At 36.3% G+C, this 72,089-nt stretch overlaps 1 long non-coding RNA gene across 1 annotated transcript; it reads right to left on the reverse strand.

Annotated features, from left to right (window-relative positions):
- Positions 1-17,152: 17,152 nt before the first annotated feature.
- On the reverse strand, positions 17,153-37,793 carry LOC116557583. Its single transcript, XR_004271586.1, has 3 exons — positions 37,784-37,793; positions 27,649-27,654; positions 17,153-17,261 (listed from the first exon to the last, which is right to left on the reverse strand). It is a non-coding gene; the product is annotated as an uncharacterized LOC116557583 (long non-coding RNA).
- Between the last annotated feature and the right edge of the window lie 34,296 nt (positions 37,794-72,089).

Below are 72,089 nucleotides of genomic sequence, written 5' to 3' on the forward strand. Positions count from 1 at the left end.
TTTCACAAAAAACAAACAAACAAAAAAACAACAAAGCAAACAAACAAAACTAAACTAAATAATATTACTTTTCCTCCATTTTATATTATTTAATTTTAGTCTTTTAATGTATTTTATTATTTTTGATTAATATATTACTTCTTTTAGTTTATGTGCCATTAGTTTTTATTAGAATGAGGATATACAGGAGGCACATTTAATAAAGTTACATATTTATTGATATCTTATTAAAGTAAATATTTTAAATATTTGAAATGGGTTAAAATTGTAGACAACTCACAGACTAGAAGAAAATCTTTGCAATTTATACATCTGACAAAGGACAAACATTCAGAATCTACATTCAGAACTCAAGCAGATCAGCAAGAAGAAAAGAAACCCATGAAAAAGTGGGCTAAGGGCATGAGTAGACAAGTCTCAAAAGAAGTTATACAAATGGCCAACAAACATATGAAAAAGTGCTCAATATCACTAACAATCAGGGAAATGCAAATCTAAACCGCAATGCGATACCACCTTACTCCTGCAAGAATGTCCCTAATCAAAAAATAAAAAAATAATAGATGTTGACATGGATATGGTAAACAAGGAACACTTCTACACTGTTGGTGGGAATGTAAACTGTACAACCGCTATGGAAAACAACGTGGAGATTCCTTAAAGAACTTAAAGGTAGATCAACTGTTTGATCCAGCAATCCCTGTCCTGGGTGTCTATCCAGAGGAAAAGAAGTCAAATATGGAAAGATACTTGCTCATGCATGCTTATAGCAGCACAACTTGCAATTGCAAAAATGTAGAACCAGCCCAAATGCCCATCAGTCAATGAGTGGATAAAGAAACTGTGGTATATATACAAGATGGAATACTACTCAGCCTTGAAAAGGAAGGAAATAATGGCATTTACAGCAACCTGGATGGAATTGGAGACCATTATTCTAAGTGAAGTAACTAGAGAATGAAAAAGCAAACAATATGTTCTCGCTCATAAGTGGGAGCTCAGCTATTAGGACACAAAGGCCTAAGAATGATACAATGGACTTTGGGGACTAGGGGGAAAGGGTGGGAGGTGGTGAGGGATAAAAGACTATACTTTGTGTACAATGTACACTGCTTGGGTGATGGGTACACCAAAATCTCAGAAATCACCATTAAAGAACTTATTCATGTAGCCAAACACTATTGTTCCTCAAAAAAACCTATTGAAATATAAAAAGTTTAATATATTGTGAGCATATTCAGTAAAATTCCATATTCAGTATTATTAAAAGAAATAGAGAAATATGATGTTGTCATTGTTTCATTCCAACCAGGAGAATAATTTCCTTTTCTTCATGCTATGACAAGTTCCCCAAAGCTTCATTTAGGTAGTGCCAACCATGTGCTGGAGAAAAGTTTTACTGGCTTACAATAATCAGTTGTTAAAATTTCAAGGAATATTGTAAGTCAGTCTTTAAAAACAGCCATTATAAAACTAAATTATAGCCGGGTGTGGTGGCTCACGCCTGCAATCCTAGCACTTTGAGAGGCTGAGATGGGAGGATCACCTGAGGTCAGGAGTTCGAGACCAGCCTGACCAATATGGTGAAACCCCATCTTAAAAAACAAACAAACAAACAAAAACTAAATTATATAAAGTTATAATTAAATACATTATATTAAAAACAAAGGTAATACATATTAAAAATATCACTTGCTAATTACTATTATCTATGCTGTTAGCGTTATTTATGTCTATTGTATTTTAGGGTGGAAATTCCTATATAGTGGTGTGATACTGTGTATCTCTCCCAACTGTCTGTTCAGTTACATTTTGGTAGTTTGCAATTGGTTATGGTGGAAGTGTTTTCCCACAGAAATTGGCCAATGCTATAAATCAGGGCTTGATTTATTGTTTATTTGTTCATCTAGACTTAAGATAGTGATGGAGGGCATATTAATAATGCAGATTAAATCTAAAAGCGTGCTGAGTTAAGCCATTTGTGAATAGCACAAAAAATGAGGAAATAGTCTTCCAGTATTAAGAAACTATTTTCAAAGGAGTCCTTCATATCACTGATGAATCCGTCAAGTTTTGACATACATCTTCATTATTTTTGTCTCATTTATTAATGTAAAGGGGGATTATTAGTTAACATGCATGTTGTGAGTATAGTAGTTTGTCGATTCCAACTATAGGTTGGCTATGCATACAAGACATTAGCAAAAATCAACAAAAGTCCAGCCTTGGCAATGTGGTGAAAATTCATCTCTACAAAAAATACAAAAGCATTAGCAGGGTGCGGTGGTACACACCTGTGGTCCCAGCTATTTGGGTGGCCGAGGTGGGAGAATCACTTGAATCCAGGAGGCAGAGGTTGTAGTGAACCAAGATAACGCCACTGTACTGCAGCCTGGGTGACAGAGACTTTGTCTTAAAAAAACAACCAACCAACCAAACAAAAAACAGCATTCTGTGAGAATCACTTGGCTATATGGCATTTACAACCAAGGTTATTGTATATATTATTCTTTGTAAATTGCTGTACAGCCTTTATATTAATAAAATTTATGGCTGGACGCGGTGGCTCAAGCCTGTAATCCCAGCACTGTGGGAGGCCGAGGCGGGTGGATCACGAGGTCAAGAGATCGAGACCATCCTGGTCAACATGGTGAAACCCTGTCTCTACTAAAAATACAAAAAATTAGCTGTGCATGGTGGCGCGTGCCTGTAATCCCAGCGACTCAGGAGGCTGGGGCAGGAGAATTGCCTGAACCCGGGAGGCGGAGGTTGCGGTGAGCCGAGATTGCGCCATTGCACTCCAGCCTGGGTAACAAGAGCGAAACTCCGTCTCAAAAAAATAAAAAAAAATAAAATAAAATAAAATAAAATTTATAATAAACTTATGAGTTTATATATGCATATACTCCCCTACCCCCAGAAAACTATTAAGAAATAGATTTAGAGGGTAAAAATGCTGTCTTATTATGTGGATATATTGTGTAGTGGTGAAATCTGGGCTTCTAGTGTACTCATCACCTGAAAAGTAAACATTGTATCCAGTAGGTAATTTCTCATTCATCACCCCTGATCCACCCTCCTACCTTTTGGATTCTCCAATATCTATTCTTCCACTCTGTATTTTCATGTGTACCCATTGTTTTTAAACCTTTAGCAGCACTTCACTGCAGTAGGTGTGGGCAATCACTCGATTTTGCAGTTTCCTTTTCTGAATAAGGAGCACTTCCTCAACGTCTGTCTCTGCAGAGTGAGGTTGGCTGTGCCTGGGTAACCTTTAGTCTCTGTTAACCCCCAGGAGTAGAACTCTCAGGGGCTGTTTTTTGAGGGACTTTGAATGCACCAGGTTCATGGCTCTAGTACTACTGTTTTTCTGTTCTATTTCTGGACCATAATGATGCTTATCTTAATTTTGTGGGTGGTTATATCTTAAGAAATTTAAAAACATATTTTATTGATCATTGTTATGGGTTTAAGGCAAATTGGGCTGTACAGGACATGAAGGCATTGTGGATTTTGTCACTGATTATCGTTATGACTATTGGGGTCTATAGCAGCAAGGGTGAATGAAAGATGGTACAATGACTTATCTGAGCAAGTCCGCTTCATCCTTTAACTTTAGTATCACCCTTTCTGCAAATCCTCATCCTCATTTGTCTTTCTGTCTATACAGAATTAATTAATCTGTTTCTTACTTTTATATAATTAATTCTTTCATTCAACAAATATGTACTGTTTCCAGTATGTTTTCGTGAAAACATACTGGAAACCAGACATGGTCTTGGCCCTTGCCGAACTTTTGGTTTAGTGGAGAGACAAATGTTAATTAAGTAATCACATAAATTACAAACTGATAAAAGCTATAATTAAAAATACAGGGAGCTTTGATTACTTATAGCAGAAGGACCAGATATAGTCTAGCATTCTAGCAAAGACTTCGCTGAGGCTGTGATATTTAAATTATAATTTGAATGGTGAGTAGAAATTAATGGTACAAAACAAGGGAAAGCATTGGGTAATGAAGATAGGGAAGAAGGCTGACGTGTTGGGATGCAAACTCTAGGGGTGAAAAGTGGCCAGAAATGAGTGGGAAGATGTGCAGAGGCCACAGCATGTAGAGCTTTGGGAAACTGCTGAAATGTCTGAGTAGTTGAATGGTATGATCTGATACATATTTGAAAAAAATCACTTTTTCAACAGTGGCTTAAAAGGAAGCCATATTGTGGGTCATTCTTTAGAAGGCTGTTAATGCAGCAATCAAGTGAGAAATCACGGAAGTGTAGACTTAGGAGTGGTAGTGATGTTGGAGAGATGAATGATTATAGAGAGGTTTAGGAGGCAAGACTGACAAGACTTGCTGATGTATTGGCTTTTGGGAGAGAGAAGGAGGGCAGTGTGAAGAATATTTTACTGGCTTCTGTCATGAACAAGCGGAAGAGTGGTGCCAATCACTAACTTAGGGAAACTGACAGAAGACCCAGTTTGAAGCCTAGTTTTGGAGATTCTAAGTTTGAAGTACCTTTGAGTCCTCACAGTGGAGATGTTGATTGGTAATTAGACATGCCACATTTATGCCTTTATATGGTGTCATCGTTAGTATCTCTTGAGATGTTAACTCTTTGAGACTAGGAAACATGTTGCATCACTCAAACTTCTTGTTTTGAGGCAGCAGGTACGGATTCCAGTTAAGCAGAAAGGAGATTTTTTGAGAAGATATTGGGTAGTTATAATAGAAGGCTGGAGCATATGGCATGAGAAAATGTTTCTAGAATCAAAGCTCCAAATTCCACATTGGAATTGGTCTGATGAGTAAAACTTGGCAGAGCACCAGGTGCTGCACTTGCTCTCCTGCCTCTTTGGTGCCAACACCTCAACCTTGCTACAACTGCGACTTCATGTCATTTCTGTGCCTTGACCTTTCAGCCTCTACTGCTAATACTAAGTCTTTAGTTAGCATGCATGAGTCAGATATGGTTGTGCTGATGGCCAGAGCCTAAAGTTATTCTTCATATACAGGAATGACTGGGGAGCTGAGTGTCTACACTTTCATCTCTGATGAGGAAAGATGCTTTTACCCCTCCACCAAGATAATAAAGTGAAGACCCCCCACACAAAGGTAAGGGCGTTCAGATTTTGAATGACTTAACACAAATGGTAGATTTCCACTTGCATATATCTTATTCATGTTGGTGTACTTAGCAACTCATATAGTAATAGTAGCACAAGAAAAGTAATAAATAACTAATTCTGAGTTGAATTTTAAAATCGTTTTAACAGTGAGTTCGAATAATTCAGATAAAAATCTCCCCCTTCATTTTGGTCATTTAGACAGCGAATTACTGGCTCATACCTCATTTTAATTTGTTTTTGTAAACTGATCTCATTGTGAAATTCTGTAATTACTATTATAATTTATTCTTTAGATAATCATGTATTTTTTCCAAAACAACAACAATGGCCTTATGTTTCTCATTCGTGAGATATAGGACACATTTAAATGCCAAAAATATTTTAGACATTTTATTTAAGAAAGACATTTTTTCCATTCTTTTTTTCTACCTGTCCCTTATGATGCTAAGCAAATAAATAATATTTGACATTTCCTATTGTTCCATGACACATTTTTGTCCTAGAGCTTATTTCACATTCCATCGGTCCCATTCAGATTGATGGAGTGCCATCATTTAGCGTTTCTCTTGCCTTCTTCCTTTTTAATGTTTCAGGCCCTTAAGTTTTGTTTTTCCCTTCACAAATCTGAAAATTTTTTTGAAAAATTCTGCATTGTTTTCATAAGCTATGATACGTGACCAACATAGATTCTATTTGAATCCTGTTTAATGGTGGCGATGATTAATGAGGAAACAATTTCTTATTCAATTGAAAAGAGTAATCTTATGATATCATTTCTTCTCCAGGCATGCAAATTAGGCAATTGTACTTGATTATTTCCGTTTCACCTCTCATATTTTGGTGTCAGAGGAAGCGTTTGCCCTTTTTTTCCACACTAATGTTGCAGTTTTCCCTGATGCTGGCATCTTGACATTTTTTATTTTTATGAAAGCAAGAACTGTTGTTAGAAGAGGTATGCTGTGTTACAGTGCTAATTACCTGTCCATTTAATCCAAACTCTTGTGGTGGGTTGTACTGTGTCAGTTATGCAAGGAACCATGTGTGTTAGAACATGCTTCCCTGCATAATTTTAGGCTAGCATTGGCCAAAAGAGACTTCGATAAGATTTGGAAGGCAGAAGTAAGGCAATAACCATTACTCTGGAAACTGGCTTGGTTAGGGTGACAGAGAGATGCAGAGGTGCCAGCAGGTTCCAGCTGGCACTTACTCAGTACCCGGCTCTTCCTGACTGCTGACCCTGTTGAGCCACTATAGCTCTAGTCCTACCCCGAGACTCTCTGGGGTGGGCTCCCTGAAATGGTAGCTGCACTTCCCATAGACTTCCCCGTGAGCTTTCCTTTTACAGCCCCGGTTTAGTGGCCTGATATGCTTGGCTTCTCAGATTGGTTGGTGGGTCACCGTCAGTCTGATTCTCCAACTTCCCTTCTGGACCTCCACTTGCCCAGTCCTTTTTCTACTGTGTAAGGTCTAATTTCTATAATCAGTCCCTTACTTCGTAACTTGTGGCGGGGGGCCAGGTTCCTGGTTAAATGCTGATTAAATTGTTTGTGCTGAAACCTATTCTGATACCTTTTACTGTGCCACTTTTTTGTTATGAATTACTATGATTAGTTTTTTCAAATTTAATACTTCTCTCTTGACATATGTGTTTGACTTCCATTTTTAAGAAGAAGTCTAAATTTATTGTTCTAGAGTCATTCAGTGTTCTAATTTTAGTATATTTTCTATATAACCAAAACTATAATTATACCTTAACTACTATTTCTAAAGCTGATTATGCTGAAGACTTTGTATAAAGTCACATTGGGCTGTGGTACCAGTTAATAATCAGATGATCAGATTTGAACAGTATAAAATATTTGTTTTGTACTACACACTTCCTATTGGACGTATGGCTAGATCAGTTCATTTCAGTCCTTAGCAAATGTAAGTAATCTGAGTATGGGTTGGTTAAGTAATCTGCTTTATTTTTCATTTTATTTTTTTATTTTAAAAATTTATTTATTTTACTTTAGGTGCATACTATATCTGGCATTTCTCCCCATGTTATCCCTCCCCACCCTCCCCTCCCTCCCTACCTCCCACTGTCTCTCCCATATCCACCCCCAACTGCCACCATTGTGTGATGCTCCTCTCCCTGAGTCCACGTGTTCTCATTGTTCAACACTCGCCTATGAGTGAGAACCTGCGGTGTTTGGCTTTCTGTTCTTGTGTCAGTTTGCTGAGAACGATGGTTTCCAGAGTCATCCAAGCCCCTACAGAGGACACGAACGCATCGTTTTTTATGGCTGTGTAGTATTCCATAGTATGTATGTACCACATTTTCCTTGTCCAGTTTATCATTGATGGGCATTTGGGTTGGTTCCAGGTCTTCATTATTGTACATAGGGCTGCAGTGAACACACATATGTGTGCATGGGTCTTTACAGTAAAACGAGTTGTAGTTCTTTGAGTATATACCCAGTAATGGGATTGCTGGGTCAAATGGAATTTATATTTCTAGATCCTTGAGAAATTGCCACACTGTCTTTCACAATGGTTGAACTAATTTACACTCCACCAACTGTGTAAGAGTGTTCCTATTTCTCCACATCCTCTCCAGCATCTGTTGTCTCCAGATTTTTTATTGATCACCATTCTAACTGGCATGAGATGGTATCTCATTGTGGTTTTGATTTGCATTTCTCTAATGACCAGTGATGATGAGCATTTTTTCATGTTTGTTGGCCTCATATATGTCTTCTTTTGAAAAATGTCTGTTCATATCCTTTACCCACTTTTGAATGAGCTTGTTTTTTTTTTTTTTCTTGTAAATCTGTTTTAGTTCTTTGTAGATTCTGGATATTAGTCCTTTGTCAGATAGGTAGATTGTTGTGGGTAATGTTTTTGAGATGTGGCATTGTTTTGTATTCACTCATAATGGAGAATGAAATGTATATTGACTTGAGAGTGAGGAAATATAGAAAACTGTTAAATTAAAAATTATGTTAATTAAATATATGAAAACAAGCTTACCGGTGAAAAAGGAGTGCAGACATTAATGGTGTTCTTAATAAACTGAACTTTCTCACTTAATTCTCAGCACAAACCTATACTAGGTTTAATATTCAATATCTTTACCAGAGTTTCAAAGATTAGAAAATTGAGGTGCAGAGAGGATAAGAAATTTACACAAGTTCACAGAGAGAATAATCAGAAGCGGGTTCTGGGCCAAGGCTGTAGAATTCAAGTGGTCATGGTCATAAGGACTGCAGAGTCCCGCCCTCCAGCTTCCTGCCCAGTACAATGTGTGAGAAGAGGTCTTTGAAGTCAGAAAGGTAAGAAGTGAAACGTCAGCCCATAGTTTTCTAACTGCTAAACTTGAGTAGGACACTTATATTCTTTTACCTACAATTTATGAACTTGAAAATTGAGACAATAATTACACATATTCCCAGGGCAGTTGTGATAATGTTGGTAAATTGCAAAACATGTTATGTAATTGGTAGTCATTAGTTTGTTCTTTAGATATATGTGAATTTTCTATATATGGTCCTTAGTAATAGATGAGGTGCTTAAAAAAAGCATTCTGGGGGGAGTATTATCTCACCATTCCCAGATGGAAGAAATATTGCTTAATTTAGAAAAAGTTCAAGTTATGAAAAATAAGATATACATATATAAACAGTGATGTGAATTAATGATGTTTGTAAGAATAAAATGTTGTGTAACATCTAAATATCTGATGATGGACAAATGTCATATCAACTTTGTTATATATTATATGATTCATGGAATGTTTATGAAGAGTTTATAACACAAGAAATGTTTAAATATTTGGAAAAAGGTACAGATTATTATATGTAAAAATACATTAGCTGGAAGAAAATACTTTAAAATATAAATAGTAGTGGGTCAATAAGTGAATTTTTTCTTTATTTTATTTTCTTGTGTTTTCTAAATTTTCTCTGTTACCTTTAAAAAAAAAGTATAAGCGGCTGGGCACAGTGGTTCATACCTTTAATCCTGGCACTTTAGGAGGCCGAGATGGGTGGATCATGAGGTAAGAAGATCGAGACCATCCTAGCCAACATGGTGAAACCCTGTCTCTACTAAAAATACAAAAATTAACTGTGTGGTGGCACGTGCCTGTGATCACAGCTACTTGAAGGCAGAGGCAGGAGAATCGCTTGAACCAGGGAGTCAGAAGTTACAGTAAGCCAAGATCAGGCCACTTTACTTCACCCTGGCAACTGAGTGAGACTCCTTCTCAAAAAAAAAAAAAAAAGTATTAGCTTTATTTGAGAAGTTGTGAACTGCTATTGAGAATAGTACTCTGCTATTTATTTATGGGTGTGAATCTTACAATAAAATGATAGAGAAGCTAATAAATTGCATTTTATTTCATTGGCAAAGCTAAAGAGGTACACGAGGAGCAAACATTTTCTTAAATGGTTGGCGTAGATTTTCTTCCTCCTTTTTCTTTTTTTCATAGTTGTTGCTAGGTGTAAAGGTGCTGGCACAAGTACAGCATTTAATTTTCTGCAGAGGAGTGCATGCAATATTTATATACTATATATCATTACTTTGAAATCAGTTTATGATAAAGGGAGCCAGAACTCTTCTATGGGGCCGCTTTTTTTCTGTTTAAAGAGGCATCCTTTCATTGGATTATAGTAATAGCCATAGTACTTTAGCAAATAGCTATAAAACATGAAAACGTCCTCCTTTCTTATATTAATCCATCAGGAAGCTTTCAGGGATTCTTCTTCTCATCTAAAATATTCATAGGCAGCAAAATGTCCTGAATGCCCTACAGAATTTGTGCAGAGCCAGGCAGATGATTGATAGTGAAGTTCTGTTCTGAGTCACTCACAGTATGTAATTCTATTTGTCTTGCCAAATACAGGAGAGCAGGCAACTCATAAAAGGTAAAGGTAACAGACACTGTATTTTCTTACATTTAAAAAAGAACTTGGTATCTCCACTTCACTGTGTTGTACTGAATAAAACAAATTTTTTTACATAAAATAAAAGGCAGGCGAGCTATTCTTTGTAAAGTAAGATATAGTTTTATTAAACAGATGTCATTTATTATATTGCATATTTCTCTTTGGCATATATTTGCTTGTATGGGCATATCTTAAGTAAATGATGTGTAAATGTTATCTAATTAAAGAAAAACTAGTCAGAGTGCAAGCAAGGTGTAAAGTAGCTGCTCTATAGATTTCTTAATGAATAAAATTTCATTTCCACCTTCCACTGTTTTTGACATCAATATTTCATTTTTCCATGAAATTTATGTTAAAATTGAAGTTTAATCAGGTTAATCTTATGAAGTCAGGTAAAGCAATAGATGGGCATTTGACGATATTGCAGTTGCTAGTCAGATTTAGCACTTCGAACTACTCTTATTTCGTGAGGGCATGATTCTATCATTTATACTTGTATACAAGTACCTGAGTTTTGCCTGAGTCAGGACTTTGGAATCAGGTCTAGAGGATTTCCTTTTTGCTTACATGATTCAATATCTATCATTGTTCATGATAGATATTATGTTGCTGTATATCCAAAATGAATTGCAATGTACAGGTAAGATAGAACAAATTAATTACAGTAGTTACTTTTTTTTTTTGAGACAGAGTCTTTTCTGTTGGCCAGGCTAGAGTGCAGTGGTGTGATTTTGGCTCACTGCAACCTCTACCCTCCCAGGTTCAAGTGATTCTTGTGCCTCAGCCTCTCAAGTAGCTAGGATTACAGGTACAGGTACATATCACCACACATGGCTAATTTTTGTATTTTTAGTAGAGAAGGGGTTTCGTCATATTGGCCAGGCTGGTCTTGAACTTCTGGCCTCAAGGGGTGATCCACTGTGCCTGGCTAAATTACAGTAGTTACTTTTTTTTTTTCCCCCTATAGTGAAAGGATCTTAGAAATAAAGAAATACAGCATCACAGTGAAGAACTTGTTGATAAGTCTGTTCAAGTCAGCTGGGGCCCACCACCGATGAAGAGGAGATATTTGAGCCAGTGGTTGCTAATAGGTGTGCTTAACTGATTATAGGTAGACTATAACCAGTTAAAGAGCAGGGGCCATATTTCAACAATATTCAACTTTCAGTCACATCTAGTGCTTTGCACATACCTGTAGTAAGAAGTCAACAAATGTTTCATTAAGCAAGAATCCAGAAGAGTCTTAGATTGCAGGCAACAATAATTTAGGTAGAAATGACCAATTGGCCATTTTTCTATTTTTCACAGGAGGCTCCTCTGACCTTGAAATTAAAATTTAAAAAAAAATATATTTATTATTATTTTTTAGGGATGTAGTCTCATTATGTTGCCCAGGCTGGACCTGAATTCTTGGAATCTATCAATCTTTCCACCTCAGTCTTCCAAGTTGCTGGAACTGCAAGTGTGTGCCACTGTACCAGGCTTAGACCTTGGGATTTGCGTATCACTTTGACTAATTTGCATCACATTTCTCACTGATTTCTCTTCCTATAATATTTTCATGCTTTAGCATATTCCTTACATGTCTTTATTCCTGGCGTAAAAATATGATTACCTTTCAATTTTTGAGACAGACAATAAATTTGCCCAGAAATTTGCCCACTAGGCAAGGAAAAATATTTGCTGACATAAGTAACCAGAGATATACATATACATGTCTAACACATCCTGTAAACATCTTGTTGGCTGTGATTTGTTGAGAATTTTTATATTCTTTCTGCTGAAGTTGTGAAAAGTTGTTTTTTTTTTTGAGAATTGAAACTATTAATATATAGAAATAGTTTTATCCATAGTTGCTAAATTTACCATGGAAAATTTTATTTTTCTTAAGCCTCAAATCAAATGTTTTACCTGTAACCTGCCTTTTCTAATGATACACATTGTTTATCTACCATCTTAGAGTGACTCTTGGTTTCTCTCTAGTTATTTTATTAACTGATATTTCCCTGGCGAGCCTGATTCCCTAAGCAGGGTCTGAATTGACAACATGGACTTAAAGATAAGATGGTCTGTGCCACTTATTTATTGATGTTGCCACATGGAAGGTTCTGGCAATGGAATGGGTCATTTCTGTCTGCCTCTATAGCTGCCCCTTTGAGCAGTCCTTTGGAGCAGGAGCAGTATCAATGGGAGGCAGCATCATTAGTGCTGGAGCCATCATCAATTAAAACCTGTCCTTGGCAAAGATAGTTCCTCTTCCTTCTCATTTCTTTGTAGTGCAAGTACCTATTTTTAAAGAATAACTTGACTTGGCTGTCATTTCCCATGGTTGACAGAGGAACCATGGTTCTGTTTTAATCAAAAGAAATAATATTTGCAATGACAACAAAAACAGCCATGAACACTTACTGAGGACTTATCTGCTTTTTATCAACATTATGTATTCAACTTTTATGACTCTTGAAAAAGTGAGGAGAAATTGCTCAGGTAGACAAGTAGGTAGCATGCTGCAGTCCTCTGTCACTCATTTGTTCAGCTTGTTTCTCCTAATTCTTCACCTAAGAGCTCGGACTGCATTCTGAACATGTAGCAGGGAAAACGTGTTTGGGCTTTGGATTGAGAAAGGATGCAGGAAGAATGGGCATATTTAGGTAGCGGGGGTGAAGGTAACAGAAGCCTCTGCAGGCATATATAGAGTTGTCTTTAGTCAGTTCCATTGTATTTATGTAATGGAACCAAACAACTCTGATTTCAGTGTCCCGATGTGAACTACTGCTTTGAAGCTAGTTTAAGGCTGAGCAGCAAAGCAGAACCAGAACTGTATATAACTTGGGTGCACTCTATGCCATCAAGAATCCAGGTGTGACATTCTCCTCTAAATTGAGAATCTATGGCCATTGGTACATTTACTCAGGTAAATGATATGGTGACAAGACTGATTGAGTCATTAGTTCAGTGGCCAGGGTTCAAATGAGAAGAACTGTTATCTATATCTGTATCTATATCTGTCTATGTATATATGTATATATGTTTGTATATGTCTGTCTATCTGTCTGTCTATCTATCTATCTATCTATCTATCTATCTATCTATCTGTCTGTCTGTCTGTCTGTCTATTATCTATCTATGCCTTTCAGGGACATGGAAATACTCTTTACATGGGGTTTAATTAACCACTGAGACTTCATTTAATGGAAGCTGTTTAGAATGCTACTGGATGTTCTGGACTTTCATTTTGCTGAGTAGAGTCTATCAGCTGGAGGGTTTTGAATTTCCGTGTGAAGAGGAGATGGAAAGGGAGCAGGATTTGATGAGGTTGTGAGAAGGTTTTTCTCTGTAATATAACTTCTCTACTGCCTTCTGATGAAAATTTGATAAAATTTCAATTTTAGGATTGAATTGGTGTCAAATTTTGAGTGTACTAAATAGGCTCCAGGAGAGCACAGGATGAGAGCCAAGATTGTAAAGCTGTCCCCGCATACATAGTTTACACAGCCAAAAGAAACAAAAACAATAACAAAAACGGGGGATTGCAAAATACTCACCATTCCACTGAGTACAACAAAGAGGAGGGGCTCAGGAAACATTCATCTGTGGACTCTAATGCCATTTCCAATGCCTGATATGATAGACATTCAAGAAATACTTCTTGAACAAACTTTGATATTTTAGAAAGAATGAAAAGAAGGTGGTGAAAGAGTGGACAGTATTCCTCAGTAGTGGAAATAGAAAAGAAATATGCTCATGTTCACTCTGTAAGCGAAGTGCTTAGAAGGAGTGTGTGTGTGTGTGTGTGTGTGTGTGTGTGTGTGTGTGTGTTTTAAGGATTAAACATAGGCAGGAACTCTTCAAGAAATTCTATTTGTTGTGTTTTAAAAATAAAATCAGCAAGCCAGGTACTGACAGCACTTGAACCTTTAATATTAACTATGTCTACTTGAAAGAACCTGTTCATTATAGATATGTGGTGGGTGTAGGAGGAGTTATTTGGTTAATAAGAAACAGAATAAAAATAACCCACCTGGAGTGTATGGGGATTATTAGTAGATTGCTTTGTTTTGAAGACCGTGAAATGAGTCATGGCACACAATTTTCTTTTCATCATTATTATTATCATCATCATTGTTATTTCAACTTTCAGATTCAGGGAACATGTGCAGGTTTGTTACATGGTTACATTATGTGACACTGAGACTCAAGGTGTGATTGATCCCATCTCTGAGGTACTGAGCATAGTACCCAATAGTTAGCTTTTTGACTTTTGCCTCCCTTCCTCCACCCCCCCTCAAGTAGTCCCCAGTGTCTACTGTTGCCATCTTTATGTATAAGAGTACCCAATGTTAAGCTTCCACTTATGAGTGAGAACGCGCAGTATTTGGTGTTCTGTATCTGCCTTAATTCACTTAAGACAATGGCCTGCAACTTCATCCATGTTGCTGCAAAGGACATGGTTTTGTTCTTTTCCTATGGCTGCATAGTATTTATTCCATGGTGAATATGTACCACACTTTCTTTATCTAATCCACATTGACAGGCATCTAGATTGGTTTCACGTCTTTGTCATTGTGAATGGTGCTGTGATGAAAATATGAATGCATGTGTCTTTTTGACAGAACAGTTTATTTTCTTTGGTTGTATACCCTGTAATGGGATTACTGGATCAAATGGTAGTTCTGTTTTAAGTTTTTCGGGAAATCTCCAAACTCCTTTCCATAGTGGATAAACAAATTTACTTTCCCATCAAAAATGTATAAGCACTTTCTGCAAATCAAAACCACAATGCAATACCACCTTACTTGTGCAGGAATGACCATAATCAAATAATAAAAAAATAATAGATATTAGCATGGATGAAAAGGGAACACTTCTCCACTACTGGTGAGAATGTAAACTAATCCAACCACTATGGAAAACAGTGTGTAGCTTCCTTTAAGAACTAAAAGTAGAATTACCACTTGATGCAGCAATTCTAGGTAGATACCACAAATGGGTATCTACCCAGAGGAAAATAAGTCATACAAAAAAGATACTTGCACACACATGTTTATTGTAGCACAATTCACAATTGCAAAAATATGGAACTAGCCCAAATCCCCATCAATCAATGAGTAGATAAATAAACCGTGGTACATATATACAATGGAATAGTACTCAGCCATAAAAAGCCCTGAATTAATGGCATCACAGCAACCTGGATGGGATTGGAGACTATCATTCTAAGTGAAGTAACTCAGAATTGAAAACCAAACATTGTATATTATCACTCATAAGTGGGAGCTAAGCTATGAGAATGCAAAGGCATAAGAATGATACAATGGACTTTAGGGACTTGAAGGCAAAGGGTGGGAAGTGAGTGAGGGATAAAACACTACAAATTGGTTCAGTTTGGGTGATGAGTGCAACAAAATCTCACAAATCACCACTAAAGAACTGACTCATATAACCAAATACCACCTGTTTCCCAAAAATCTATGGAAACAATTTTTAAATAAACAATATATAAGCATTTTCTTTTCACAACCTCGCCAGTATCTACTGTTTTTTGACATTTTAATAACAGCCATTCTCACTGGTGTGAGATGGTATCTCATTGCGATTTTGATTTGCATTTCTCTGATGATTAGTGGTGCTGAGCATTTTTTCATGTTTGTTGGCTACTTGTATTTCTTCTTTCTCCCCTTCCCCTCCCCCTCCCCTTCCCTTTCCTCCTCCTCCTCCCCCCTTCCTCTCACTCCCTTTCCTCCTCCCCGCCTTCCTCTCACTCCCTTTCCTCCTCCCCCCACTTCCTCTCACTCCTTTTCCTTCCCCCTCTCCTCCTCCTCTTCTTCCTCTTCCTCCTCCTCCTTCTTCCACTTCCTCTTTCTCCCCTCCTCCTCCTTATTCTACTTCTTCTTCTTCCTCTTCTCTCCTCCTTCTCCCTCTCCCTGTTCCTCTTCCTCTCCCTCTCCTCTCTCCCTCTCCCTCTCCCTCTTATTCTCCTTTTCCTTCTCCTTCTCCTTCTTCCTCAGAAGGAGTCTTTCTCTGTCATCCAGGCTGGAGTGTAGTGACACAATCTTGACTCACTGAAACCTCTGCCTCCAGGGTTCAAGTGGTTTTCGATTCTTATGCCTCAGCCTCCTGAGTAGCTGGGATTACAGGCGCATGCCACTATACCTGGCTAATTTTTGTATTTTTAGTAGAGACAGGGTTTCACCAGGTTGGCCAGTATGATCTCAAACTCCTAATCTCAAGTGATCCGCCCACCTCAGCCTTCCAAAGCCCTGGGATTACAGGCATGAGCCACTGCATGTGGCCTGTATATCTTCTTTTGAAAAGTGTATGTTATGTCTTTTTTTTTTTTTTTTTTTGACAGAGTCTTGTTCTGTTGCCTAGGCTGGAGTGCAGTGGCATGATCTTGGCTCACTGCAACCTCTGCCTCCTGCTTCAGCCTCTCGAGTAACTGGGATTACAGGTGTGCACCACCACGGCCAGCTAATTTTTTGTAATTTTAGTAGAGAAGGAGTTTCGCCGTGTTGCCCTGGCTGGTCTCAAACTCCTGAGCTCGAGTGATCCACCTGCCTTGGCCTCCCAAAGTGCTGGGATTGCAGACATGCGCCACCACGCCTAGCCTATTATGTCTTTTACCCATTTTTAAAATGGGGTTTTCTGTGTGTGTTGAGTTGTTTAAATTCCTTATAGATTCTGGATATTTTATCTTTCTTGGAAGTGTAGTTTGTGAATATTTCCTCCTATTTTTTAGGATGTGTGTTTATTCTGTTGATAGTTTCTTTTGCTGTGCACAAGCTCAGAAAAGGAAAAAAAAGTTTAATTAGGTCTCATTTGTCAATTTTTGTTTTTGTTGCAATTGCTTTTGAAGACTAAGTTATAAATTCTTTCTCAAGACTAATGTCCAGGATTGTGTTTCCTAGGTTTTCTTAGAGGATTCTTACAGTTTGATGTCTTACATTTAAATTTTTAATTCATTTTGAGTTGATTTCTGAATATGGTGTAAGGCAAATGTCCAGTTTCAATCACCTTCATATGGCTGGCTAGCTGTCCCAGTATCATTTATTAAATAGGGAGTCTTTTCCAAATTGCTTTTGTCAACTTTGTTGATGATCTGATGGCTGTAGATGTGCAGCTTTATTTCTGGATTCTTTATTCTGTTCCATTGGTCTATGTGTCAGCTCTTGTACTAGTACCATGTGGTTTTGGCTACTGTAACTGTAGGGAGCCAGCCTCACATCACCTGTGGGTACCCCAAGTTCAGTGGCATCAAAGGAATGAAAGACAGATTGAGAGAAAAGGTGGGAACAGGGGACCATCACTTCATCACTTTGAGGGTGACAGTGAAGGCCCCACGCTCTGATCATCCACACTGTTTATTGATTACAATCACTTTGATCTATAGGGTAGTGGTGGAGTAATGGTGGGGAGAGGGTGATGATGGAGTGAATCAGTGAGGTGGAACTGAATCAGTGAGCCAGAACTGGTGTGTCATTCTAAGGACTGATAACAGTGGTGGTTTGGGAGTTTCACAAAACAAGAACATGTGGTTATCTTTAGCTTATTATCTATGTACAGCTGATGAAACTCGGGCCTTAAAGGGACCCTACAAGTCTGACTACATCATAATGCTATGAAGGGGTTTTACTTCCTTGAGCACAATGTTTATGGTAACAGAGCCGAGGTTACCCTGCACCGGAACATGAAGCATGAAGAGGCCTTCCTCCTCAGAGTCCTCCTGTGGCCTTCCCCAGTTTGTTGTTCCTTGTTTATGTGTTACTCATAACCAGTTTTGTGTAGGCACTCTGTAAGTCCTTTCTCCTTTGCAGCTTTTCCCAACAGTAACCTTATAGTATAGTGTGAAGTCAGGCAATGTGATGCCTCCAGCTTTTTATTTTATTTTTTGCTTAGGATTGCTTTAGCTATTTGGACTCTCTTTTGGTTCCACATGAATTTTGGAATTGCTTTTTACTAATTCTGTGAAAAATGATCTTTGTAGTTTGATAGGAATATCATTTTAATGATATTGATTCTTCCAATCCAGATCATGGAATTTTTTTCTCACTTGTTTCTGTTAAAAGTAAAACTTCAGCTGAAATAAACTTAAAGGAGTTTAATGGAGCAATGAATGATTCACGAATCAGGCAGCACTCAGAATCACAACAGTTCCAGAGAGATTCCAGCTCAGTTATGTGGTGGAAGAAGACTTATAGACAGAAAAAGGGAAGTGAAGTACGGAAACTGGAAGCTAGGTACAGAAATAAGTGGGTTGGTTACACCTTAGCGTTTGCTTTATTTGAACACTCAGCAGTGTATGACTGGTTGAACTATGTCTGCTGGGATTGGCCAAGACTCAGCTATTGTTACAGGCACATACTCTTAAGTTAGATATTTAATTTTGTCTGCATATTAAGTTAGGTTACAGTTCATCCACAAGGACTGAAATATAGAAGTACAGAGTCCTTCTCAGGCCATATTTATTTTGGTTTAACAATTCCCACCTTTTGGTCATTTTCTCAATTTTAAGAGATTGACCAAAAATTTAGTGTTTGATGTCACTATCATCATGGTAAATATACTTATTTGGTTTTGAAACCCTCTGGAAAATAGTAGAACAGTGGGTTTTGCAAGGTGGGATCAAAGACTGAGTGGAGGGTAACTCCTTATGCTGGAACATCCTGTTTGTAGGAGAAAAATAAAAACTGGTGTGTTCTGGGTTCTATGTGCTTACTTAAAGTCTTAGTTTGATTACGTCACATTTAACCTGAGAGACTCCATTTTTATTTGGTTCGAACTACATGAGCTCAGTTCAAAACAATGGCCTCCCATAATTTTATTTAAAAGTTCCCCCATTGTGGTCAGGTTGTTACTTAGGTGTGAGTGTGACCGAAATGTAGTGCCTTAGTGCCATTCTCAGTTACCATCATTTTGGGTTTCCAGTCTCAGCATGTCATTCACAGGTTACGGTGTCCTCATGGTCACACTTTTTTTTTCAGCTCATGCCATTTCAGTTGAAGAGAAACCATTTGACATTCTAGAGATGGCCGTATGCAAGCATTTAAAACCTTTGAGGCAATACAGCACACCAGAGAGATCACTATTATGACTATCAGGAGGATAATACCAAGCATTTGGAGTATGCTCCTTACCCAGCATGTCCGTAAACAAAACCACCTAAAATTAGATAGATCAAACAATGAGCTAAAGAGTCAACTTGCTTAACTAAGCAGTCTTCGTTAATATCCTATAACTGAATTTCTATAATCTATATTTGATTGATTTCTCCATAGTTTATAAAGCCCAGCAGCTGCACAGATACTTTTCTATTTAGCCAATTCTATTATGTAGCATAACTTTCACAAGAGACATTTAAAGTCTGTTGTGTAATGATAGCCTTTACAGTAGAATCTGCTACAGAGCTTATCATGAGGAATACATTTATACTGATTGCTTGTTTTGCTACCAACCATGGAAAAAGGATGTAACAAATGATGCCCTTCTAGAAGAGTGAAGGTCTCCTGGCATTGTTCTCTGTAACCCATGATGTGGGTTAACAGGAGTAAACCAATGTTCTGTTTCTGACTGATTATGAGGTAACATATGTACAACTAAAATTTTTCATTTACATTGGGCCTTCATTTTTTATCTATGAAAGTACAAGATTATCCATGTATAAGGCTGGCTGCAAAATCCTTTACAAATAAAAGTATTCCCCATAAGTGCATACAACGCACCCTCTTTTTACTTCTATTGTTCATAGAGGTATAAGCAAGAAAACAATGCTTAAAGACAAGAGTGTCATGATAGTAGAGAAATCTTGGTCTGTGATCTTGGGAAAAGCCGTCCACATCAAGGATGCCATCTTCTTCTGGGGAGAAATTTCCATGGTTAGCTTTACCTTAAGAATTCCAATGTGTATATAGTTCTAAGAATGTAGCGTGACCCTTCTCAGATGTGAGATTATGAACCTAAAGTTCAGTTTCCCAGAGTTTTGCTGTAGTGTGGATGGCAAGGACAATATTTCTTTGATGTTCGCAGAAGATCCAATCTTCAGGTTCTAGATTATGAAGGGGTTGATTGTCCTCAGTCAGTGAACCATAAAAAGCTTTCTTTACCTGGTGAAAATACCTGGTAACATAATAATCTACTGTTATAACATCAGCTCTTTTGCATGCAAAAGATTTTATACAACCAGAAAAACTGTATTGAAAATGACAATGGAATGAAAGGCCTTTATAAAAATGTTTAAATGGCCTATCAGGTAACCAAATGTATCTGAAACTTTGACTGTTTTCCTAGGAATATGGCTTTGACAAACCAAACATTAGTCATAAATTATTTTAGCAATTTAGAAGTCATATATTTATTTATATATTTAATTTGTGTCATTTTATCTTTTCCATGATGAATTATGGAGTGCAAAATCTTTAATAACAAAAGCTTAAAGAACTCTGAAAGGACAAGGTGACCATACTGATTTTCAGTGAGTCCATGCTTAATTACCGTTAGACTTATATTCTCTTGAATACCAGTTGTTTCTCCAAATTAGGTGCAAAGCACTGATAACTGATGGGTTATCATAGGTAATTTGATTTTAGACTATTAAGTTTATTTAAATTGTATATCTAAACAATTTCAGTATTAGCCAATGTGGCATACAAATCAGGCAAAGTGTTTTCTTGGTATTCAATTAATTTTTATTCTAGTTGGGTTAGCAGTTTTATAAACCAGTCAGTCTTTTCATTAAAGTTTCAGGAATTCTTACCCAGTACAAATAATATGATTTTAAAGGTATTAGAAACCTGTATGCAAGAGTGCTGTCAGGTCCTTTCCATCCTTTCATGAACCTCCTAAAAGACACCATATTCTAGGATTTCTTGTGCTTGTGAAGTTGTCAGAAACTGCATCAGTATTAAGCAGTTAACTGTGGAAATGACTTTAAATGGTCATAGTTAAAATTGACAAGGAAATTTGGCTATTTCTATGGTCTACAATAACATAATAACCATAGCTATGATTGATAACATATACTCAGACATATTAGAATTTTAAAAATCTCATACAATTTTGAAATAAATATTAATAACATTCATGAAAATACAACCTGAAGAAGGTTAAAACACTTGACAATGCTTCCCATGTAACTTAATATGTCAAATAATCCTGTTTACTTATCTTTTGGATATATCAGGGGCCCTCTGAGGGATCCTAAAGTTAGAGGTCAAAAAAAGGTAATATTGAAGCTGAAATTTGATTTTGGGAAGCCTATTACATGTGTTAAAGGTTTAAAACACTTGATATTTCAAAATAGAATTCCAGGTCACCATAAGTCATTCATTTAGCCAAAATGATGATCCCAAAATTTAAAAAAGGCAAAAACCTCGACTCATTGATAGAGGAAAGACAGCTCCTAATCTATCTCTTATGTTTCTTTTCTTTGGAAGTTTATTAAAAAAGCAAACACAAATCTTGCATTATCTTTTAATATGACATAAAAATCTTACTCAAGAGAAAAAGCCAAATTTTACCCTTGCATTAGTGTGCCATTAATGTCAATCCCAACCCCAATTCTTTCTTCTTTTTTTTTTTTTTAAATTATACTTTCTTTAAGTTCTGAGATACATGTGCAGAATGTGCAGGTTTGTTACATAGATATACATGTGCTATTCTGGTTTGCTGTACTCATCAACCCATCATTTACATTAGATATTTCTCCTAATGCTATCCCTCTCCTAGCCCCTTACCCCCTGACAAACCCCTGTGTGTGATGTTCCCCTCCCTGTGTCCATGTTTTCACATTGTTTAACTCCCACTTATAAGTGAGAACATGCAGTGTTTGGTTGCCTGTTCCTGCATCAGTTTGCTGAAAATGATGGTTTCCAGCTTCATCTATATCCCTGCAAAGGACATGAACTCATCCTTTCTTATGGCTGCATAGTATTATATGGTGAATACATGCCACATTTTCTTTATCCAGTCTATCATTGATGGGCATTTGGATTGGTTCCAAGTCTTTGTTATTGTGAGTAGTGCTGCAATAAACATATGTGTGCATGTGTCTTTATAATAGAATGATTTATAATCATTTGGGTATATACCCAATAATGGGATTGCTGGGCCAAATGGTATTTCTGGTTCTAGATCCTTGAGGAATTGCCACACTGTCTTCCACAATGGTTGAACTAATTTACACTCCCACCAACATTGTAAAAGCATTCCTGTTTCTCCACATTTTCTTCAGCGTCTGTTGTTTCCTGACTTTTTAATGATCGCCATTCTAACTGGCATGAGGTGCTATCTCATTGTGGTTTTGATTTGCATTTCTCTAATGACCAGCGATGATGAGGCTTTTTTCCTATATTTGTTGGCCCGATAAATGTCTTCTTTTGAGAAGTATCTGTTCATATCCTTCACCCACTTTTTGATGGTTTTTTTTTTGTAAATTTAAGTTCTTTGTAGATTCTAGATATTAGCCCTTTTTCAGATGGATAGATTTCAAAAATTTTCTCCCATTCTGTAGGTTGCCTGTTCACTCTGATGAAAGTTTCTTTTGCTGGGCAGAAGCTCTTTAGTTTAATTAGATCCTATTTGTCAGTTTTGGCTTTTGTTTCCATTGCTTTTAGTCATGAAATCTTTGACCATGCCAATGTCCCAATAGTATTGACTAGTACTGATACCAAAACATATGTATAGATCAACGGAACAGAACAGAGGCTTCAGAAATAATGTCACACATCTACAGCCATCTTATCTTTGACAAACCTAACAAAAACAAGCAATGGGGAAAGGATTTCTTATTGAATAAATGGCGTTGGGAAAACTGGCTAGCCATATGCAGAAAACGAAAACTGGACCCCTTCCTTATATGCAAAAATTAACTCAAGATGGATTAAAGATGTAAACATAAGACCTAAAATGATAAAAACCCTAGAAGAAAACCTAGGCAATGTCAATTACAATTTTTAATAAAACTTTATAGACAAATTGATTCAATCATAATCAATTTGACCATAAGGTGAGATTCTCATAAATCTTTTATAACCTTTTACAAATTTTTGTTAAAGAGTAAATCTGTGCTCTACGAAAACCCTGTTGTGCTTTTATTTCAATGTTCAATTTATGGAAAAAACAAATAATATCCCTTTAAATTTAGTCATTATGTTCACACACAGAATGTCTTTTACAAGATTAATTTTTATAAATCTACAGCTTGCTCAATCTTTCAACTTTATCTTATCTAATTTAAAACAATCCTTTAACACTCTAAACTAGGCAAAAATTTATATTCCCATGCCTTCTTATAATATTTTACCAGAAACACATTTCATTCTCTTCACACACCTTACATGTAAAACTGTTTCTTCAGTAGTCTCAATTACATGTTATAATGGTAATTCTCAGCAATTTTCATTTTTGTCAAAAAACCTGGTAAGTGGTCTTAATTATGTGCTAGCTTTGGAGCCTAGGAAATCAGCAGTGCAGATAAGAGGCAGGTGTGGTGGCTCAAGCCTATAATCAAAGTGCTTTGGGAGGCTGAGATGGGAGGACTGCCTAAGTTCAGAACTCAAAGAAGTGCAGATAAGGTCTTAGTCTTTCCAGCAGGACTGTGGGCCTGGCTAACTCCACATGTCCCCAGGCTTCACCTACCTGTAAAGTACACAAGTTGAATTCTTTTCAAAAGCCAAAGAAGCAGTTTATGGGCCTTAAAGCATTTAGTAAAGCTAATATCTGACCTGCCTAATTTAGACCAAATATCTTTATTTTAGTAATAATCTTTAAAGCTGTTTTTATTTCACAAAGATTACTAAAGTCATGTGAACTAAAAGGCATTACAGTTTTTATTTTTATTTCAAAATATTTGATTTAGATGCTTATTTTTTCTTTAAGCTAATTTATATATGACACGCACAACACATGTCTAACTAAACAGACAGACAGAAGATTCAGTAGTTGTAAGATTTTTCATTTGCCAGTTTTTATGTTTCTTAATTGGATTACTGGCTTCAGGGTGGAGCCCTTGGAGAAACAGGGCCAGGAAAGCATGCCGTTTCTACAACCTAATTTAAAGCAGGCACAGCTAGAAGGCAAAACAGATTCCCCTATAATTCGCCCTTCTCCCATGAGAGTCTTATCTCTCAGGGGGGTAGGGATGTTGCCATACCTTTTAGGTGGCCAAGAGCATGCTTCTCTGATCCAAATGTGCAAAGAACTGCGTACTCCCCCAAAATGCCTTTAGCTATCCCCTAGAGTGTATTTCCTACCTAGTTATTACACATCAAAGCTCTCTCATAATTCAAAATAATTTCTGAGACCCCCAAAAATAAAACATGTCTGGTAGTGCAATACAAAACAGAACATAGACTTAGATTTTGACAGAGACCTATTTGTTTTCAATTTTTGGGATTTTATGAGGAAAACAGAGGTGTTTCCCCGAAAGGGGACTGTGACACGTCATCTGTTTTTCCCAATGAGTACAGGATATTAGAGCTTGAATATCCACTTTTAATTAAGCTGACTTTTAACCATAGTGCTCTTAAAAAAAGTTCTTTCAAGTTTCTTATTACCTGCCTTTAGTTAGTCCAAATGCCTGATATTTCTGGCTCTTTCTCTCAGCTGGGAACTGAACCCTGAACCTGGAGTGTCATTGTAAAATGGTGAAGCCTTAGCTGCTGAGCTACAGCATTAGGTAGCTTTCCTTGCTACCTAATGTTAAAAGCAGTAGCTTTTAACTGCTTGAGATAATTTTTAGAGCTAACAAATAACATAAACCCCAAAATTCTTGTTCACTGGATGGGAAACCAAGAGAAAGTGCCACCACATGGTTACAAGATCAAGCTGCCAAGGACCTAACTGACCAGTTTGCTGGGCCATCTTGAACAGTGGGCTTATGGAGTCCTAGGCCCATGTGTTTTTCTAAGGTACCCCTCTTTCTGATGGAAAGATTTAGAAAGACAAATTCATAGCGCAATGCACACCAGATTTACTACAGCTTAAGACTAGCCTCACAAATCTTTTTTTCCGTTAATCGAAACTTTACAGGATATAAACAGTTATTTTTGCTGTTCATTCAACTAGTTTGCACAGAAAGAGCAAGGCCAGAAGTCTGACTGGTAAGAAATTCTTGCCGTTTTGCCAGCATGCCATGTTTCCGGGTTCTCTTTCTGTGAGTGGCCTTAGCAACCCTGTTAGCTGTATCAAAGCCCTGGGGGCCAGCTGAAACATAAAGGAAAATAATCTTTTTTCTATTTTTATTGAACCACAAGAAAAAAACCTCAGTTTTATAAGTTGCTGCCCAACTGGCTGCACAGAAGACCTGAATTAATATTTCCCATTCCAGCGAGAGCAAAATAAATGTGCTAAAATTAAAATCTTTTTTTGAAAGAAGCTTCTGCATATCAGTAGGCATCCCTAGATGAGACTAATTTGGTAGCCCTCATTGTTTCAAATGTACTTCAGTGTGTCATTGTTCATTTGGAACATGCTACTGTAAATTATCTTTAGTAAGATTTTTCCAATTCTGTAAGATTTTGCTGTTTCCCAGGCTTAATATTTGTGCATGTACAAGCTGAAGGAACTCAGTTCTTTAGAAATTAAAGTTCTAATTTTTACCTAAAATATTGGCTTTGCTTTCAGGTTCTTTTGATTAACTTAGCCAATGATATTTTCCTACCTAAGCACTCAAGAAAAATGAAACAAATGGGTAGAACACAAAAATCCCCACAAATTTCCAAAAGCCAAATTTTACAACCCCTACAATATTACCATTTGCTACTAGTTTCTTTCTGACCCAGTCAGATCTAAGAGGCCTCTAACTGAATCCAAGTCAGTTAATTACCAGATCAGATCTTTTCCTGGGCCCAGTCCAGTTTCTGTCGTGACTTCCAAACCCAGTTTGGATCAGAAATTTGGTCAAAAAAATCTCAGAGAGCTCAAAACACAAATCCCTGGAGCTCTGAAATCCAAGAGAGAACTTACCAAGATCCATGGCCATGCTCAGAGATCAAGCAACACAAGTGAGTTCTTGCTTGTTCACTCAGCACTCCTGGGGGCCATTAGAAGTACTACTTTGGATCCCACTTCTGACACCATCTGTTAAAAGAAAAATGTAAGCCAATTTAGATTTAAAAGAGTTTAATTGAGCAATAAATGATTTGTGAATTGGACAGCCCTCAGAATCACAGCAGATTCAGAGAGACTGTGGCACAGCCTCATGGTGGAAGAAGATTAACAGACAAAAAAGGGAAGGATGGACAGAAATCAGAAGTGAGGTACAGAAACAACTGGATTGGTTACAGTTCGGTGTTTGCCTTATTTGAACACAGTTTGAACACTCAGCAATGTATGAGTGGTTGAAGCATGGCTACTTGGATTGGCCGAGACTCAGCTATTGCTACAGGCACATACTCCTAAGTTAGTTTTTCAATCTTGTCTGTCTATTAAGTTAGGTTACAATTCATCCACAAGGCCTTAAATACAGAATTATGGAATCCGTCTCAGGCCATATATAGTTCACTTTAACATTTGTATCATCAGTGATTTCTTTTAGCTGTGTTTTCTATTTTTCCTTGTACAGATCTTTCATCTCCTTGATTAGATGTATTTTTAGGTGGTTTATTTTTTGGTAGCTATTGTGGATGGTATTGCATTCTTGATTTGGCTTTCAGCTTGAACGTTATTAATGTATAGAAATCCTACTTATTTTTGTACATTTGATAACCAAAATATTACTGAAGTTATCAGTTCCAGGAGCCTTTTAGAGGAGTCTTTAGAGTTTTCTAAGTATAGAATTATATATTATCAGTGAAGAAAGATAGTTTGACCTCCTTTTTTCCTGTTTGGATGTTTTTTTATTTCTTTCTCTTGCCTGATTGGTATGCCTACAGCTTCCTCTTTTTATTGTAAAGCAAGCTCAGTTTCTCCCACAAATCTTCATCACAAGTAAAAAACAAAGAGTAATAAAATGGAGGTTATTATTTTTATTTTTTTTATTCATACTCCTTTTCGCTACATTGATGAAATAATAGGTTGGAACCTAATTGATTTATTAATATAACCCTGATCAATATAGATTGCTGCAGGACTGGTTAATGAGAAAAATGACCAAAATGAATGAATTTGAATAGCCAATTCCACACCATTCACCTTAATACTGATTTACTTTTGTTTTGAACAATCAGTTTGACAATGAAGTAGGTACTGTTAAAAGGCAATGTCCTTTTTCTCATTTTCATAGACTTTGCCACTTTAATTCTAATTTTTTTAATGTTCAAACCAGATAGATTGTTGTTTGAAACTTTTTCTTTCCTGAAATACAGCTAGAAATATTGAGGTTGATATAAATACAAGCAAAATCAAACAAAGTTTTAACAAATAATATCTCTTGAAAAATTTAAGTTTTCACAAAAAGGTACAGTGGAAAATGAAATAATGATACTTTTGTACATATTTTGATTACATATTCTGATATTTTTGTACATATTCTAATTACAAAAAGATAACTAATGTTATCCTTTTTCTTTCCTTTTCTTTTTTTTTTTGAGACAGAGTCTCACTCTGTTGCCCAGGTCGGACGGAGTGCAGTGATGTGACCTTGGCTCACTGCAACCTCTGTCTCTTGGGCTCAAGAGATTCTTCTGCCTCAGCTACCCACATAGCTGGGATTAAAGGCATGAGCCACAATGCCTGGCTAATTTTTTTATTTTGAGTAGAGACGGTTTCATCATGTTAGCCAGGCTGATCACAAACTCCTGACTTCAAGTTATCTGCCCACCTCGGCCTCTCAAAGTACTGGAATTACAGGCATAAGCCACCATGCCTGGCCAAAATGTTATACTTTTAAGGGGGAAATTGTATATGTGTGTGTGTGTATGTATACAATGATCTAAAATAACATTGATTTGAAATCAGTAATGTAGCAAAGAAAACATTCTCATCTGATGTCTTTAATAGAGTAAAATTCACTTCTTTGAAATTGTAGCAAACAGAAGTGAAACATTATCTATTCATCTTCTGTGGTATTTTCTAGCTTAGGTATAGTATCTGACAGCTTTCTATTTTGATAACCTCTCTTTGATGTTTTCCTTCTTCTACAAAGTTTGTTACAATTTGGTATAACTTGTAATAAGAATTTAGAGATGCATTTTTCACCTTCTTCCCAGGGAGCACTGTTATCTTTTAGCAACTCTTTTGTTAGATGCAGCAGAAAGAAACTTGCCATATTTATCTTTTAAGGGGATTCCATTTACAAAGCAGCCTACTCGTGATTTATAGCAGAAAAATATGAAATAGAAGGAACACCTTTATAAAAGAATTTCTCACTCTCCAAGAAAAGGAATCCCACACTTTGACAGTGTATCACTCCCTCTGGGATCATGATGCAATATCATTTGTATAGAAAAATGGGTATTCTGTTTCTTTTATTTAAGCCTCTATCTATGTGTCATAGACATATAATTCTTTTTCTGTGAAAGTAGGAAAGGATTTATAGAGAAAATTGGAATACTCCTGATAGCTCCAGACTATTAGACATTGTCAAAAGAAATTGAGAAACTATTTGTATTAGCTGTTCCACAAAATAAGCAGGTAGAAAACATGTCAAACAACATGTTGTAAAGTGATGGAGATTACCCAAGAAGGTTCTCAAGAAGAACTGATCCCCAGTCTATCAGAAACATTTAGTAGTAATTGCAATAAAATGAGTAATAAGGCATGATGAAGTAAATAGTATTATTTGATAATGGCTTAATGGACATGGGCATCATGGAAAGGAGAGAATTGAAAGAAGACAGTGCAGCTCTATAGTTTTGATGAATCACGCTTCTTCCAATTTCATTGAAATTTGGTCAGATTATAGCTGGCTATTGGCTTCCTTGAGAGGCAAGTGCCTTAAGTGGGAAATTAACTGATGAAATGACCCTTTTATCATTATGAATTGTCTGTCTTGATCTCTGATAAAGTGCTTTGCCTTAAGTCTGTTTTATGTGATAATACTATAGAAACTCCAGTCTTCTTGCACTTTGTGTTTGCATGGTAAATCTTTGATATTGTTTGGGTATTTGTCCCCACCCAAATCTCATGTTGAATTGTAATTGAAAGTGGGGCCTGGTGGAGGGTGTTTGGATCATGGGCCAATCTCTCATGGCTTGGTGCTGTCTTCACAATAGTAAGTTCTCGTGAGATCTGGTCATTTTAAAGTATTCAGGACTCCCCTTACCCCCTACTTTCTCTCTCTTTCTTGTTCCTACTTTGGCTCTGTGACATGCCTGTTCCCCATGTGCCTTCCATCATGATTGTAAGATTCTTTGAGTGGAAGCTGAACGGATGCCAGTAACTTGCTTCCTGTAAAGCTTGCAGAACCATGAGCCAATTCAACCTCTTTTCTTTATAAAGTACCCAGTCTCAGGTATTTCCTTATAGCAATGCAAGAACAGCCTAACACAATCTTTTACCATCTATTTACTTTCAATCTAGTTTCTTTATATTAAGGTAGAACTCTGGTGGATATCTTATAGTTAAGTCTTTATTTTCATCCTCATAACTTCTGCCTTTTAATAAGTGTGTTTAGTTCATTAATACATTTACAAGCATTTTGGATTGGATTAGATTTAGGTCTACCTTTCAAGTATATTATCTGTCATAATATGTTTACCTCCTCTTGTTGTCACAGATACTAATTTCAATCTGTTTGCAAATCATGTTGGTTCTACTTTGAAAATCAATTAAGAATCTAAATTTTTTTCCTTGAGAACTATTATTAAAAAAATAAAAAATAAATATAAAAATTAAGAATCTAAATTCTTAAGAAATCACCTCCCCTACTGTCACCTACTCTGAACCACTTTCCTGTTTCACTTGGATGATGATGATAATAATGATGATTTTTAGAGACAGGGTCTTGCTTAATCACCCAGGCTGGCATCAGTGGTATAATCATAGCTCACTGTAGGCTCAAACTCCTGGATTCAAGACATCCTCCTGCCACAGCTCCCAAATAACTGGAACTACAGGTGCATACCACCATGCTTGGTTTTAATTGTTTTATTTTTGTAGAGATGAGGTCTTTCTGTGTTGCCCAGGATTTCATGCAGCTGTTTCTTGTAAAAGTTTCTTGAAGCTTTTAAAACAATCAAATACAGGCTCTAAAAAGGTTACTTAGGTAGATTTAAAGACTATAGTCTAAGTATGTAGAATTTGATGGTCTAATCACACCAAAAATTAGAGTTGGACTATCTAGAGGAAGGATTTCCTACCCAAATCTGGCAGGTACACTATCAGCTACATCAAGCCCTGCTTCCCTGTTTATCAGTTACCATAGGAAGCTCAAAGCCTACTTGAACTATTTTTTGAATACAGCTCTGTGTAACTTCTAAGCTGGACTCCATCACCCACCTTCCCTCATTTCTTTTTTTTTTTTTTTTTTTTGAGACGGAGTTTTGCTCTTGTTACCCAGGCTGGGGTGCAATGACATGATCTCAGCTAACCACAGCCTCCATCTCCTGGGTTCAAGCAATTCTCCTGCCTCAGCCTCCCAAGTAGCTGGGACTACAGGCACGTGCCACCATGCCCAGCTAATTTTTGTATTTTTAGTAGAGATGGGGTTTTACCATGTTAACTAGGATTCTCATTTCTTAAAATACATCTCTTCTGCTCTCTAGAATGCATTTGTTATAAGCAAAAATACCCCAGCTTTACAGCTGAATATTTTCTCTCTTTTACTTTTTTTTCTCTTGACATCCTTGAGCCATTAACTTTTGTTTTTCTGTTTTTTGATTTTTTAGGCCAATAACTGAAATCAGATACTGCAAACATTTTGTCCCCATCCTTCTAGATCAGTAACTACCTTCTTTCACATACTCTTTGAACTACTGTGCGGGAATATATATAGATATGTGTAGATATGCTACTTGCTCTTCATTGCTGTTATCCATTTTTTCTTTCAGCCTTCTAAAGAGCCACAGCTTTAAAACTCATACCATTGGATAATACTACTAACCTACACCCCTTGCACAGTCATCTGGAGACCCTAGCTTGCTTCTCTTAATTCTCCAAAGACTTCAATATGTGGCTTGCTGGCATTTTCTCCATATCACTCAAGCCAGAATTTTTGGTGGGATCACTATCACAAGTGGAAGCTCTCTTTAATGCACTTGTCTTCTTGATTTTCCCTTCTCTGATGATCTTGTCTCCTTCCTAATTCAGTTATTCCTCCCCATGTTTGCACCTTAAGCTTTGTCACTACTAGTAACGACTTTCTTTCTTAAATCTTAATTTCAGGCTTTCTGCCGCCTATATGTCCTATACAATATATCTTTCTGAGATAATAATATATTATTTCCAAAAATTATTTGTACATACTTCTGCCTCCTATATATCCTATCTAACATATCTTTCTAAAATTGTCTGTTATATCCCAATAGTTATAAATCAATCCAGCAGCCAGAGAAATCCTCTTAAAGAATAAGTTATCTGCTCAAATTTTCCAAAGCTCTTCAACAGCCCATAAGACTCTATATTAGAGTATATTCTCTGGTTCTTGGCTCCCTCTCCGACATTGTTTTTTTCCACTCTTTCTAGTATTTACTGTGCTTCAGCCACATTGTTCACCTTGCTGTCAGTCAGATATTATGAGCACATTACTCTCTCATGCCCTTTGCACTGCTGCTTGCTCTGCCTGGAACAGTCGTTCTCCGGACTTCCATATATGCCTGTAGTTGGTTCAACAGAGTTCTCTCAAAATTCATATCAGAATGTGATCTTATTTGGAAATAGGGTCTTTGAAGATGTGATTAGTTAAGGACCTCATGAAGAAATCAACCTGGATTTAGAGGGGGCCCTAAGTTTAATGACTAGCGTTCTTATAAGAAGAGAGGACACAGAGATATAGGGAAGAAGCTGATATAAAGACAAAGGCAGAGATTGGAGGGATGCTCCCACAAGCCCAGGAACACCAGGAACCACCAGAAACTGAAAGAGGCATGGACGGAGTGTCCCTAGAGTAACTGGAGGGAGGATGGCCCTGCCCGTTGTCTGGATTTCAGGCTTTCGGCCTATGGAGCTATCAGACAATAAATTTCTGTGTCTTTAAGCCACACAGTTTGTGCTAATTTATTAAGGCAGCCCTAGGAAATAAATACAATGCCAAGGCTTGTTTCTTTACTCCTATCAGATTACTGCTCGGATAATCCCAGCCCTACTAATATAAATAGCCATTCCTTTTCCTCTTGGCGCTCACTACTTCCTTCTACTAATTTATTTTCTCCCATAGTACTTACCATAGCCTTGTATACTATATAATCAGTTTGTTTATTCTCTCCTTTTTCCCCCATAAAATGTAAGAACCATGAAGACTTCCCAGAGTCTTCTTGCTTACTATCTTGCTTACTAATGTATTTCCTGGTCCTAGAAGAATGCCAGGCACATAACAAGCATTCAATAAAATTAAATAAATCAGTGGCATATCCCTTAGAATATTTTCCACATTTACTTATTTGATCTGGGTTTTGGAATGGAGCATGGGAGTGGCATGTTGGTATTCCTCATAATAGGTTGAGGTAGACTCATGTGTTTTGCTAGTAGAGATTTCCTTCAATAACAAGTTTATGTTTGCTCCAGTATTTGGATTTTTCATATGAAAATCTAGAATTTCCTCAGAGAGTTAAAGAGCACAGGAAAGAAGGTTGTCACCTGGAAAGCTTTTCCACTTCAAGTAAGAGAAACCTCAGAAATCTTCCCAGGATATGTCTGATTCTGAGAGAGATGGCCTTCTGATATGCCTACTGGAGAGCTGCTGAGTGTCTTCCAGAGTTACTGAATGAACTGACTGAATTCATATTACTTAATACCAAACCATTAAACTTTAGAGACTTGAGCACCAAAGTTAATAATTTTAGTTTCTCTTGTAGTTAGCTATAGTAATATTTCCATGTTAACCATAATTAAAAATCAGGGTCAATGTCTTCATTTCACTGGTAGTAGAAAGTATTTGAAGGATTTTGAAAGGAATGTAAGTAATCTGCAAAATGGATTTTAATGGACTGAAAAAAGATTAGACAAGGAATTGAAAGGTGACTTCAAGAGTTTAAACAAGAGTTGATAGAGCCAAAGGTGTGGTCCTGGGTAAATGGTGGTGAAACAAACAAAAAATGTGACCACGAGAGGAAAAATAGGAAGAAAAAAAATGAATTTATTTTAGACACCGTTGTTCGCTTGAGAGGCACAGAGCTTCTCCAGATTTCTAAAACATTCCCATATAGATTTGAGATTATCCACGTACTGCTGACTGGTAGTCACAAAAGCTTACAGGTTAAGGCAGGAAGGAAGAGAAAGCCCAAGACACAATTCTGTGAACTAATTCTGTAACAATGTATCCATTGTTACAGAAAGACATCTTTCCTTTGTATTACAGTTCACTGGTAAAAGATACACTGGCCTTACTATAACTGACATTGTAAAGTTAGATACTGATTGCCTTGTTTGGCATTGTTTCCCTACTTCGAAAGACCTTGTGCCTAAGTTTTCTTTATTTATGAAGTGGCCAATCCAAATTCTGTTGAATGAAAGTATTTCAGTAACTTTGGCTGAGTTTTATGTGGCATAAAGGTTACATCACAAAATTACCACACATTTGGCACAACTGTTCAGAAAAATCTTTTATGCAAAAGGCCAAAATTAGCATATAAACGGGTGAAGAATGTAGTATGTTCTCTTTTTGTACCCAGGGAGTAATCTTTCTTTGTAGATACGTTGGCAAAATAATGCTTACATATAGGCCTACTTTGAAAATTAAAGCAACAAAGGAACTTTCCTTTTGGGAATAAAAAGTGTAGCTTTAAAGTAATTTTTTTCAAGTAAAATTTCTTGTCTTGAACGTCAATGAGATTCTTATATTGTTTACTGACAATAGTGAGCTGGCACACAATAGAGTGAAATATGAAGCCTTTATATGTACCAGAATTCTTTTGTGATGTTCTGCTATTGGATTACTAAATTTCAGAAACAAATTTATAAATAAAAGGTGCAGATCACTTTGGGGCATTTGTGATTTTTTTGTTCAGTAGAGGCAGCAGGTCGAGATGAAAAGGGCATGAAGTTAGGTATTGAGCAAATACAGCTCTGAATATTGCTCTGCCACTTACCGCCAGTGTGACTGTTTCAATTTGTTTATTTGTGAAATAGAGACAAGCACTTCTATGTTATAGGATTGTCGGATTAAATGAGGTCATGGATATAAAGTATGGAACAATATGATCATCACAAATATATTTTGGATAAAACGTGGAATAACTTGTGGATTATTTTTCTTTTACGTGTCAATAGAAAACATTCAATAATACATGACAAGTTAATTTGTAACAAAGCACAGACAATTTAGGAATCAAAACGTATTATACCCTTTTTAGCTCTTAAAATTCACCTCTTTATTATTCTGGAGAAAGTAACGTATATGACATGCTTCTGATCTACTGGCGTCCTCTTATTTTTTCATTTGGCTCTATTATGAAACAGCTTTGATTGCATGGGCCAAAGGTAAGAACACAGGTGGCTGCACAGATATTTCCAATGCACCATAAGGGATGGGAGAATACCACAAACTGCCACCATCCTAGTAGCCTTAGGATTTTGGAGACATCTGTTGGTTATGTTATTGGGAATAAAAATCTGCTCTTTCATGACAGCGGAAACATTTCTTTTCAAGGAGCCACTAGAGCATTAAGGAAGGCAATGTCCCTGAGAGATTGATAATAGGTCATTTAATCAACCATGTTTGAGAGCTGTCTTCTGCAAAACATTACTCTGTGCTGGGAGGCAGCGGTGGGGCTGTGGGGGCAGATTCATAGGGGCATGAATAGGCAGGGTCTCTTTAGTGAATACTATTTTCCTGATTTTCCAGGTGGTTCTAATTAAAGTAATGTTTAATTTGTTTACACCTGCATTATTTACAACTGTAACAAGAAATTGGTAACAAATTTATAGAATAAGCACAGATCATCTTTGGGTTCTGAGACTTTTCCTGCTTAGTATACCTTTCTAATACTGGATACCCTCTGTCTACACTATCCCTAGATAATCAGTTGCTATCTTATTTCTAAGGAGTTTTGCTGAAAGTTTGTTTATTAAACTAGAATTGCTACTTCCTAAATTCTGAGAATCTTGAGGGATGAGAAGGCTTCAAAATGCTACATGCCAATAGCACAATCATACTTTATCCCAACAAGGTAGAAACAAGGGAACATTTAAATATACCAATGTGGTCATAAAATCTAAATTTTAAAACAGCATATACAAAAGATGAAAAGAGGGAAACCATGAGAGAATATGACACTAGCAGATACCTGTAGGTCATGTTAAGAATAAATTTGGCACTGAAAACATGGTGGGACTATATAAAGGCATTTTAAGCTATTACTAGAACTGAAAGAAGACCAAAGAAGGGATAAGCTCAGTGTTAGCAGAAAAGGGTGACAGAGGAACACTGGTACTCTGCATTCCTGCTGAGTGGTTGTTTCTTTTTCCTGGAAAACTGCAATGCTGCACAGCACTCACCATTAATTAGGAGTAGTAGTTTCTTGGCTCTTGGTTGGGAGATTCCCTGGGGGAACAGGAGCTGCCAGATAGGTGTAGCCAGCACTGGGCAATTGACTGCTGAATTTAAGCTGGATAGGACCACTTTAGACTAATTCTGTCTTTTGCTAGCATCATTTAACCTCTATGCCTCCAGAACTGTGTTTGTGTGTAAATTTCATATTTTGATCAAATCTGAAATTTTGTTTTTCTTTGTGGAGATATACAATGTGCTTAAAAAGCACCCTATAGTTCTAAAACTGAATATTTTTCAAAACACGATCATATTTAAATTACTAGAGAGTTTACATGTTCTAAAATAAAAATGTAAAATAGTATTTTTATTTAGAATTTTCACAAAGAAATATTTCTTTTCCTGAGTGTCAATGAATTTTTCTATTTGAAGTACTGGTGACTCATACATTCAGTATATGAAATAGTTTTAGAAAGTCCATTTTCTTGTGTGATTCTTGACTCTTATTTTTGAATCTTAGTTGAAGGAACTCATGAGCTTTGTAGTCAGACCTGGCTTTAAGTTCCAGCTCCACTAGTTTCTGCATGTGTGTCTTTGGGCAAGTTATTTACACTTTATGTTTTATTTTCTTCATACTTAAAAAAAGTACAATAAAAGATAATAGACTTTTGATAGATGCAAAAACTTAGAGGAATTTCAAAGTCATCAAGCTGAGGGAAGAAAGCCAATCTCAAAAGGTTATGTATACTATATGATTCCATTTGTATGACATTCTTGAAAAGACAAAAATACAGTGACAGATACAGATCAGTGATTACCAGAGTTTAGCAGTCAGGGGTTTACATGTGTGACTATAAAAGGGTAGTATAAGGGAGGGTAATGGAGTGCTGGAGCTATTTTGTGTTTGATTGTAATGGTGGTTCCATGAATGTATACATGAATTAGAATTGATAGAAGTGTAGATTAAAAAAAAAAAGTAAATTTCACTATATGACAATTGAAAAAAAGAAAATTGAAAAATAAAACTTAACAGAGACAAAAAAGAGGTATGACAATACTAGGACTGTGGAGCAGTTGGTAAGATTAACTGAGATCATGTAATTGTGTGTGTGCATGTAAAGCACTTAGCACATCCACTGTTGGTGCTCAAAACCTGTAGCTCTCTCTTTACTTTTGCTTTTAGATGAGTTATTTACTCCCCCTACACCTCAAGCTCCTTATTCTTTCTTGAAAAAAGGAAAAAATAAATCACCCTGTATTTTGACATACAGCAGACAGTTTTTGTGTGAAGTTGGAAGATGCATTAAAGCACTTTTTTAAGATTTTTTGGGTAGATTTAATATACAGCAGGGATTTATCTCACCCAGTGGAATATTGCCTTCTAAGAAATCTCATGTGGTTGTTATGGGGATTAAATGAGGTAATGTATGTAAAGCATAGCGCATATAGTAAACACTCAATAAATGACAGCCAACTGGCATTGGAAGCAAATTCCAGTACGAGTCATATCCATATGACAGCATTGTGGAAAATAAATAAATGTCAATGTGTTATAAACTGTGAAGTATTATTTGAGTATCATATCATCATTATAGCTTATTTTCCTTTAAATTATGTGAATATATCCACTGCATCATCTATTTAGATTCCTCATAGTGATTTACCTTTAAAATAATACCTGTTTTAATATCATCATGTTTTTCCTTTGAAACAATTTGTGGTGCTGAAATAACATAAATAATGAACAATTTTTCTAAGCAGAAGGAAAAGCAAATTATTTTTTTCAGGGAGAGTGTCTGTCTTCCTCAGTGATAAATATTTCATTTAAAAAGCATTGGAAAACTTAATGAGAATTTTCATTGTGGGATTGTGACATGTTTCTCTCTTGGCCATTCCTTGATTTCTTTTATACTCTGCTATAAAATAAATTGTCCTAACCCTAAGGATAGGTAAACCATCTTCTTCTTGAATTACAGTGATGTCTATTTCAAAGCCAAGGTTTAAAAATATTCCTTTAGATCTATCATGCTTAGCATAAAAAATGTAAATAAAAGCAAGATCTTTTTTTTAAAAAAGTAGCTTGTATGTCTTTACTATAAAAAAAAAATCAAGCTGTATTTTCAGAACACTGGAGAGCTTTCTGTGAGAGTTGGCAAATGCATCAAGGCATTGTTTGTAGATATCACTTTTGATAGGTTTGATGTACAGCATAGTTTTCCGCGCCAATGGAATATTGTCTTCTTACAAATCTCATCAGGCCAGCAGTGCTGCTGCCATGGGCTGGCTTATCAGCTCCAGCCAGAGTGTGCTGTACTTGCACGCACCTTCGTAGCCTGAGAGGAAAATAAATTGTACCCGAGCAGTTAATAAGAAAGAATTATTGTGAGTGAGATGCATGACATTATGAGTGAGCATCATGTTTTACAGACTAAATGTTGATTTGCTGAAGGAGAAAAAAAAGCCCTTCCTGTACATAAAGTCAGAATTTTATTTCAGAATTATTAAAAAGTATTTGCTGGTTTCGAAGTTTAAGAAGTAAATATTATCTATTTTTGCTGTTTTGGGATAGTACTGAAGAGGTAATTCCCATTTTCTGTGGTTTGCTAATGGACATTTTTATCCATTCCAACTATTTAATTTTTTTAATGAAATAGATATACAGTACCTGTAGGTGCATAGAATGTATGTTTTAAAGCACCAGACATATGAATATGATCTCCAGTAGCATGTCAATTGCTTATCGGGAATCAAAGGTCTTTATTAAATTTTGTACTTGTTTGGGTTAGCATTTCCATTGCCAAAGGATTTGTACTTGAAGAGCATAAATAGTTATATTTAGGAGAGGTTAACTACTAATATAAAGTATGATCTTTGCTGAAAGGGGAAATGAAGACTTAATCCTTCTATTGTAATTAGGCCCCAGAAGTTTGTTGATCACAAGGAGGTGAAATAGCTTGTGTAAGGCTATAGAACTATTATGTAGAGGAACTGGACTTCAGGCTGAGAGGTGTCCAGTTCCACTCAGAAAATGCATGTTTTGGCTGGGCACAGTGGCTCACATCTGTAATCCCAGCACTTTGGGAGGCCGAGGCAGGCAGATCACAAAGTCAAGGGATCGAGACCATCCTGGCCAACATGGTGAAACCCCGTGTCTATTAAAAATACAAAAATTAGCTGGGTGTGGTGTTGTGCACCTGTAGTCCCAGCTATTCAGGAGGCTGAGGCAGGAAAATAGCTTGAACCTGGGAGGCGGAGGTTGCAGTGAGCCGATCAGGCCACTGCACTCCAGCCTGGTGGCAAGTGAGACTCCATCTTAAAAGAAAAAAAAAAAAAAAAACACATATTTTGAATTAATTTTGCTTACTCTATCTATATTTAGAAACAAGATATCTGGTAAAATAGTATTATTTTCTGTACCAAATCAATCCTAAATATTTAGTAGCTTAACCAGATACAAATAAAAATTTCTTGCCTATTAACAGTCTGGTGTGGATCTCCCTTGTTTATGAACAGCTTTCTTCTACCTGGTGATTCAGGAACCCAAGTATCTTTACCTTGTGGCTCCACTATCCCTTAGGGGCCTAAAGTCCTTAACAGTCATCTGAGAATGGGGAGAGAGTTACTAGAGAAGAAATGCCTGACTTAACATCCCTGGCCTGGAAGAGATGCCGTTCCTGCTATTGTATTGGTGAGAGTTAGTCAGCACATCAGAATGTAAGGGAAACTGAGTGGGTAGGCAGAAGTTGTTAAGGCCTTACAATCCCAAAGTCTAGCCCACTGATGACCATCTATAGCCTCACTTCCTCAGGGATGAAGGAAGGATCATCACATGGAAAATGGCCAGAAGTCTCTGCCTACCACTGTGGAAACCTCAGCTTTCCTGGAACATCTAGTGAAACTTTGGGGTCATGTGTGAACATGTTGAAGAGATTTTTAAATTTATTACTAATTTAATAATCAAAATATGAAGGAGAAATTTTGTGTTCATAAAGAAATTAACAGCAGAGTAGAAATAGAAAAAATAGACAAGGGGTGAATGCTTAGTTGGAAGCCTCTTAAGGCAGTGACTCTCAAACTTTACTAGGAATACAACTTCACTGGGGTGTTTGTTAAAAAGGAAAGATTTCTGGATCCCACCTCCTAGAGAAACTGATTCTGTTGATCTAAGGTTCAGTCTGAAAACTGCATTTTTTACAAACATGTTAAGTGATTTCACTTGAAGGTAATACAAGCACCACACTTTGAGAAAAAAACTGCTGTAGGGCAATGGTTTAACAAAAATAGGTAGCCTGTAAGCTATAAAGGGTTCAGAAGGGAAGCCCCTTACTCAAGATAAAACTTGTCGGAGTTGGCTTCTAGTGTCTGGATTGGAGTTTAGGGAAGCTCTGCTTTTAAAGATTTTCCCCACATGAGTCTGGAGCACATTGTGTTTAGAAACCACTGTCCTAAGTCTTATGCCCATCCCCCCGCCATCTGGGAGACCAGGCCTTGGCAGTCTCAAATTTTAAAATTTAAAAAGGTCTGCCTATTAGAAAGTAATCTGAGAAGGTGCCACCTCAGAACTTCTTCTCTCTTTTCTCTCCAATGCTAGAGCAGCATGGCTTTTCTTAATTTGTGTAGATAATAAGGAATATGGTTTTGTTTTTGTGAAAAGCTGAATTTTTTTTTTCTGAACCTTCGTAAAAGCATTAACACTCACCATGTAATGAAATATGCTTTTATTTGAAGACAGAAAATGAAGGAAAGAAATAAACAATAATTAAATCCCCTAAATAATGCGAGCTTTGTGGTTAAATCTCCATGCGACTCCTTGAAAATTTAATAAGGGAATAAAGGCTATTTTCCATTTGTGTAATACAGTGCCACATTTCTCTTCTCTATGAAATTGTCTCTGGTGAAAGTGTGCCTCACAATTTAGAGTATCTAGCTTGAGAGAATTTTATGCTTCTATTTTTTAACTCAAGTCACTCATGTACAACCACATTATCTCACATCATAGTAGGATATAAAACCAGGAGACTAGGTGAGGGGAAAAAAGTCAGGGATGAATGTCATATTATACGATCCAATTACACACAGTCCCTGACTTACATATGCCTGACTTATAAACGTCCTTGCATTTACAAATGGGTTCTCCAGGGAGCGCCAGCTGAATTCTTCATTTCTTTCACCGCTTTTCTTACTGCTGCATTCATAGGTGCAGTGCTTTCGAGGGCATGACAGAGGTCTGTACCTGTCAGGCTCTTACTGCTGCCCCTATCTTCACACCTGACAGGTTTTTTTGTTTGTTTGTTTTAAACACAGTACTCACATTAGAAGCAATGATAACTAGGATAAAAAAGCAGAAACCTAAGGGGGAAAAAACCATGCAAACTTCATTCTAACCTTATTTCTTACAGCTCTTTCCCTTTCCTTGGCCATTATAGTGCCTTTTTGCTTAAAAAATAAAAAACAAAAAACAAAAATGAAATAGTGTGTTTACTTTTGCCAACTGCCCGCTTCTCATGTCTGTGCGTCACCCAGATCCTCTCTCAGGTTCTGGGCATTGTATCACTTGTGATCTAGAGTTGGACCTGCCCCACTGATGTACAAAAAGCACGGGGAGAGGAAGGAAGTGTAGTGAGTGCTCCCACTGGGGGAAAATGTGCTATGAACAGCTCATGCTGGAACTTGAAATATACTTTTCTATAGAAACAATGATTTGTATGATGGCTATCATCCATCCTATTTTGGATGCTGTGAATCTATATTCTGATTTTAATAAGATATTGATAGCTATTTTTGGAGACTAATCACAATGTATGTACCACCTTCTGATTAATAACTTGCTTAGAGAGTTGGTGAATGAATGAATTGAAATTAAAAAATGAATTCAAAGTTCCTGTGTTTAACATAGTAGGCAATTATTATTTATTTCTGTTTTCTGTGATTTTTTTTTCATATAGAAAAAAGTTCTAAAAATTCCAAATGACCGACTCCCAAATAAACGTTTGAAACATGTCTATCTAGTAGGTTTATCAACTTATCTTTTAGGTCAGGCCTGTCACCCACAGTGCCTGCTGAGTTCGGCATGGTCCATGTGGAATCAGGACTGAATTGTCAATTTTCTGACAATTCATCGGTTGACTGGGAGTTATGGCATGCTGTAGTACAAAAAGCTTTCTTTAAAACAGCTGAGATGAACCCATGAGATTATTTTTTTCACAAAAATGTGAACTAAGACACCATTATTAATCAGTAAAGTTTGCTGGAGCTGAGGTACATGGTAACCGGTTGAGGCCAGCAGCAATCCTGGGCACTACTTAGGGGGAGCCTGGCTGAGGGGATTGCTGAGAGAGAAGAGATGATGCAGGCAGTGTTCTAGAGAGAAGCACAGGCAGGTTCCGTGGGGCTGCTGAGGGATGAGTCTTGAACACCTTTGGTTCAAGACTTTCCAAGTCTAAGTTCCTATTTTTCTGGGATCTGACTATATTTTGCCTTAATTCTTGGAGCAAGAACTTATGGTTTCTTCCTATTCTATGTGCCTCTTTCCCCTCGGCCCTGTTCTTTGTGACTAGAAGAAGTCTGACTCAAGTCAAGAGGTCTGACTCAAGAGGACTTGTACTGTGTTTTATTTTTAGTTCACCACTTTTCCTGGAGTCTCCTGATGCAATAACTTACAGACTCATCGATAGTGCAATTGGTGAATCTGTGTTAATTATGTGATTGATAAAATGCCCAATGTTAAAGCTAGAAATCACTAGAAAGAATACATACCTTCCTTTTAAAATTGTGCCTTGATTGTCCCCATTCATTTAAGAAGCAGCACTCTTTCCAGAGCTCACGTTGATTTCACAATCCTAGAAAACCATGTCTATGTGCCCTTAAGAAAATCCTTGAGTTCTCAAACTTTGCTGTAGTAGATCTTATAGGTAGATTTGAAATTAGGAAAATTAGGTTGGCAAAATGAAGACAGAATCTTAAATTTGTAATAAGGTTGAATGAACAAACATATTTCTAAGAGTGTATGGCATTATACATCAGCTTTTATTTTGTTATTGTTGAAGTGGAAAAGGTTACCTTACTTCATATCTCTTTCCATTTCTTTTTTGGTTTGTTTTATCTTGAGTCAACAAGTGAATCTCTAAATAATACATTGATTTTAAAGCCACAGCTTCTCCTGGAGACCTGGTGCTGTGGTGTTTTGGAGTCAGGCATGAATGTAAGCTCATGTTGACCACTACCTAGTTGTCTCAGGAGGGTAAATTCATTTACTTACTTAAAATCAATGAGCTTTTGTTTCCACAGCTGTATAATGCATAATTCCCTTTTTAAACTGGATTTATAAAAGTAACAAAATGAGTACATACTTTTTATAAACGGTCAAAAAATACAAATGTGTATGAAGAGTTGTTATTCTTACCTGTCCACTTGTCATTCCTGCCATCCTTGTTTAATTAATATTTTGATATGAATCCTCATTTGTCTTTTTCTATATGCTTTCAAGTTTATAGCAATATAGCTTCTTACCACATATTGAGAGCTCAAAAAATCTATGCTGCATGAATACAATTATATATATGTATATAACAGGGGTTATATACCTATATTAAAAAACAGGGGTTTTTTCTTTTTACAAAAATAAGATCAGACTGTATATATTATTCTGCAACATGCTTTTACTGATGTGATTTCTGATTGATTCATTTTTTTGCCTGTAAAACACTGCAGTAACAAACTTCCTTGTATATACACCATATATACTGGTACTTTCATTTTTAAAAGGTATTCTTCAATGTAAGATTGTGGGGTCTAAAATTAGGCACTTTAAAGTTTTGAATAAATATTGTCAGCTACTTGCCAAAACCAGTTGTAGTAGTTACATGCTTACTGTCAATATATGGACTTCTCATTTCTTAAAACGGGAATTCTAATACCTATGTTGTAGGATTATTAAGAAGATATGATAGCTTGCTTTCCCTCTGTCTCCATAGATAGGGTGCCTGGCATACAGTTGTGCCAAAATGCTTTTTTTGTTTTTTCCATTTTCATTCTCCATGCTTTCTTGTTACTGGATATGTCTCATGAAAACCCTGACATTTTTCTCCCTTTCTCATTGACTGTCAGAAGGAATGTAGAATGTGTGGGAAATAGGATCCAACTACAGTCAAAATAGTTTCTGCTTATGTAAGTGCTCTTCGGATTAACCTCACCAGTTAGGGGAACAGCTTTCTGTTGGCCACAGAGCGAAGCCTAGCAAGGTGACTGTGTACGTCATAACTGGCCCAGCACAGTCTCTGTTTTTACCTGTCGTTGCAGTGTCCTTTCTGTTTAGTGCCTCTTGTCACTTTCGAAAGTGCCCCTATTTATGTAGTTACCCTGTCTACAGCTAAAAATGGTCTATTTAAACCAGCAGGGAAAAGAACAGACTGAAGCTTATAGATGAAATTTTAGGGGGAAAAAACACTTAAAGACTTTACCATAGAGAGACTAAGTCACCCAATAGGCAGTAAGACTTAAAAAGCCTAAGACATTAAGGAAAAAAATGGAAATAATCAATTAAACTTTTTCTCCTCTTTTGCCTGGATGAGTGCAAATGAAAGCTTCCAGTTGAGTATGTCTGAGAGATTATCCCAGTTAATGATAGGATGAAGATTTATATAGTGTGCACATTATTGCTTTGCCTTGGGAACCAGAAATGTGAAGTGTTTATTAAGTGGGTTTCTGTTTTTGTTGAACAGGTATTTTTCTCTTATGACCTGGTTCCACTATATGATTACATTTCTTTGCATAATTTGTATTTGATATATGTATAAATCCCCTTTTTGAACAGACCATATGGAAAGCTCCATGAGTGCCCTGGGAACCAGGGGTATGCAGTGATTAACCATGGGTTCTGCTATTTGTGCAGCAGATGAGCAGAGCTGTGAAATAAAAGGCATCACACAATTGTTTCATCGCCCTTACTTTGTCCTTTGTTTGTTGATGCTTTACAAGGATAAGAAAGTAAAACAAAACAAAAAGAAATCCCAGACAAGAAAGGAAGAGAAATGGCAAAGAGTTTTTCAGAACAGAATTGAAGAAGGTAGGCTACTCATGGTGTGAACCTGACAGCCTGAAGAGTAATCCGTTTTGTGAAAACAAAACTAAAAATAAGGTTGCTGGTTTCTCAGGAACCTCAAAGAAGTTTTACTATGTGTGAGACAATATGACTGGCAGCAACTGGTTTTGTAATTAAATTTGGTTTAACAAGTATTTGTTTAACCAGTATTTCAGGTGCATTTGTTTTGGGAGGAACTATTATGAGGCGTTCAAAAGAATATAGCTGCTAATCTTTATAAAATTTGCAATCTGTTTGTGGAAACTCATCTGGGACAGGAAATATTAATAAATATTTAGATAAAATAATAATTTGAAATTAAATTCCTAGGAACATTTAACCAATCTGCAAGTTTTATAATTGAATATCTGAAGTTCAATTTTTAAAAATAATTTGTTACTAAATTATTTAGTAAGCATTGAATAAATAAGAAATAAATATGGGCTTAGTAAGACATGTTTTGCCCTCTTAGTCCAGGAATATAAAAATTGGCTCCAGCTTTCTCTATAATAGTATTTTTAAAATTTCACTAAAAATCAAAATTACCTGTAAATTTTGTTAGCACAATAGAGTTCCAGGTTTTTTACTCATGAATCTGTGTTAGTGGCTGAGATTCTAGTACAATGTAAAGGTAAAAGATAGGTGTCTGTCTGAAAATACTTTAGAATTCCTGGAGTACATTCTGTCCACTGCCTTACTACATGAGCAACCTTTTTCTAAAACTTATGTAAATGAGAATTCCCCAGTAAGCATCTTCTCCAATATTCTTTAAATTATCCCTCATCTTATAATAATCTGAGACAGCATTCAGAAAAGGAGAGCTTGGGGATTTAAATAATGTAGCAGGCTTTAACTTTCCTCTTAGTGGCTTCTTTGAGTTTTTATTCTTTCCTTGTAAATGTTGGACAAACATGACAATGGCACTACAATTTACTATTGTGAAAGGTTCAGTTGGATTCAGGGGCTCCTGATTTTGGAACTGCTTCTCAGAGTAAATTTCACTTAGCTAAAGACTGTGGTATTTTTGAGGACTGGTGTTTTCTATGCTGTGGTGAGAAGAAAGCCATTTTAAGTACTTGTGTGTTTCTTGTAAGTGTATAATGATGGATGTCCCATTTCCAGACACAGGACATTTTCTGGGATACAGCCTTCCATCATGTTCTGCAGTCTTCCTCTACCATATCAGTTTCCCACTTTTTTACCCCTCCCCAGCTGTTAGTCATAGTCACTTGATGCTATTTACTCATATTTATCCATTATTTTGGGACTGTACATTTTCACCTACTATCTCATTTGATTTTCTGATATCCCAATCTAAACATGGATCCCCGATTCTAACTCTTTCAAGTCATCCTCTGTTTTTCCTCCATTTTGCTTATTAAAGTTTGTAAGAGTACAAGAGTTTCAGCTTTACACAAGTAGGAACTATTCCAATTCTTCACCAGTGTACCGTCTTAATCTTATACAAAGTCCAGAACACAATATGTGCTCAATAAATGCTTGCAGAATGAGTAAGTAGAATTAAATTTAACTGTGTGATGGCTAGTTTACATCCTTAGAGAACTGAGACACATTGAAGGGCAAGATTTTGTTTTTTGGAGACAGAGTCTCACTCCGTTGCCTAGGCTGGAGAGCAGCAGCATGATCTTGGCTCACTGCCACCTCCATCTCCTGGGTTCAAGCAATTCTCATGCCTCAGCCTCCTGAGTAGGTGTGATTACAGGCATGTGCCACCATGCCTGGCTGATTTTTTTGTACTTTCTAGTAGAGATGGAGTTTTGCCATGTTGGCTAGGCTGGTCTTGAACTCCTGGCCTCAAGTGATCTGCCTGCCTTGGCCTTCCAAAGTGCTAGGATTATTGGTGTTAGCCACTGCACCTGGCCAGTGAGATTTTTTCTCATTCTATTTCTCCAGTTATTTTTGGAGTCAGGTATGTGTGGGGGGGGGGGTGGGGGGGTGGAGGGTATGTTTTGAGACAGGGTCCCACTATATTGTTGCCCAGGTTGACCTTGAACTGCTAGGCTCAGGCTATCCCTCACCTGAGCCTTCCGAGTTGCTGAGACTACAGCTATACACCATTGCGCTGGACTCAAGCAGTCATAAATTTAAAAAAATAATTCTATATATAGAGCTAAATATAAGTGGAACATGAATTAATCCTAGTTTTATTGACAATCAGAAGGGCTTTCTTTCTTGTTTTCTGGGCAAGATAGATTGAAATAGAATGTGAGCTTTTTTTCATGGAAATGTTAAAGGTATTAGTATTTTTTAAAATAAATAAATTATTGAATATTATTATAGCATGACGGATGATTTAATATCTTTCTGGGAAGCATCTGGCATAAGATTTTAAAAACTGTATCATACTAGCAAGATAGTTCCAGTCTGGCAAAAATGGTTTCTGTATTTTCGTTTTAGGGAAACAAAGTAATCAAGAAAGAATCATCAATAAGAGGGCTAGGGAAAACCATTCCAGAATAGTTTCAATGAAAAAGTTGATGAGATTGAGAGATGAGTGTATAGTTAGTTTAGAATGTAGATTAGAAGATGAAAAAACAACTAGAGGCAAAGAGAAGGGAGGCAAGCAAAGCCAGAAAACATGTTGCTTTGTGGAAGATCTCCTTGGAAAATACAAATCGAAACCACGATGACACACCAACTCACACCAGTCAGGATGGCTATTACTAAAAAGTCAAAAAACAACAGATGCTGGTGAGGCTGTGAGGAAAAGGGAATGCTTATGCACTATTGGTATATTAGCATGCTTATACATTGAGGGGAATATAAATTCATTTAGCCACTGTGGAAAGCAGTTTAGAGATTTTTAAACTGTAATCTTAACTATAACTTAAATATTTTTTAGTGATAACTTAAAATAGAATTGCCTTTTGACTCAGCAATCCTATTACTAGGTATATATTCAAAAGAAAACACATATATTTTTTTTTTTCTTTGGGACAGAGTTTCGCTCTTGTTACCCAGGCTGGAGTGCAATGGCACGATCTCGGCTCACCGCAACCTCCGCCTCCTGGGTTCAGGCAATTCTCCTGCCTCAGCCTCCTGAGTAGCTACATGCATTTGTATTTTTATTGCAGCACTGTTCACGATAGCAAAGACATGGAATCAACAAAGGTGCCCAACAATGGTGCATTGGATAAAGAAAATATGGTACATATACACCATGAAATACTATGCAGCCATAAAAAAGAATACAACTATGCCTTTCCTAGTAACATGGATATAGCTGGATACCATTATCCTAAGCAAATTAATGTTGTAACAGAAAACAGAATATTGCATGTTTTCACTTATAAATGGGAGCTAATCATTGGATACTCATGGATCTAAAGATGGCGACAATAGACACTGGGCACTACTAGAAGTGGGAGAGAGGAAAGAAGGAAAGGGTTGAAAAACTGTCTACTTGGTACTATGCTCACTTCCTGAGTGATGGGATCATTCATATCCCAAACCTCAGCATCACAAAATACACCCATATAACAAACCTACATACGTACCCCTTGAATCCAAAACACAAACTGAAATTATAAAAATAAAAAATCCCCTTTTCCAAAAAAAGAGGAAGATATCCTTGAAACAAGTGTAAGCTGTCTTTTCCAAACTGGAATTAAATATTATGTTGTGGGAGCAAGCAGTCATTTTGTCACTTTCTGCTAGTGGATGAGCAAGCATATGTTTGACTTGGCTTCACAGAAAACTCTTAAGCATGATGGCTATACAAAAGAACAGCAGTTGTTAACTCTCTGTGAAGAAGTAAGTTCCCATGTAAGTAATACAAGTGCCTATTTAGTCACTATTAAAGGACCTGATTTAAAATAATTGCCTGTGCCTAAGGTTGAAATTTAATTTGGTTACCTCACAGAACTACTTCAACAACCTCTGAATAAAGGTCACTTACGACATTGAGAAGGTATGAATTGCTAATTAATACTTTATGTTGAAATTGAGTTACTTAAGATTTTGAAGAAATGTTCAATGAAATAGTAATGGGTACCAAGATTTCAAATTACTTTGATTTCAAAAGGTAATAAAGCCCAAGGAAGGAAATTTCAGCCACTAACTTTAAAAGTCTGTTTTAGAGAAAGTAGCGAGTGTTAATTAGATAAAATTTTCTATTACCCTTAGAAGTGCATTATTTGATTAAATACAAAGAACTTAAAACCTGATGCTGGCATGTTTGGATTTCCCATGAGGAGTTTGAGTAAATGAAAGAAGCAGAGCAATTAGAATCTTCTGGGTTTTCTTTGTTGTTGTTGTTACTTAAGAGTTTTAAATTTCTTTACCAGTGTAGTGAAGGAGGTGTAATGTTGGTACCGGTTGGTGGCAAGGGCATGGTGCTTTGCTATTGGCTGGGGAGGAGAAGCTGTGGATTCCAGAGGCAGAGCCCTCTGGGCTGGAATTCTAGAGTAACCATTTTGTAGATATCAGATCCAAATGAAGCTGGACATACAGAGAACTGTGCTGCAGAGAGGGGAAGAAAAATGCAACACTTTCCGATAGCTATCATGTGCCAAACCTTGTGGCACGAACTTTGATATATATTATCTACTTAACATGTACAGCAATCCTCAAAGACAAGTATGGAGACTATGTCTATGAATCAGAGATATTTGATCAATTGCTTGAGTAAAAGTGTGAGAGTCAGGTGTGTACTAAGTGCTGTATGACTGTGAAGTCAATGCTATTTTCCAGGTTATTATTCTTCCTTCTTTGCAGAAGTATGGGTATCTGAGATGTGATAGAGAAAATTATAAGAAGGTACTTAGAGGGAGGCAATTTGCATTATGACTAATCTGTTGTTGGAAGCTATTAACATTAGTGAAAATAATTTGCAGGCATTAATTTATTAATTTTTTTAATTGATACATAATAGATGTACATATTTCTGGGATACAAGTGGTAATTTCATGCATTTATATAGTGTATAAAGATCAAATCAGGATAAATGAGATATGGATAAATGGGATATCCATCATATTAAATTTTTTATCCATTTAACGAGTCTGATTTTATTGAATGTTTACTGTGTATTGGACACTGCGCTATGCTCTGTGGTGAACAGAGCAGACATGTTCCCTATTTTAACCAGTGATACTGCCTAGAGTAGGAAGCTAACTTGCAATAGAAACTCACTATCAAGAAAAGGTATAAGAAAGTAGATGTTGACTTTTGGACCTAAAGAAAGAGTAATTTTAGATGATTATAATCATGAGATATGAACTAAAGAATTCATCATAATCTCTGGTTTGTTTATTTTAATTTAAACAGGCTGATGTTTAATTACTAAATGATATTAAAGCCAGATTTTAATTTCCTTTATTAGGCATGTCTATGAATTTCAAAAGAAAAATTTCTATTGTGACTGTCATAGAAGGGTAACAATCAGAGGCTCTTGGACTGAAGAACAGAAAAGTGAACTGTCAGTTAACCAGCAAGCACTGCTATTTTACTTCAGTGAAGCCTTCAAATTTAAAGGCAATTAAAGATGACTGTAACTCTTCCCAAGCAGTCATATTTAAAACTCTATGTATTCAATGCTAATTCATTTGGCTTGTTGTATTCTCTTATGTAACATACTTATATCCCTAGTGGCAGTGAGGGGTTCCTGGAAGCTGGCCATTGCTACTCTGTGATGTAATTACCTTTTACATATATTGTCTAGGTTAGTAATCCATAGTTTTTTCATTTGTTTATTTGTTTTGTTCTTCTTATGTAGATGGGGGACTAGAGCCTTATTCTCTTAGCCCTCTTTTCCCCCTTTGAACCTCTGAGGGGTTCTTGAAGCACAGATTGAAAACCATCAACCTAGCTAAATAGCCCAACTGATCTAATTGCTTCAGGGTTTGCAAAGAAAAAGTAATCATAGATAGGTAACCAATCAAACTGATAAACATTTGTCAAATATCCACTTGCTTATCATTGTGCTAAAGATGCTTATAATCTCTTTAAGGAGACAAGCCCAAAACACATCAAAGTTATGTGATGTAAGAGTAATTAAAAAAAACCTGACATAGGTTCAGAAGGGGTTAAAAAACTCGGGAAAAGTTTAACCAAAAGAGAACAAGAACATGGCCTACTGTCTAACCCTTGACACAACTTGTTGCTTTTCCAGTAGGGTAGTTCCCACTTGTTCACAGTTTCACTGTCCACAGTTTCAGTTAGCCACGGTCAACTGAGATCCAAAAATATTAAATGAAAAATTCCAGAAATAAACAATTCATAAATTTTAAATCATATGCTGTTCTGAGCAGTCTGATGAAATCTCTTACCATCCTGCTGTGTTCAGACTGGGACATAAATCATCCCTTAGTCCAGCATATCCATGCTGTAGACTCCACAACTGAGTTGCTCATTAGAAACTTAGTAGGGGGCTCAATTATTAAATGGATTCTTGTGATATCTCAGTGCTTGTGTTCAAGTTCAATTTACCCTTATTTTTCTTAATAATGTCTCCAAAGTACAAGAGTAGCGATGCTGGCAGGTTGTTATAATTGTTCTATTTTATTATTAATTATTATTGTTAATATCTAACCATGCATAATTCATAAATTAAATGTTATCAGAGGTATGAAAGTATAGGATAAAACAGTATATATAGTGCCTGGTACTAGCCAAGTTTTCAGACATCCACTGGGGATCTTGCAATATATCCTCTGCGGATTACAGGCGATTAATGTCGTCTTGGAATGTTGAAGCCAGAAACTCTTTGTAAAATCCTTCTTCCAATGTTAGAACTTCCAGTTAGTTAATACCGTAGTACCAATTGTAAAGAACCAGGTTTTACTGAATGCCGTTATCTTAAAGGAGAAACAAATATTCCATAGGACATATTTTAATTGTTCCCTCCAATAATTTGCTATTTATAATTTATACACAAAAACTTCCTCCATAAATCTTTAATCTTTCTGTAAGAATTTAAGTAAAGGGAGAAAATAGGCAAAGAAAGTCCATAAATGTAAACCATTTAGAGATTTTGATGACTGCCACTAATTCCCGGAACGTCAATGATAGTAATACTTCTACAGTGCCAATAAGATTGCTAATTGTATTGAAATATTTGCTGAATGTTGCTCAATAGGTTTAAAAGAAAATTTAGGGGATTATTTAGAGAAATGTCATGAACAATTTTCTGCTGTCATTATTTGTATAGGTTTCCGAATTCTAAAACTAAAAATCAAAATTAAAAGCTGGCTTTGGAAATACTATAAAATTACTTTTGATAACTTTCTTCTGAGTCATTCTTGGGAAATAGTAATTTGTGACTATTTCCATAGACCTATCACTATTTTATGTTCAACATAGTCTCCAGGCTGGTGTCTAATGTGGGAAAAAGATGATTTTGCCATTTATTTCTTAAAGAACAACAAAAAATTATTCTGTGATCTATTTTTACAAAAGTCAGATTATTGTTTTTCTTTAAGCATGAAGAACTCTCTTCACTTACCATAGTTTTCCAAAGCTGCACGTTTTTATGTTTTGATGACCTTTTCCCTTTAAACCTGTACTTGGTGATCGTTGCCTGTGAAGGAAGAATCAGTTTGTATTGCACATTGAGGGAGGACATGATGTGATTTGTACCAAGTGTTGCCTCCAGCTAAGCATGGCCCCATCCCCGACATGGGTCCTGTGTTTCCTCAAGCTACTCTTTATAGCCCCAGCTACTATGTTTGCATGCCATTTAGGCCTGCTGTTGACAGTTTTTGTTTTTCCTTTACTGTTAAAATTTTATAATTTCTTTCACCTTAGAATGCTCCCAAACAATTTCTTTTGGAATATTAATGGAAGGCAATCTGGTTGAGCTAGTTTAGACTAAGTCGTGAATAACTGATAGTCTCTTAATTTTACCACGGTGTTTATATTTTTAAGCTTTTTAATACAGATAAATCTCTAATTGGTAGATTTTTATCCAATTCCAAAAAGAGGTTTATAGCCAAGGACAGCCATCATTGGCATTCCTTTTCAAAAGTTCTGCATAGAATGACAACTCATTCTGTTTATACGTGACCCACCCTGATGGTGTCACATCAAAACTGCAAGTCATTCAACTCTATCACAACTTCACTTTTCTCCTTACCTTACTAGCATTTGAGTCTAGCCTCTTTTGCAGTCTTTTCCTCATTACTCATGTCTGATTTAGAATGCCCTTTTAAAAGAAGAGATGGAATCCTACATTTTTTATTCGATATCCCGTCTTGCATACACAACACGGTTTAGGCCAGGATCAGTCATTTCCAGCCTTATCATCTATAGCATCATCTTTTTCTCTGTAATCAGAATGAATTGTTATATTCTCTGTGGTCACTCATTTTAGTCCCATTGAAAAAATAGACTTTATTTCTTAGGGAGTTTCAGATTCACAGCAAAATAGAGCAGAAGGTAGAGATATTTCCTATATGTCCCCTGACTCTACCCATGCACACACTCCTTCCACCACCAACATGGTACAGCAGAGTGGCACATTTGTTACTACTAAGGGACCTACACTTATCTCTCATTATCACTCAAAGTCCACAGTTTACATTAGGGTTCACTCTTCATTTTGTATGTTCTCTGGATTTGGACAAAATTATAATGACACACATCTCTCATTCTATTACCACACAGAGTAATTTCACTGCCCTAAAAATCTTCTGTGCTCCATCTACTGATTCCTGTCTTCTTTCTAACCCCTGGAAACCACTGATCTTCTTTTTCCTTAAGTTTAAAGTTTAAAAAAGTTTAATTGGCACATAATAATTGTCCATCTTTTTGGGATACCATGTGAGGTTTTAACACAGGTACACATTGTGTAATGATCAAATCAACTCAGACTGACTCCATAGTTTTGCCCGTTTCAGAAAGTCATGTCGTTGGAATCATAAAGCATGTAGCCTATTCAGACTAGCTTTTTTCATGTAGTAATATACGCTTAAATTCTTTCCATGCCTTTCATGGCTTGATAACTTATTTCTTATTAGCACTGAATAATATTTCATTGCCTGGATTTTTGTGTGGGTTTAGGATTTGAACGCTTTTGGGTAAAGCATGATTGCTGGATCATATGGTAAGAGTAAGTTTAGTTTTGTAAGTAAGTTCCAAAGTGGCTGTCTTCCAAAATGGCTGTACTATTTTGTACTCCCATCTTCCATAAATGAAAGTTTGATCCCTTTATAAAAATAACACAGTAGTAATACTTAAAATTTCGTTTTGCAATTATTCTTTTGATTTTGTTTTACCTACAGACGCTAAACTCTTTGGAGACAAGAACCTTACCTTATTCATTTTTGTTTTTCATAGCCTAATATGATATTTTAGGCAACACAAAAATAGTTTATCGAATTTAATTTTTGATGAGCTGAGCTGTTGTTATGATCTATAAAATTATTAGTATGCAAGAATGTAATTGAGGCTTTGAGGACAGGTGAAATCATGTCTGTGGAATCTTCTCTGGGTCGATTATAAAATGAAAGGACAAGAAAGATACAAATATTGGAAGTATTTTTAACGATTAAGTTGGGAGTACTTAAGGAAGATAGCCTCAGTGGAGTGACTTACAGATCAGACTCTAGGAAAAGAAATGGCTCTGTTCGGGCCTGAGAAAGAGCAGCAGAGGTGGACAGATCTGAGAGAGGTGGTTGGGGGAGAAGTTAAAAGAGTGAAATCCAAAGCAGGAAGGTTCTGATTTATGCTTTAACACCTGTGCTTATTTTATTAATGATTTTCAAAGAAAATATATTCCAGATGATTTTAGGGATAAATTCTTTCTTCATCCTATTTTTAGAATTTACAGTGAGGTCCTTATGGGCTTACCTCTATATTAATAAGAAAGACATTATTCCTGGTTGTTAGGACAAGTCTCTACCATGTCTTTTGCCCTCAAACCTGACAGCAAGCCTTTGATGTCTAATACATGTGATTTCTGCCTAATATATTTAAGTCTAGAATGTTGGGAGCAGTTCTTAGGCTATTTTGGTTTTTTTGGAGAGATAAATACTTTGTAATAGTCACATTAATAATCAATAAAAAACATGTTTATTAATACCATCCTAAATGTTATTTACAAGCTTGGTTTTCTAGAATTAAAGAGTTCTAAAGAATTAATCTTTAAGAAATGACTATTAGCTTTCTCTAAATCTTTGTTTGTGTAGGATTTAGCACTAGTGGTTTGTGTAAATACTGAAGAAATTCTCTTGCCCTTGGGGTCCCAGGCCTGGAAAGTGAAGGGAAATCTAACCCAAAGCATAATTAAGAGAGACAACATTGGGCTGGGTGCAGTGGCTCATGCCTGTAATCCCAGCACTTTGGGAGGCCGAGGCAGGTGGATCACCTGAGGTCAGGAATTTAAGACCAGCCTGACCAACATGGTGAAACCCCATCTCTCCTAAAAATACAAAATTTGCCAGGCGTGGTGGTGCATGCCTGTAATCCCAGCTACTTGGGAGGCTGAGGCAGGAGAATTGCTTGAACCCAGGAGGCAGAGGTTGCCATGAGCCAAGATGGTGCCACTGTACTCCAGTCTGGGCAACAAGACCAAAAATTGTTCTTAAAAAAAAAAAAAAAAAAGAAATATAAATAATGCATCAAGCATTAAAATACAACTGGCACGGTTGTTAAAAATAACTCTTATTTATCGACTTTTATTTCTTTTCTTGTAATTAAAAAATTCTCAGACAAAGCAGAAACTCTGAATTAGAGTCAGGTAAAATAAATAAAAAATTGGAGCTGATAATAATGAAAGGTAAGTAAATATCTTCCTCATTTGACTATTTCTTTTATTTGCATTCTCAGATTGAAATAATGACAAAAATTCAGAGATAGATGAATGGAACCCTTTTTAGAAAAATTCGGGCGTGATATGGAATTGGTGGAACTGAGAAGAATACTTTTTTGGAAATCTCTACTGTGTAGCAGTAAAGTTGGCTAAAATAATTTTAAAGCTATGAATGGTGAAATGTAGAGAAATATTTACAGTTTACCAATTTCTTTGATGATTTACGAAATCTAGACAATAAGAAAATCGGTATTTATTGCTTTTTTTTGCCTTTTTTTTTTTTTTAAAGAACTTTGTATTGGGGTGATAATGTGATGAGTTGAGTTAGGCGTTGGGGACTCTGCAAGTAACTTTCTCCCTAGAAAATCAGCATGTCTCAAAGTTCTTATTGACCCCCTACATTTTCCCAGACAATAATGAAACATCACCAATAATCCCGAAAGCTTATTAAGCTTCAAAGTGGAAACGATTGAAAATTATGCAAGGAATGTAAAAGGTTTCCTCTTCCATGAGATTTCCTCCTTTTCTCTCTGGTTCCTCATTCCCTAGAAAATGCTGTTCCCTAAAATTAATGCTTGCTGTTTTTATTACTCCAAGGGCATCGATATTCTTTCTTATCCTATAAAGTAGTTACATTTGCACTTTTCTTTTGCTTTCTGTGTAGACTTTATATTCCCCTTGAATACAGGCATTATGTCTTAGCCTTAGCATTGTGTCATTTGAGCACAGATGAAATTATAATTATGTGAAGGTCTCAGAATAAATCCTATTTCAAATTTGGGATAATTTTTTTGGTAGGGAATGGGGACAGAATAGGCTTCTAAAGTTAGTATTTATATTCTAATATATGTTAAAGACATTTTCATATAATTTCTTCTATGAACAATTTAGTAGTCCTGACTGTTCTAGAAAATTAAAATTTATATGTATCTCTTTTAATTTATAAAAAGAGTATACTAATATTACTATAATTCTGCACTTTCTATTTTTCACTAAATATATTTGGGTGTAATTCCATTGCAGCAACTATCTACTTTGTCAAATGCCAACACCAATTCAATTCCCAATACATTTATTCTCATTTATGCAAATCGTTTTTATGAGGGGTCATTTTAATTATTTCTTGTTTTTCATTATTTGTTTTTGCTGTGATAGTATCTTTTTACATATTTTGGGATACTTGTGTTGTAGTTTCCATAGAGTAACTTGAGAGCTAGAGAATTGTTGTTTCAAAAGTACATTTCCAATTTTGAGAGACACTGTCAAATTTTCTTCCACAAGTATTTTACCAATTTGTTCACTTTTCCCACATCTTGGTTAGAACACATATATGTTCACTTTTTAGTTGGCCAATAGGATAGATGAAAAACAGCATTTCATTGTAGTTTCATCTACCTTTTAAAATTAGAAGATTGAACATGTTTTTTCCTATCCCTAATCTGTGGATTGCCTTTTCTACTTTATTGTCCCACTAATTTTATTTTTTAATTCAATGACTACTTCATTGCTTATTATTCATTTTCATGGGTTGTTTTAATAAATAATATTTTATCATATATATTAAAAATTTCCCTAATTTGTCATTTGACTTTATATTTTTCACCACGTTCAAATGTTGAATTTATCTAAATTTATTAATTCATTTTTTTTATGACTTCTGAATTACGTTTCCTATTAACAAACACCTGCTACATTCTGAAGTTACAAATATATTTTTCATTTAATTGTTTTACATTTCTATTACTCTTTGATGCATTCTGGACATTATGGGGGTGAATGAAATAAACAATAAATCTAGGTTTTTTTTTTTTTCAAAGAGCTAACCAGTTGTCTCAGTGTCATTTATTGAATACTATTTTTCTCTCCTAATTGAGAAATGATTTTTAATGTCAACAATGTTTTCATATTATTTAATTTACTTATTTATTATTATTATTATTATTTTTTTTTTTTTGAGGCAGAGTCTCATTCCATCACCCAGGCTAGAGTGCAGTGGCTTGATCTTGGCTCACTGCAGTCTCTGCCTCCCGGGTTCAAGTAATTCTCCTGCCTCAGCCTTCTAAGTAGCTGGGATTATAGGCGCCTGCCATCAAGCCTGGCTGATTTTTGTATTTTTAATAGAGACAGGGATTTGCCATGTTGGCCAGGCTGGCCTTGACCTCCTGACCTCAGGTGATCCACCAGCCCGAGCCTCCCAAAGTGCTGAGAATACAGGCATGAGCCACCGCACCCAGGCTCATATTATTTTAGATGTATTTTCATAAAATTTTTTGTCTGTTAGTTTTCTACTACTAAAGTAAATTAATTAATTGTAGCTTCAAAATATATTTTAATGTCTGGTAGGACTAGTCACCTCTCATTAATATTCTTATTCAAGACTTTTCTGGATATTCTCACATTGTTTTTCTAAATGAACTTTAGCAGTATTTTGTAAAGTTCAAAAATAATTCTATACGTTAAATCTTTTGAATTTTGAGTATTACTACTTAAGAGTAGAATTCTTTTATATTTCAGTACACTTTAAACATTTTCTTTACATAAATTCTTCATATTTTAAAAAATGCTTATTCTAAGTATCATTTTCTGCTATTGTAAATGAGATAGAATTTTTTAAATTTTATTTTGAACTGTATGTTTTTTAAAATTACATTCTAAAATGCATTTTAAAATGCAATTTTGGGGTACATGTGAAGAACATGCAAGATTGTTGCGTAGGTACACTCATGGCAGTGTGATTTGCTGCCTTCCTCCCCTTCACCTATATCTGGCATTTCTCCCCATGCTATCTCTCCCAAACTCCCCACCCCCCACTGTCCCTCCCCTATTCCCCCCAACAGACCCCAATGTGTGGTGCTCCCCTCCCTGTGTCCATGTGTTCGCATTTTCAACACCCACCTATGAGTGAGAACATGCGGTGTTTGATTTTCTGTTCTTATGTCAGTTTGATGAGAATGATGGTTTCCAGTTTCATCCATGTCCCTAAAAAGGACAGGAACTCATCATTTTTGATGGCTGCATACTATTGCATGGTGTGTATGTGCCACATTTTCCCTGTCCAGTCTATCATCGATGGGCATTTGGGTTGGTTCCAGGTCTTTTCCATTGTAAACCATGCTGCAATGAACATTCGTGTGCATGTGTCCTTATAGTAGAACGATTTATAATCCTTTGGATATATACCCAGTAATGGGATTGCTGGGTCAAATGGAATTTCTATTTCTAGATCCTTGAAAAATCGCCATACTTTCTTCCAAAATGGTTGAACTAATTTACACTCCCACCAACAGTGTAAAAGTATTCCTATTTCTCCACATCCTCTCCAGCATCTGTTGTCTCCAGATTTTTTAATGATTGCCATTCTAACTGGCGTGAGATGGTATCTCAATGTAGTTTTGATTTGCATTTCTCTAAGGACCAGTGATGATGAGCATTTTTTCATATGTTTGTTGGCCTCATGCATGTGTTCTTTTGTAAAGTGTCTGTTCATATCCTTCGCCCACTTTTGAATGGGCTTGTTTGTTTTTTTCTTGTAAATCTGTTTTAGTTCTTTGTAAATTCTGGATATCAGCCCTTTGTCAGATGGGTAAACTGCAAAATTTTTTCCCATTCTGTTGGTTGCCAATTCACTCTAATGACTGTTTCTTTTGCTGTACAGAAGGTGTGGAGTTTGATTAGGTCCCATGTGTCTATTTTGGCTTTTGTTGCCAATGCTTTTGGTGTTTTGGTCATGAAGTCCTTGCCTACGCCTATGTCCTGAATGGTTTTGTCTAGATTTTCTTCTAGGGTTTTTATGGTGTTAGGTCTTATGTTTAAGTCTTTAATCCATCTGGATTTAATTTTAGTGTAAGGTGTCAGGAAGGGGTCCAGTTTCTGCTTTCTGCACATGGCTAGCCAGTTTTCCCAACACCATTTATAATTAAAGGGAATCCTTTCCCCATGGCTTGTTTTTGTCAGGTTTGTCAAAGATCGGATGGTTGTAGATATGTTGTGTTGCCTCCGAGGCCTCTGTTCTCTTCCATTGGTCTATATCTCTGTTTTGGTACCAGCACCATGCTGTTTTGATTACTGTAAACTTGTCGTATGGTTTGAAGTCCGGTAGTGTGATGCCTCCCGCTTTGTTCTTTTTGCTTAGAATTGACTTGGCTATGCGGACTCTTCTTTGGTTCCATACAAAGTTTAAGGTGGTTTTTTCCAGTTCTGTGAAGAAGGTCATTGGTAGCTTGATGGGGATAGCATTGAATCTGTAAATTACTTTGGGCAGTATGGCCATTTTCACGATATTGATTCTTCCTAACCATGAACATGGAATGTTTCTCCATCTGTTTGTGTCCTCTCTTATTTCGTTGAGCAGTGGCTTGTAGTTCTCCTTGAAGAGGTCCTTTACGTTCCTTGTTAGTTGTATTCCTAGGTATTTTATTCTCTTCGTAGCAATTGTGAATGGCAGTTCGTTCTTGATTTGGCTCTCTTTAAGTCTGTTGTTGGTGTATAGGAATGCCTGTGATTTTTGCACATTGATTTTGTGTCCTGAGACTTTGCTGAAGTTGCTTATCAGTTTCAGGAGATTTTGGGCTGAGACGATGGGGTCGTCTAGATATACAATCATGTCGTCTGCAAATAGAGACAATTTGACTTCCTCCTTTCCTATTTGAATACCCTTTATTTCTTTTTCTTGCCTGATTGCTCTGGCTAGAACTTCCAGTACTATATTGAATAGGAGTGGTGAGAGAGGGCATCCTTGTCTAGTGCCAGATTTAAAAGGGAATGCTTCCAGTTTTTGCCCATTCAGTATGATATTGGCTGTTGGTTTGTTGTAAATAGCTTTTATTATTTTGAGATACGTTCTGTCAATACCTAGTTTATTGAGGGTTTTTGGCATGAAGGGCTGTTGAATTTTGTCAAAGGCCTTCTCTACATCAATTGAGATAATCATGTGGTTTTTGTCTTTGGTTCTGTTTATGTGGTGAATTATATTTATACACTTGCATATGTTGAACCAGCCCTGCATCCCTGGGATGAATCCTACTTGATCATGGTGGAAAAGCTTTTTGATGTGCTGTTGCAATCGGTTTGCCAGTATTTTATTGAAGATTTTTGCATCTATGTTTATGGATATTGGCTGAAGTTTTTTTTCTTGCTGAGTCTCTGCCGGGTTTTGGTATCGGGGTGGTCTTGGTCCCATAAAATGATTTGAGAAGGATTCTCTTTTTGGATTATTTGGAATAGTTTAAGAAGGAATGGTACCAGGTCCTCTTTGTATGCCTGGTAGAATTCGGCTGTAAACCCATCTGGACCTGGGCTTTTTTTTGGGTGGTAGGCTCTAAATTGCTGCCTCAACTTCAGACCTTGTTATTGGTCTTTTCAGGGTTTTGATTTCATCCTGGTTTAGGCTTGGGAGGATGCAAGTGTCCAGGAATTTATCCATTTATTCCAGGTTTACTAGTTTATGTGCATAGAGTTGTTTGTAATAATCTCTGATGATGGTTTGAATTTCTGTGGAATCTGTGGTGATATCCCCCTTATCATTTTTTATTGCATCTATTTGGTTATTCTCTCTCTTTTTTTTAATTAATCTGGCTAGTGGTCTATTTTGTTGATCTTTTCGAAAAACCTGTTCCTGGATTTATTGATTTTTTTGAAGGGTTTTTTTGTATCTCTATTTCCTTCAGTTCTTCTCTGATCTTAGTTATTTCTTGTTTTTTGCTAGGTTTTGTGTTTTTTTGATCTTGCTCCTCTAGCTCTTTCAATTTTGATGATAGGGTGTCAATTTTAGATCTCTCCTTGCTTCTCATGTGGGCATTTATTGCTATATATTTTCCTCTAGAGAGTGCTTTAAATGTGTCCCAGAGATTCTGGTATGTTGTGTCTTCATTCTTGGTGGTTTCGAAGAATGTCTTCATTTCTGCCTTCATTTCATTGTTTATCCAGTCAACATTCAAGAGCCAGTTGTTCAGTTTCCATGAAGCTGTGTGGTTCTGAGTTACTTTCCGAATTCTGAGTTCTAACCTGATTGCACTGTGGTCTGAGAGAGTGTTTGTTATGATTTCTGTTCTTTTGCATTTGCCGAAGAGTGATTTACTCCCAATTATGTGGTCAGTTTTAGAGTAGGTGTCATGAGGTGCTGAGAAGAATGTATATTCTGTGGATTTGGGGTGGAGAGTTCTGTAAATGTCTATTAGGTTTGTTTGGTCCAGGTTTGAGTTCAAGTCCTGGATATCCTTGTTACTTTTCTGTCTTGTTGATCTGTCTAATATTGACAATGGGGTGTTAAAGGCTCCCACTATTATTGTGTGGGAGTCTAAGTCCCTTTGTAAGTCATTAAGAACTTGCCTTATGTATCTGAGTGCTCCTATATTGGGTGCGTATATATTTAGGATTGTTAGCTCTTCTTGTTGCATTGATCCTTTTACCATTATGTAATGTCTTTCTTTGTCTCTTTTGATCTTTGTTGCTTTAAAGTCTATTTTATCAGAGATGAGAATTGCAACTCCTGCTTTTTTTTGCTCTCCATTTGCTTGGTAAATCTTCCTCCATCCCTTTATTTTGAGCCTTTGTGTATCCTTGCATGTGAGATGGGTTTCCTGGATATAGCACACTGATGGGTTTTGACTTTTTATCCAATTTGCCAGTCTGTGTCTTTTGATTGTGGCATTTCTCCCATTTCCATTTAGGGTTAATATTGTTATATATGAATTTGAAACTGCCATTTTGATGCTAGCTGGCTGTTTCGTCTGTTAGATGATGCAGATTCTTCATTGTGTTGATGCTCTTTACCATTTGGTATGTTTTTGGAGTGGATGGTACTGGTTGTTCCTTTCTATGTTTAGTGCCTCTTTCAGGAGCTCTTATAAAGCAGGTCTGATGGTGATGAAATCTCTGAGTACTTGCTTGTTCATAAAGGATTTTATTTTTGCTTCACTTATGAAGCTTAGTTTGGCTGGGTATGAAATTCTGGGTTGAAAGTTCTTTCCTTTAAGGATGTTGAATATTGGCCCCTACTCTCTTCTGGCTTGTAGGGTTTCTGCTGAGAGATCTGCTGTGAGTCTGATGGGCTTCCCTTTATGGGTAACCCGACCTTTCTCTCTGGCTGCCCTTAGTATTTTCTCCTTCATTTCAGCCCTGGTGAATCTGATGATTATGTGCCTTGGGGTTGCTCTTCTTGAGGAATATCTTTGTGGTGTTTTCTGTATTTCCTGGAGTTGAATATTGGCCTGCCTTGCTAGGTTGGGGAAGTTTTCCTGGATAATATCCTGAAGAGTATTTTCCAGCTTGGATTCATTCTCTTCGTCACATTCAGGTAAACCTATCAAACGTAGATTAGGTCTTTTCACATTGTCCCATATTTCTTAGAGACTTTGTGCATTCCTTTTTACCCTTTTTTCTCTAATCTTGCCTTCTTGTTTTATTTCATTGAATTGATCTTCAACATCTGATATCCTTTCTTCTGCTTAGTCAATTTGGCTGTTGAAACTTGCGTATACTTCGTGAAGTTCTCATGTTGTGTTTTTCAGCTCCATCAATTCATTTATATTCCTCTCTAAGTTGTCTATTCTTTTTAGCATTTCGTCAAATCTTTTTTCAAGGTTCTTAGTTTCTTTGCATTGGGTTAGAACATGTTCTTTTAGCTGACAGAAATTTCTTATTACCCACCTTCTGAAGCCTGATTCTGTCAATTCATCACACTCATTCTACATCCAGCCTTGTTCCCTTGCTGGTGAGGAGTTGTGATCCTCTGTAGGAGGAAAGGCGTTCTGGTGTCGGGTGTTTTCATCCTTTTTGCACTGGTTTCTTCCCATCTTTGTGTATTTATCCACCTGTCGTCTTTGTAGTTGTTGACTTTCAGATTGGGTATCTGAGTAGACATCCAGTTTGTTGATGATGAAGTTATTTCTTTCTGTTTCTTAGGTTTTCTTCTAACAGTCTGGTCCCTCTGCTGTAGGACTGCTGATGTCCACTCCAGGCCCTGCTTGCCTGGGGATCGCCTGCAGAGGCTGCAGAACAGTAAGGGTTGCTGCCAGTTTCTTCTTCTGCTATCTTTGTCCCAGAAGAATACCCGCCAAATGTCAGTCTGAGCTCTCCTTTATGAGGTAACTCTTTGGATATACGGGGGTCAGGGAGCTGCTTGTGAAGACAGTCTGTCCTTTAAAGGAGCTCAAGTGCTTAGCTGTGAGCTCTGTTGTTCATTCAGAGCTGCTGGGCAGGTACATTTAAGCCTGTTGTAGTAGAACTCATAACCCCCCCTTTTTTTTCCCCAGGTTCTCTGTCCCAGGGAGTTAGGGCTTTATTTATGAGTTTCCGTTGTGCTGCTCCCTTTTTTTCAGGGCTGCCCTGCCCAGCAAGGAGGAATCCTAGTCACTGTCTGCCTGCAGAGGCTTTACTGAGCTGCTGTGGGCTCCACCGAGCTGCTGTGCGAACTTCCCTGCAGTCCTGTTTATATGGGTGTAGTTAGAACTGTCTCAGCAATGGTGGCCCACCTCTGTAATGGCGGACTCTCTCTGTAATGGCAGGTTGCCTCGGCAACAGTAGGCTGCCTCAGCAATGGCAGACTACCTCTGTAGTGGTGGAGTGCCTTGGTAATGGTGGACGCCCCTCCCCCACAGAGCTGGACCTTCCTGGGTTTAGCTGTGCTTGCTGTGAAACTCTCAACCCAGAGAATTTCCAGTTGCTGTTTTTGTGGGGATGGGACCAACTGAGCCTGATCACCTGTCTCCCAGGTGTTCCAGTCACCTGTTGAAAAGGCACCGGGATCTGTGTGATTTCCCCTGCAGTGACCCACTGCGCTGGCTGAAACAGCGGCGCTGAGATTCGTGGCGCATTTTTGCCTGGGAATCTCCTGGCCTGGCTACCTGTTTCAGTCCCCTTTTTAATCAGATGAATGGGCAATTCTCCCTTCCTGGAGCTCCAATTGCCAGCTAAAATGGCGTCCAGACCCATGTATTTTGTATGGTGTGCAGGCCAAAACAGCTGAGCTGGTGACCCATGGGGCTCCTCCACCTGGGAATCTCCTGGTCTGTGTGCAATAAAAATTCATCTGGAAATGCAGCATCTACTCACATTCTGTGCTTTCACTGGGAGCTGCAATTCTGAGCTGCTCCTAATCGGCAATCTTGGATCTTCCTCTCAAGATACAGTTTTTTTCATTACATTTTCTAGCTGGTCATTGATTATACATAGGAAATAATTGATATTGAGTAATAATTTTATAACGTTACTGAATTTTCTTATTAGTTTTACATTACTTATAGTTTATTTGTTTATTATAATTTTAAGTCTTTATACAAGATTTCATCTGCAAGTAATGGAAATTTTACCTTTTCCTTTCACATATGTGTGTGTGTGTGTGTGTGTGTGTGTGTGTGTATATATATATATATATATGTATATATCTTATTTCTTTCCTTTCATTGAGTGATATTTCCAGAGAAATATTAAATCATAATTGCAAAAGTGGACATTCTTCTCTTGTGACTGTTGAAGTTTTCCAAGAGCTCTTATTTGACATCTATTAAGATAGACCTATTTTATTCTCTTTTAGCCTATTAATATGGTGTGGTGTATGAATAGATTTTCTGATAGTGAATCACCTTTAAGGCAGATATATTTTAATGAAGCCAATTTAAAGGGCACATAACCAGTACCATATCTTAACAAATGAAAAGGAAATGTTTTATTTTAAGAGCACTATTCAAGGTGAAGCAGAAATGGCATTCTCAATAGTTTAAGATTTAAGCCTCCCTAGAGCTCTGTGTATGAGGATCATTATCTTCTCCTTGTTGTCTTAAGAAATGTTATTACCAAATCTTGGCCAATTAGCTACTTTTGTTTTTCTTCAAAGCATTTTATACTCTTATTTAAAGAATAATATTGTACATTTTCTTATTTGAGACAGTTTGCAAACAATAATTATTTTTAATTTTTGTCAAGGCCTTGAAATTCTGTAATTTAGATAAAACCTTTGTATAATCAAGATGTGCATATCATAAAACACAATCAAAAGAGTCAATCTGTAGCTTGTTTATTGTGGAAAAGGATGTCTACTTTACTCTGTCATTATCTTCTTTCTTTCAAGTGTGATATCAAAAGAATTTCCTATAAATAAGAAGGCAAATTTGGGTCAAATTTCATATAGAAAGAATGAAAATAATGCCGAATAATGTGTTATTAAAGGGAAAAAACCCTTTCAAATGTCTGAATATCATAATATCAGGCAAACCCACTTTCCAAAATAGGCTCTCAGAGTTGTAAACTATAATGTATATTCATTTTGATGGAAAAATTTATTAGAATAACAAATTTCAGGGTTTTTAAATTGAAGAGAAATATCTTCATCAATTATCATTTTTCCCTTCTTTTGGTAAACAAAGTTAAGGAAAATAGCATGGTATTTCAAAGTATAATTTCACAAAACACATCAAAGCAATATCTATTTTATAAAACATGAGGAAAAATGACAATTTTTCCTTTCATCTAATTTTAGTTTGTCATCTTCTTTTTTCAGGTTTTCTATTTATGGAGTCAAAAAAATGTCATCATTACCAGAAAAAAGTATTTAAATACTCAGTATAAATGATCTAAATGTCCTTTATCTTAATATAGGTCCCAGAAAAGTTCAGTTCATAAGTCCTGAATTTCATTATTGGTTGAAACTTCTGGACAGATTATCTGAGGATTTCTTTGATTTCCTCTTGTATAGCTCTGAATTACAGCCTTGACTTCCAGAAATTTATCTCCTAGCCTCTTCCATATTGTGAGCTTTAGGGAGATCTGTATTTTATAAAAGTTTAGTTCTCCCACAATTCCTGACTCAGAATAATAATAAATAATTACTGCTTATAGTATAGTTATATGACCATATTATACATGATAAAATATTTTTTTAATCTAGAAATGAAGGATCGGGTTTTAATGGAGTGAAGGTAGTAGAAGCTCCCCAGATGAAGTAAATAGAAGTTAATTTATAGAATATAAAAATAATTATCTCAATTTTAAAATAAACGTTTAGCCTTGCTCAATTCTCAGATCTGACTCTTGTTGCAAGTTTGGACTTCAGGTCCTATGACAATGTTACTTAAGTAGTTGTTGGGGACCTTTCTGGTATACAATTACTTTGGGTCTTCTGAGCCCCAACTGATAACCAAGGTTTGGTTGAACCACACATATGTGGGAAAAATACACAGAGCTTAAAGGTTTGGCCTCAATAATCATATTTCATAAAGTAAAACTAAGCTACATGTTTTATAAATGTTCGTGAGAAAACAGAGGAAAAGAAAAAGTGTTGCTGACACACATGAGAAGGTTTTCACTCCTGAATTCTCCTCCTTCAAAACAAGCAATGCCTATAAAAGTTTCTGTCATGAACCCTCTCAAACCTGTGTTCTTTGGAACATTAAATTAATATTTTATATCACATTTAAATTTTCATTTATATGCAGCTTAGCTTTGTTGTTAATATTTATTTAACTTTGTATTTGGCTCAGATTGTGTGTATAGATTGTTCTTTACAGATAGTTTGAAAGTCGCTTAATATTTTAAATGGTAACAATGGCAATCTATCAACACTAACTATAATTTAATGAATGGTGACAGGAAGAATATTTCAGTTGTGACTTTCTGTAGCCTTCCAAAGTACCAGCATTGTTGCTTATGTATAGTAAATTGTTTTGATCCATGTAGGATATTTGAAATGGCCATTAACTCTGAATCTGACTAGTAGAACTTCTTATTTAATAAAAATAAAATTAGATAAAATAATCCCTAAAATGTTTAGCCTCTATTATATTACATATTAGTTTTCAAGTCAAAATGGAAGAAGAGAAAGTTTATTTATTAAGAAAACTTTATGCATTTACTATAGGCTGAGCATTGTATGAAAAAAATCTAACATGTTAACTTTGTCCCAAAGAAACAAAAATCTCTTTGAGGAGTCCTCTAGGGACTATCAAAGTTCTTAGGCTTTAATAACTAATTGAATGATGAATGAATGAAAATAAAGAATAAGACAAAAAGAGCATGAACAAAATACCAAGTGTAAGACAAATCACTTAGAATGGGAAGTGAATTAATTATTTTCTTTCTCTCTTTCTCTTTATTATTTGCCTGCTCTCTGTGAACCTAAAAGACGACCCCCCGACTACCAGCTTTTTTTTGACAGAGTCTTACTCTGCTGCCCAGGCTGGAGTGCAGTAGTGCAATCCTAGCTCACTGTAGCCTTTCCAAAGTGCTGGAATTATAGGCATGAGCCACTACACCAAGCCTGACATAATATATTAAATCTGACTCACTTCACAGCTCTCAGAAACCTTGACTGTTCCCAAAATATATTGGAGATCTAGAAAGCTAGAGATATAAATAAAAATATGAAGTGATATCTAAAATAATAGAAAATAAGTCTTTAGATTCAGATTTAATATTTTCAGTGAATGTTATGGCAGAAAGAAAAGCATTAAAATTGAAAGTTCTCAATGCTTGTTTCACTGCACTTAAGTTTGTTTCCAACTGTGAAGTCTTAAAAAGAAATATTACAATAGTAATAAGTCAATTCAAGAATATAATTCTGGCTGGGGACAGGCATTTATGTCTATAATCTTAGCACTTTGGGAGGCTGAGGTGGGAGGATTGCTTGAGGCCAAGAGTTCAAGACCTGCCTGGAAAATGTAGTGAGACTCTTCCTCTACAAAAATAAAAAATTAGTCAGCCATGGTGGCTCATGCCTGTAGTTCCAGATACTTGGGAGGCTGAGTGGGGAGAATCATTTGAGTCCAGGTGGTGGAGGCTGCAGTGAGCCATGATCACACCATTGCACTCCAACCTGGGTGACAGAGTGGACAGAGTGAGACCCTGTCTCAAAGATCATATGTGTGTGTGTGTGTGTGTGTGTGTGTGTGTGTGTATGTGTATATATATACACACACCACATATACATACATATATACACACATAAATACATACATAAATATATACACATGTAATGCTAAAAGACTATCTTTTAAAATTTTGTTTTGTTTTATTTTCAAGACAAAAGGCAGAATAATCAAGGACTGACATTTGCTAAACAAAGCATCTAGCTCTTTTTAGTTTATAAGGACTACTGGGGAGGCGGGAATCTGAACTTATTTGATGAAAAGTCTTGAGTTTGAGTTGATGAGGCCTGCAGTAGGCCTAAGTAGGTTGCTTTTTAAAGGCATTTTTATTTTTATAAAAGTTATATGTAAAAATAATTTTAAACTCAAATTAAGCTGTTGTGGATAACAACAATCCCTTCCTGCACTGACACCCCCCCCTCATTTTCTGCTCTATATAAGCAACTCGTTCCAACTTGTAAGTATTTTAATGTTTCCCGCCATATTGTTAAATAATGGATAACTTTAAAAAAATGAAGATTCATCTCTTTCACAGGATCACCACTGACCTTAGCACATACATGCACCTTCCCAATGTAGTTATATGTTGGTTTTGTTCAGATCAATTATCAGGGTTTACATTAAATGACAGTCATTGCTATTTATAGCTGACCCATATAGCAAACTCTTATTTTTCTTTTGGACATGATCTTTGTTTTTCCTGGAATTAATAATTGTTTTGACTTTCACATGCTTATTTTTTTTTGTATTTATCACCAATTCAGCCATAAACTCTTCTCCAGATATATAAATATTTTCTCATATGCTGAAAATCATGAGAGATTCCATTAGTTTCCTCTTATTGAAGATTTCTTACTTGGAGTTTTTTGCAATGCTTAAATATGGACCCAATGCTATTTATGCATACTGTACATCACCATCCATTTTATCCATTACTCTGGGCCCTTGGTAGCCCTTTACAATTTGGAAACTCACATCTATAAGTTATGAAAATTTTCTTGAATTATTCTATTGTTGACTTTAGTCTATGTTTGGGGATATCTCTGAAATGTCTACTATCATAGTCTAGTATGTATTGTTTCTGTAATTATATTTGCTGTTATAGTTTTCATTTTTGTATATTTTTTCTGAGAGATTCTTTATGTAGAATTTTGGATTTCTGCTATTGCATTTTTAATCTTCAGGAGCCAGTTTTTGTTTTCTGAATGTTCTTTTACTCTGTTGTCCAGGCTGGACTGCAGTGGCATGATCTTGGATCACTGCAACCACTGCCTCCCAGGTTTAAGCAATTCTTGTGTCTCAGTTTCCAGAGTAGCTGGGATTACAGGCACATGCCACCATGCAGGGCTAGTTTTTGTATTATTAGTAGTTACAGGATTCCATCATGTTGGCCAGGCTGGTCTGAAATTCCTGACCTCAGATGATCCACCTACCTCAGCCTCCCAAAGTGCTGGGATTACAGGAAAGCCACCTCACCCATCTAGAATGTTCTTTTCTTATAGTAACATAGTTCTTGCTTTTGGGTTGCAGGATAAATTTAATATTATTGATAACATAAAGTTTATCATTAACTTCAGCTCAAACAATTATAGAATTTCATAATATGAGCTGTCTCTGAAAATAATTGGCTAAAATAGTCAAAGAACCTAGCTAATCTTTGTCCTGAAATATTTGTAATAGCACTCAAATTGTACAATACTCTTGTTAATGTTTAGATGTGAATAGGAACACACAGGACTTTCTAGTCAAATTTTGCCTCAATTTCAAATTGAACTGATAAGTACCTAACCTTGATTTGCTGAACATAGATTTCTAAACATTTATTAGCATTTTTTTTTTTTTGGAAAAGTCTCACTCTGTCACCCAGGCTGGAGTGCAATGGCATGATCTCAGCTCACTCCTCTGTTGCTTTGTCTACATTTTCTTGTGTAGCAGTACTTCTTTTGTTGATTTTTGTGAATTCTTCAAAGTTTCATTCCATGAAATACAAGTGTGGTATATTTCTCTCCCTTCTCAGGACTTCAGGAAATAGCTGAAATACAAGGCAGCCCTCCTCATCACAAAGTTAGATTAGTACATTTATTGAACAGAGTTAAACCTACGACATAACACATGCCCATTATGACGTGTGAGACATGGCATGTAGACAATGCATAGACAGCCGACCCACAGAACCACCGACTCTACCTATAGCTAGAATTCATTTAGGATGCCTAGAATCAGAATATGCACTGGAGTGGTGAATATAGCAACCCATCTTCTATATAGCTTCTGTGAAAGCTTATACAACTTCTTTGATAAGGAGTTCTATTTTGTGCAGTGTCAGAAAAGTCTGGTAGGTATTACTGGTACAACACTAGGACCACTCATATACAAAAGATTCTGGTTGCAGGAGCTCAAATGGAGCTTCCACTGGAGTAGATTACTAACTGCCCCCACCCAGTCTTCTTGTCCTCTTCTCCCACATGGAGCTCTTCTTTTAACTCATTATACCTCTCACCCTATTACTTTGCCCCTTTCATTTCCTCTCTTCCATGAAATATTATAAACTCCAAGGTCTTCACTTTATATTTGTCCTTATCTCTGAAATTTATAAATAATGTAATCTATTATTTACCTAATAATGAACTAGGTACTTTGCAATGTGTTATCTAATTCAGTCCTTGCAACAGCTTTGAAAATTAAGTTATCCTTGTTTTAAGCCACCATCTGTGTGTGTTTGAGTGACTGTGTATCTTTAAGACAGAGTGATTTTTCACAAACTAGCATTTATTAATAATTTGTAATACCACCTTTAAATGGATGGAAAAAGTATAATATCTACTAGAATATCTTATGCGTTTAGTGCCTAATTATTTAGATTCTATTTTAATTCCTGTTTCTCAGTATAACGGGAGTTTCATTCTTATGCAGTTTTGAGAAGTTTATGTTAAATTGAATGTCCTGAAATAAAATAAAATCACAAAGATGACAGAGTGCAGTGATTTATCATTCTTTTTCTGTATATATCTCTATGAAGTAATAAGACATTGCCTCTTCTGTTTTTAGGTAGTGCTGCTTATATATATTTTTTTTAGTAAAGAGTTGTCACCGTGAAAATCAAAAGCAGACACATCATTTAAAATCCCACAATTAAGTATATGCTTCTCAGCAGCACAGTGGCATCTTTGATAGTGTGGGTAATGTATGTTTTCTTCTCAGCTTACGGAGGCTGTGGTAATGGAAGCCAAGCTCAAACATCAAAGAAAAGAGGTTTTCCTTTGTAGGAAAACATCATTACATTTTCACACCATTAGGGTGATGGAAGTATAGCACCTCCTCTGCAGGAAGTAGATGCTTCTGTTTTTTTTTTTTTCTTTAAGTAAACATCGACTAAGAAGCATGTAATGGTGATCATTACTTGTATATGTATTAGAACCACAATGTCCCAAAAATGTCCTATTGACTACCACCTTATTAACATTTTTAGGTAAGGGATGGGATATTAAAGAACGCACTAATTGAAACCCATTTTAATTAATTATTAGCAGTTACTTAGGTGAATCAGCATCTAATTTTCTGTCTTTTAAATGACATTCCTTTGAAAACTTGAAGCTTTCTTCATAATAGCCTCGTAAAAGTCAGCCTCAGCAATTATTAAAGTGAGGACATCAGGCAATTTAATCTCCAAATGAAATCAGGACTAGATGCCAAGAAATGACAGGAATGCCCATTATTCTACTTTTCTCCATATTGTTAACGAACCATTTTACTTAACAAAGGGTATTACCGAAGGAAAAGTTTTACTTGAATAAAACTGACATTC

The sequence above is a fragment of the Sapajus apella genome, unplaced genomic scaffold (genome assembly GCF_009761245.1).
Source record: "Sapajus apella isolate SASKATOON/1434 unplaced genomic scaffold, GSC_monkey_1.0 scaffold19, whole genome shotgun sequence".
Lineage (NCBI taxonomy): Eukaryota > Metazoa > Chordata > Mammalia > Primates > Cebidae > Sapajus > Sapajus apella.